Below are 53,434 nucleotides of genomic sequence, written 5' to 3'. Positions count from 1 at the left end.
AAAAAAAAATATCTTGAAGCCTGTCCCCTTTTGAGCGTGTCTATTTCAGTTCAAGTGCCACTGGACACACAGGAGCTGTTGGATATGGCATTTGTAGGACACTCGTCCTTGTCGCTCCCCTCGACCTCTGTTCTCAAAGACAGTTCTCTCAAGTGGTTGATCACTGTTTGGATCACTTCAGTCTGAAATATGTCCTTGTCACATAATGGGAAATGGTGCTGCTATGTCAGTGTGAGAACAGTATACAGGACAACATTGTTCTTAAGCATCATCTGTTTCCCGGAGAGGTCAGTGCGAGAGCTGCGACCACACAACACAGTGTTACTGGATTATCTTCAATTACCAAACATTTGTTTTCTGTGATTACATATAAAGACCAAGAGAGTAATCTCACCCTACAAACAAGGAGACTATTATAGTGCAGTTGTCAGAAGCGCTGCCATCTCCTGCTGTTAGAGCAGTACACTGTGGAAATGGTAATGGTAATGTATTAGTACAGCCCTGAGACACAATGTATGAAAGCACGTGGAACAGACAGTCACTTTCATGTGTAAAGCAGATATGCCATGAACTATGGGTGGTTGGCTAGTCTTGGCACAACCAGTGGAGTTAATTAGTTAGCAACTGGCCAGTATCAGTGCTGCTGCACTTTGATGAGGCGTTCAAAAGATGCAAAATACCTTTGCAGATTTAATACAATATTGTGTACCGTAAAACAGTATAAATAAACATTACGGGCAGCTTTTATTTAAAGCAGGGCTGACACTCACTGTTAGAGAAGAAACATAACTCTTAGAAACCGCTGCTACTTCACTGAGGGAAGTCTCTAATCCACAGTGTCTGTTACTTCCCCTTGAACATGTCAGTAGTTCTGTGATAACATGAGAAATTCCTTTAGATAAAAGGTCCAGTTTCTTCCACTGACAACTGAAGATCATACGTGAAGGCAGCATGTGGATAAATAGCAGTCCTTTGTCTATAGTCTGTGGTTCCAGGTGGTAAGCATGCATATCTAACCATATTAGTATCCTGATAACTTAATATATATAATATCACAATTATCACACAGGATCAATAACTGCAGTGTTTTCTAATAGAGGCTGAAATTTCTTTGACAGTATCAAAACTGGTCCAGATCAGTCACAGAGATTATCATCCCAATTCCCCATCTTTTGATTGTAATACTTTGATCAGTTGTGTTGAAAGTTGCAGTTTAGTCACACGACACAAACAAGGATTAGTCTGCATTCATCAGGATGAGGCAGGCTGTTTCAGTTCTGTTATTTTATGAAAACCAGACTGAAGTATTTTGGCGATTTTCCAAATTCATACTAATACAAAGGCTTTTCATGTTACGTATTCACAGTTTATTTCTCCCCAAAGCTTGTGTGTGCTAGAGGATTTGACACACACAGAGAAAGAGAGGGAATGGAGAAATCTTTCATTTTCTATATATCCCTCCTTAAAGTACAAGGAAACTTACAAGTTAACTTTCCATGTCCTTTATGTACTATTCTGTAGGTACTGTATGAGGTTAAATGAAAACTGTTGTGTCTGCACATGTATTTTTAGATGGCATTAGTTCTCTTACATTATGTGAATTAGGCTCTAAACTGTGACCATGTGAGACCTCCTGAAAGCAGCACAGGAGCTCAGACAGCACTGCACAGACCAAAAAAAAGAATTAAAATAAATGTAGATACAGCACATGCTGTGCAAAATTGTATGTTGTGGGTTACATCTACAGGGAACACTGCTTGTGACCAATTTTCTCATTACCTGGTGCAGCACAATTACAAAGCTGAGTGCTCTAGCCGATACTGCTCCATAAAACCTATTGGAGGTCCTTTGTGGTTTTTCGAACATAAAGTGTGTCTGCATAAACAGATGCCAGTTTTAAAGCGAAAACATCTGCACATCTTAAACTCGCTGGATCTCTTTCAAATTACCTGATGGCTTTTGGGAGTAGCACAGGCTTCAGGAACTCTAATGTTTTTTAATAACATCCAAATGGCCCGTCCTTCACTGGCCAGGTTCAAATACTGTCCCATCCTGGCTGAGCGGATGTGGACAAGGTCAGGTGGTTTTCACTGCTGCACAACACATGCACACACCTTAATGGTTGCTCAGAGGCTCGTGTTAACCCATTAGCTCGCATAATTCAAGACACTTGTGTAGAGGGTCAAAAAGGAACTGTAATGTTGGAGTGATTAAATGTGAAATGTGTTGTTGCTAGCAAAGCACTTCAGAATGCTGCATGCCACGCCGTTGTTGTGTTTAGTGACACAAGACTCACATTAACAAAGTGATCTAATCGCATGCTGCTTCACCATGTTTACATGCATCTCTGCTCACTAATCGGATGTGAGACTTCTTCAGAGTTCAGGCCCTGATCGCTTCATTAGTGTGAAGCTGCTCTTCCTCCAGAGCACACACACCACTAATACAGTCTCCCTTCAGACACAGCGCTGCAGCCCAGAGTGGCCTCCCGAGGAAGCTGCACCATTAAATATTAATGCCATGTGTTTAGAGGGTTTTTATTTCAAACAGCGGGTTTGTCAGCATCTTGTGTAGTGTTCCTCAAGATTAAGTCCATGTGGAAAATGAGGTCCCGAAGCTTTGGGTAGCATTGTGCTTTCAGAATAATTCAGGCCTGTTTTCCTAATGGCCTTTCTGTGTTAATATCGCCAACATTTGCCACTGCGATTTTCATAAGTAAATGGAGCATTTTTAAGTGGCTGAGAGTACTGCTTTCTGTACCTTGCAGCAGAAATGTATCTGTCACAAGGTGAAGAATGTTTGGGTGCATATGAGTTGACGTCATTTCAAATATTTGATGCATGTGTTTCTCATAAGCTCCTTTTGCAGTTACACCCATGATGAAGGACGCCATCAGAGCATGTTGTCCTAAGAAAATAACATGCAGCTCCATCAAATTACAACATTAGAAGACAGTAAGCATTCCAAAACACAGTTCCTTCATACAGTTAAGCTCATACGATTTACTTGTTGGACTACCACCCTCTGTGAATGCAGCAGGACATGTCTAAATTTATTAAAAATCTCTCAAGAAATTTGTCATCTGTCCTCATTTTTTTTTGTCATTCGTTCTATTGTCCTAGTTTACATGCGAATTTCACAATTACCCCCTCAAATGAACCTGACCTCACTCTCATATAGGAAAGTGGTGTGTGTGAGCATCATCCTCAATTAGGTCAGGGGCGTTAATAGTACAGCGGAAAACGAACACTCCCCGCAACATCCTCCAGGAATTGCTCCTGACACTACTGACTCTCTTGAATCTATATTTGGGCCACACGCGTGGATGTGTGTCACCCAAGACTGCTCGCCTAATCTCCACTGGAGAAAGTAAAGAGAGTTGTGTGCCCATGGGCGGAGATTGTCAAGACACAAAGGAAGCTCCCAGCAGGCACGGCAAAAACCAGGCCCTGGGCAGGTTTTTATGATACCTTTCAATCAGTAGATGATTCCCAGCTGAAATGACAGGTGATTTGACTGTCTACAATTAATGACCTCATTTTAACAACGAAGAGCAAAGGAGGAAGGGGAAAGCCTTAAGAAAAGACATCAGACTGGGTGTGTGTGTGTGTGTGTGTGTGTGTGTGTGCAGTTTTGATGCCTTGAGAGTACGTGGCGCTGCGTTCTCACTATGTCAAACACGACTGGAGCCTGTCTTAGCAGCTCATGTGACCTCCCTCTACTTTAACCAGGTGGCATCCTGCAGGGAGAGCACACTGGTGAGGAGCTGGCATGGAGACGGGACGGTAGAAGGAGGGTGTGGCTCAGATAAGGTAAAGGGATGACAAGAGGGTGGCAAGGGGATGATGGAGTGCATCAAGCTGTGCATGCCCCCCTCTTTCACCCTCTCTTGCCCCCACCCCCCACAGCATAGAGGAAATTAAAGAGCTGTGTAGCAGGAGGAGAAGAGGGGAGGAGGGTGGTGATTTAGAGCGTGGCACAGGGGGATGGGGACCCGGCGCATTGGAGTTAATTACTGAATAATGAGGAACAATTTATTGTGTTCTTGTTAGAGACATCAAAATGCTGCTGGATACTGCCTATACAGAGGAGAGTATGCCTCTCTCATTCCTTGTGCATCGCTTAAAATGTGGTGTTTAACTCTGAGCTATTAAGAGCCCCCCCCCTCCGGCCTTGTCTTACCTTATAGAGTGGGGGTGTTTCAGTTCTTCTCGGCTGACTAGGGGACCTATCACATTGCACCCTCTGGGTTCATACTGCATTCTAACAAGAGCTACATTTGACTCAGGATTAGCCCGTTTTCAGAGTTTGTGCTGACAATGTGTACATTACACCTGTTAGGTTTTGCATTCTCTCTGTGCATTCATTAGCTCTGTAAGTTTAAAACACGGTCTTTGAGTTTTCAGTGTTTCCAGTCGACTCATTAAAACCTGAATCAAGACTGAAGCTACATGGTTTACTATGCAGTTGATGATCCTTGCATGGACTGTCATCTCCCGCGTGCAGAAGACACTGAAATAAAGAATTTGCATCTTGTTTGACGGGGTAGTTAGTTCTAGTACTGACAAATGAAATGCTACTTCCTGTAAGGATGAGTGTAAATACCTCTGAGTGTAAGAGCAGGACAAAGCTGCCAATATTAGCGTAAACTCTTTAGCTTCTTTAACGTGGGGAAATACAGAACAGAGCTTATCTGTTTGCATGACTTGCATAACCACCAAAGGGCCATAAGCTAAGCTATTTTTTTAAATAACTGGGCGTAATGGTGTATCCTTAATAACTTGGCTCAAACACAGAGACTCCAACATACCTTTAGTGAGAAAGTTCAGACTCCACCCACTTCTTGTCACTTCTTGAGCTTCAAGCAGCATGAGGGAGAATCTGATCGCCATGCTCGCCAACGACAAGCATGTTTGGCCGGAAAGAGGTCATGTGAGAAGAGTTGTGTAAACACAGACATAGAATCCATATTTTTCTGATGCTGATTATCAGCGTCACAAAATGGTCAGATTATCATACAATATGACACTTGATTGAATGTCCATTGTACGTAGTGAAAAATTATGGTACAACACCCAGAATTATCGTACATCTGGCAATGCTGACCATCACTGTTTTGATCAGGGTTTAGTGAAAAGTCAATTATTTCCTTTTTCTCAGTGTAAATCATCCAACTGGAAAGTTGTTCTAATTGGCGCTTCCACAGTGTCACCCCCAGAGCATATCATGTTCACAACAGCTATGAAATCCATATGCAAGGGACAATTTTTAAGTGTGCCTTCATACTGGAGGAATTTCCTGTCAATAATTCTTTCATTATCACTGTAAACATGACACTTCCTCTACAATGTTTACTGCATTCCTTGTAAAAAGCTGCCTGAGTTTAACTTCATTCATCTGGAAGGAAAGTGAAAAAAGAACAGGGAATGCAACTTGACTTTATTCTCTGCCAGAGAAAAGACCAACTCTCTTCTCTCTCAACAGCAAAGTGTCAGACTTGGTATCAGTCCTCAGCGGAGTGTGAAGTATCCCAACTCTTTGATGTGTTAAATATGAAATCGGACCATAGAACAAAGCAGCTGTCAGCAACCAGCACGTGTCAAAAGCAATCCACGGCAATTATTATTGAGTTTCTGTCATGAATGCATCTGCTGTGCAGACACTGAGGTGTGTTACAGTATCACAGTGCTAACAAAGACTTCAGACAGTCTTCAAAAATAAACATCACAGGCTTCACTTGTCCTCATCAAAAGGCTGCTGATGATTGTCTGCAAATACAGTCGAAGATGCACCTTTTGTCCAGGCCGCTTTGAGAAAAGGTTAAATGATTTGCTGCAACATAGCCAGAAGTGAACACTGTACTGTGACCTAGAGAATATGACTTTAACTTTGTCAAAGGTTCTCCACATTAACAGCAACACAATCACTGGATCACAAATCACACACTGTAAGTTATGAGAGTTACATGCTGTGTCTCTCATGACATTGAGGGGCAAAGCGAGAAGGTGCTTGCTGAGTGTGTAGCCATGCTGTGTTGCCCAAATAGATACGTTCCATCCGAGAGTGATGCAGCCTTCGGAATGATCGCGCTAGACAGATGAGTGCTACTTGAATGTTAATGAGGGCTCCTTTAGACACGCATAAATTAAATGATTAGATGTCTGCAATCATGCAAGGTCCTTAGGTGTCCCCTATTTATGGCATTTGAAATGTAGCTGCCTTTATTTACGACATGTCTCCCCTGCACAGGCTTCGCCACCTGAGCAGCCTAACGCTTTCAAAAGACGAGTTTTTTAATGACCTGCAAATGAATCACTCTGGCAGAATCGTAAGAGAAGCAGAGCCCTCCCCCTTTTTGAAAACAAAAAGGGAAATTGTGCCATCCACTGAAAAAGCTTGCAGATGTCTGGAATGAAAGCCATGCTGCAGGAAGTGAGGGATGGAATGAAGCGTATTTGTTTCAGAGATGCTGCTTATTGAAAGGTACACTGTCGAGCTTTGCAAAGGGCCTCAGAGGACAGCACAGTCTCTGAATGCAGTCACCTAACAATAAATCTTCCTCATCTTCAGTTTACGTGCTCTTCGCTGTCGTTTTCCAGTTGCAACAACAGCTATTTTCATCTTCATGATTGCATTAATTACAGCATAACTCACGTCTCTTGGCTCCAGTGGTGTTTTCCCCACAGAAAACAGCACGTCAAGGCTTTAACAAAGGAAGACAACAGTACATATACTCACTTGGCACTTCATTAATCAACATAAGAAATCAGCATAGCTTGACGCTTATCTAGCTCACCATGAATTTACTACTGCATTGTGTTTTTATTCATTCAGAGGATTTTAATGAGATTTTGGCTGCATTCTCATTAATGTGATGATCAAAGGGATGCAGCCACGTATATCCAAGTGGCTCAGTACGTAGACATAAAGCTTCATGACGGACAGGCAGCAAGTGCTTTTCTATTGAATCATCGGGCACATTTTAGAGACTTCTCAGGGTCAGAAGAAGACTCCTGGGTGCACAGGCAGCAATAAAGAGAAGCTCCTAAGTTACAGTCATCCACTCTAAGGCAAAAGTGAAGTCTTTTTTGTATGTTTTTGAGGAGAGAAAGAGAGAGAGAGAGGGAGAGAAATTTCTCTTAAGACTCTCGCCCTTTTTTTTCCCATCTATTTATTAGGGTAATGAATTTCCGACTGCAGTGCCAGTTCCACTGAGCCTGCTTCTCGGCCTAATTCTCTGTAACATTTCCTCAGTGCCGCTGGGGAACATTATATGAAGGCAGGGCTTACAATACCATCAATATGCCCAAGACGACAATCGGACGTCTCATAGATATTAATGGAAGTGCAAATTAAATCAAAGTTGGAGTGCAGCTATCGGGGCTATGATCAATGCCTTTTGCACAGTCAGATTTAATATGGAGTTTGTAATTTGAGTATCCAAACAAAATGTGCATCTTAATGGGAAAGATGAAAGTAATCCCACATGGGGAGGAAATAACACATTAGCTGCATTGTAATTAGAGAACTCGGAGTGCAATGTTTCCCCGGCTCAGTATTAATGTTGAATAAAAGCCTGATATATTTATGATGTGGATACAGGATGTGGACACTTGAATTGTTTTTTAGACACCTCTTGAGATGTCAAAGGAGACATCTTTAAAAAAAATAATAACCATAATCATGTTGGGTAAATACATTAGTACCAAACCTTATCCAAACAGACAAAAAATGCACTGGGCTAATTCACTTTTGGTACTGATAAAGCAGCAGAAACACATCTGCGTTATTGTAGTAGTGAAAGAAAAATATGTCAGGTATGTTTTGATTTGATTATGAAATGTTTGGCTTGATTATGAAAAATCCAGCAAAGAAACTGAAAGGGAACAAAAATACATGAAAGATGATTTTGTTAAAAGTTTTTCAGAAAGCCTGACTGTGCAAGTCACCACAAGAGCATTCAAACAGAATATGATATAATACTGCATACTGCATGACAAAGTCCTCACGCTTTTATTCATTGTCAATCATCTGAGTACACACAGCAGTCAGTTAAAGTCAGCCCATGTGAAGTCAGCAGGTAGCACATGGAGAGAAAAACAGCAAAACAGCTTTTCAATGAATTACACATGAGACAACAAACACTGGTAGATAATGATCCAGTGCCTTTCACAAGACAAGCACACACACACAGAATCACATGTACATGAAAGGGTAATTAAACAGCCTCTCATGATCAAAAATGAAACAGCTGTCAATAAATGATACCCATGCTTTTAAATACAAAAATAAATAATGCATGTGAAATTTAATTTGTTTTGTCCAATTTCTGTCTTTAAAAAAAAAAAAAAAAAAGACAGAATAGTTTGATATTTGGGGAAATATTGTTTGCGTTCCTGCCAAGAGAGTAACAGGAGTACATCACCACTAACTAGCACTGTTAGCATGTCCGTACACCAAATGTGAGCTTGTACAAGTGGCTGGTTAGGCTAGTTTGCCATAAAGATTGGAAGCAGGGGAAGCTCTGGCTGAAGACAACAAAATGCCTACCCTCTCTTCTCCTGCTCCCTCATTGTCACATTTTATCTTGTTTAAGCCATCCGTACACCAAAAGGTAGAGGTGGAACATTGTAGACGTATGCTAAATCTAAGCTAAGCTAACGGTAAGGTATATAAATCTTTTTATCGAACTCTTGGCAAGAAAGTGAGTAAGAATAGATCATAAAATGCTGAACAACTCCTTTAAGAGTGAAAAATGTTGAACAACTCCTTTAAGAGTGAAACAGCACTCGTTGTCAATAACAGATGTGTGCACAATGATATTTACAGGTTTGTGTAAGGCTTCTGAAATGTTGAACCACTGCAAGTACAAACTACTAACTACTCTTCACTGCACCTGATTTATGATATGTTCTCTATTTAAGAAGTGTTTTTAAAATGTTCTCTGTGAATAAATGCCTGAAACACTTAAGTGTTACGTGTATTTTAAGGAAAAATGAGCAGTGTTTTGGCTGCAATGATAATCAGATTTTCCATCATATAATTAGCCAAATTAAATCGTCTTGGGTCATTTACCTTGAAGTTAGCACAGAACTACCAGGTCTTATTAGGAGATAAATGCTGACATTTTCCTTGTGCTGTTGGACAGTCCTCTCTCTGATGATAGCATCAGGGGGCTCAACTCAATTTACAAGGGGTAACATTTCATCCTCAAACACCTCACTGAGTGGATACGTATCAGGACGCTATAATCCATCAATAAAAGCGTATTGATATTGTCAGCTGTTAATATGTCATCCATAAACCCTTGGGTCCTCTTGTCATCGGGACACAGCCTCCTCAGCAACACATATTCCCTCACAGTGTTGTTCAGCATCGACCCGGGTCTCCCTCTGAATGGCTGCCGCTGTAAAATGTTGCATGCTGTGATAGAGCAGAGCATTAATCAAAGTTGATTTTCAGTGTGAGGGCGCAAGTGCCTTTTTGTGCTGGAGAACTGTTTAGCACAACAGCGCTATGTACAACAGGGCCCCACTCTTCACCGTAATGGTAGCAAAAGGAGGTCATAAATAATGGATTCAAGATCACTTACACCTCATGAAGCAGGCTATGGCATACGAGAGGATATCACATTTTGCTGTTCAAATTATAGATTGGGCTTTTCTGGCTGCAATTGTAAAGGAAAACAAGACCTTTCCAAGAGGGCTATGAAGGAGTTTAATATGGTGCAAAACATGACGACAAAACAACAGTTTAGACACTGCCACTGAGTGACCATAGTGAAAAGCTGGAAACCAAGGGACTGTGCATATCAGAAGCTTTTGGTCTCAAATGTTTGTTTTTGGATCTTTTCTGGCAGACTTAGGGATTGAAGAATTGTATTTGCAATAACTGTCTAAACTAACCATAACTAACGTTCCAACTTTTATTCAACTTGGAAAATATATAAAAGAAAAACACCAAGGTTGTTAATTGTATTCCTATTTGTCTTCAGGAAAGATTTGGTCTGTAGATGTAAATGGATATTGCACTTTATGGACTCCTGTTTCTGATTCATATTTGCTCTTCACTGTCTCTGGACTTTAAAGACTATCTCCTCTTGAAAAATGATGGATATAATTACTTTTTAATGCATTTGAAATGCAACTGTCCACTATCAAACCACATTTAGTTGAAAATATGAGTATTTATTCAGCATGTCTATGATTGTCTCTCATGTTGAGCTGTTTGCATACTAGAATTGGAGAGGTGTTCTTATTTTATCACATACACGTAAGACTGTTATTACTTTTAGATGATAGCAAATAATGTGATAACCTTTGGTAACTTTGTGTCCTTGTGTCAGTGTTGCAGTGTTGCATGTCTTTATACTGCCCCTCAGTGGAAAGACATGGAAATGACCTACAAAAGTCAATTTGCCTTCATGGGAACCAATTCTGCAGGACCCTGTAAGCACACATTGTGGAAAACTTCGACATTTCACCGTAAAACATGAGGATAAGAATCCCAATAATTTCTAATGTGCCAATACAGCTGGAGATAAATAGCACAGAGCAGAGGAGATGATCAGATCTCACTCCATATCTTAATGGGATCCTCTCACACGCCATTCCCATTAATGACCAATCCCCCAATTATGTAAATCAGAGAACGGTCGCTAACAGTGAGAAGTTGAAGTTGCTCACATATACACAACAACAGTGTCACATTGCAGTGAGTGCTAATTGGCCACTACTTTTCATATAATTGCAGCGGCTGGGGTCACGTCCTCCTCTAACCTCTCCTTTAAGTATTGTTTTTCAGCACACAAACAGTTAATGGAGCAATTAAGATGGCGTTCACAAGCACCACTTGTGGGGACCATTTGGCAAGAAAGAGCTGGAGAGAGGCAGACTGGGATGCTCTAATCCTGCATATGGTACACAAGAGTCTTGGACCAGAGGGAGTGGAAAGTCAACATGCAGTCAGTGCGCAATACAAGTCACTGACATCCGATTCTGTTGTAAACTGGATGTCTTCATCAATTCAGTCACTTTCTAGTATATTTTGTAGGCCCATTTGGACCTAATAAGCAAGGTTTTATTTTGGTGCCAACATCCAGTGTAAAACAGGCAGCAAATATCGCAGCTTGGAGGTCACTCAGGCATGTATTTCTTACGTACGCAAAGAAATGGTCCCTTTGTTCATCACCATTCAAAACACGGTAATTTCTTTTATTATCCTCTGAAGCACCTTCAACTGAAAGAATGCGACAAAAATAAATTGGAGAGTAAATTTTTCAAACCTGCTCAGCCTTTTTTATAATAAATACAACTAAAAAGATCACTGTCTTTCAGTGGCTTTTATTGGTCACATTTGTTAAAACTGTCTTCAACAGCATTCGATGTATCAAATAAAGTCAAGAGAACATACAGCATGAATTGTAACAAAATCGTCATTTGCTTGAAGGCACACAGTAGTAACAGTTTTCCTTTACTTTACTGGATTTTCTCAGACATGTTCACAAATTTCCACTGTGTTACAAGAAGATTGGCAGCTGCTATGCCTCGTTTTAGTGTTTAACATGATACAGCGTTTTTCTTCCACTAAAATGTTCAGTGTCCTGCAGTCATAACACACATGACAGCAACCTGAAACTGTGTGGGACACACAGAGGACAAAAAAACTACCAGTCATCTCATCACACCACATAACAGATGTTAACTGACCAAAAGTTAAACATCCAGTAAGACTTCAACTAACACTGCAGTGAATGTGTCAAAAGGGAATAATGTGAATGCCACCTACTATGGAGACTAATCCCAGGAGAGTGAAGAGGGAAAAAAAAAGTTTTCATCTCTTCATCTACTCCCTCTACCACAGACTTTGCCCACCCTCTATGACTAAGTTATGCCCTGTCATGTAGTCGGAGGCGTCAGATGCCAAGTAGACCACTGCAGCTTGCAGGTCTGTCACTTGAGCCAGTCTACCAGCAGGGATATCTGACAGCCAGCGCTGCACCAGAGGCCTCAGACTCTCCGAGTGGATGAGAGGGGTGTCAACAATCCCCCTGAAAAGAGAGACAGCGAAAGTGAGAAAGAAAAAGAGGGGGAGAAAAAAAAGCGCACACACACACACATAATGAAATCAGAAGGCATCGCAGTTCAGAGCCAGGAGTGACAGCATCGTTTCAGAGCCACCGCTTTGGTGACAAAAATAAACCCAATTATCCTTTGAAGAAAGGGCATGGCATGGCATCTCTGATGATGTTTACTGTGGGACCGGTGGCACTTAAATGACTGGCACAACTCAGAAAGAGCTTATGGGTATGGGGGGATGTCTGCCATAATGTACTCAAAGCCTTTGGTTAAACAACTGCCTCGTATCCCTGCTCTCATTCCTGAATAAATTAAGACAGTATTTAGGTGGAATTTGTAAGAATACAGGTGTACTGCTTTCGGTTTTGAAGCTGCACTGGCACATTACTCGGTCACAACAGTTCTCTTCACTTTCTGCAGTTAAATATCACAGAGCTTACATGTGAATAAATATGTCAACACAGCCGCCTGTGCCTAATATGAGATGACTTCTGACTTTCTACACAATTGACGTGACAGTGACTAAAAGCCGTAAGGCCTGAATCATTGTTCAACGTATCCTGGTGCCTTGATATGGAATTCCAACATTGGATAAATTAGCACTTCCAAGGAGCGTGTGACACCTTGGTTAACATATTCCACCTCAATTATATTTCTCTTCAGCTGCCCTGTTATCTGGAACCTTTGCTGGCAATCAGAGGTACTGTTTTCCCTCAGCCAATTTTCTAGATAATGCAGCTTATCACCGCTGCGGCTAAAGTTGCCAATGGAATCAGGCTCCAGTCAACCTCGTGAGCGCTAATTGTGTCCCTTTTTTATGCATATTTACCGACTGTCACTTCAAAGAAATCAGTGGCCCATTGAGACACCCAGTTAGCGAGGGGAGAGAGAATTGCTTCTTTGCAAATTAAAATTAGCAAACAAGCTGCCGATAAATAAAGCTGAGTGAGGCGTGTGTGTGAGGGCTTTGTTCTGGGGCTGTGACTGGGCCTGGCATGCCCGGTGCCACCGGACGGATTTGCTCAGGGATGGCTGGGGCTAAGGGATGCTCTACTTAACATACACACACACAGCCCTTCTTGTGTTCTCTTCTTTTCTTCCCACTGCTCAGCTTCACACACAAATAGATACAAACAAGGCTCTATTGTTGGAGTGAGGTTGCAAATTTGATTCCCTAATTGAATAGAACAATTAGAGCAAGTGTTTGGTTGATTCATCCCTCAAGACGTCATCTAATTAGGCACTGATGTATTGTTTGAGGACTTAAATTAGTGCATCATTCTCAAATGGGGCTCTTGATATGAAAGCAAACACACTAATCACCACTTCCTTTTGTAGCTCAATCCCTCACAACACTCAAAGGTGGACCAGTACAGTTTGGCTCAAAACGGCAAGCTAAGGCCGAGAATACGCAGCACTTACGGTGAGATGCAGTTGACCCGCACTCCTCTATCAATCCATTCAGTGCCCAGAGTCTGAGTCAGTTTGACCACTCCAGCCTTGGACGTGTTGTAGGAAAGTTGCTTCTGGGGATGGGGGACTGCAGGGTAAAGGACAGAAAGGAAAACCAGTTACTCTAAATGGACTCAACACCAGCGTTTTACAAAGATAATAATGGTATACACTAGTGAAATTGTCAAGTAATTTGTGTAAAGAATGTTCTTTTATTTTTATATGTGATTTCGTTAACAGAGCGGAAAAAGCCTGGGAATAGTTCCTTTCTCACAAAAGCTGACAGCACATACATTTTATGTTGCAGTTCATGCGGTTTCTTGCGGTTACAACATAAAACCTCTTCCATTAGCTGCTGGGGACTTTGCGGATGAAGCCATGTAAAATTAATTGCTCATAATGTCCAGTTATGCTCTGTCCTCAGCAACAAAGACAGGGAGCCATTTGTTTGCCTTGACCATCACAGATGCTGCACACTGCATGGGATGCCGGGACAGGGGCTCATTTTCTGCTGGTTGATTAATCATCGCAAGGAAGGCTCCAAGTTACATACAACTTTAGTAGTTAACCTCATCACCCGCCGATCTGACTGCCAAATGACTTCAGTGTGAGACCGGGGATGATAAATACCAGCCAGCTGCAGAGAGGCAGGAACCAGTCCTGGGGAGAAAAGGCTGGAGCTTCCTCCATATATAGCTCGAACAGAAGAGTAGAAAAATGTGCAGGATCGAGGTAAAACTCAGAAACTGCTAAAGAAATAAGATGTAAAGGGTGGAACCTCGGCACTGTTGGCAGTATGGTCGAGTGGGATTGTGAGTGTGGTGAGATAGCAGAGGAAGGTGAGATTGGGTTGGGCTGGGCTGGATAAGGGTAGGCTAGGACCTCAGAGGAGAAGGCGAGGAGGAGCAGAGCCCAGGGCTTACACGCAGATTGAAGGTGAAATCCGACTTATCAGGACAGGAAACGTAGCTCAAAATGCCTAACAGCACTAATCCTCGCTCAAGACCAGATGATACAGCCCCAAAATACCATTCAGAAAATGCCTTCATCCTTTAAATAAACCTGCATTGATGTTTTTGCCGTCTTAAAGAGCAGTAATCCCCAGAGAAGTGAAAAGGAGGTAGAAGGAGAGCATTCTCCAAAGCCCTCTTTAACATTCACCCTGCTACTTATTGCCCATTTCAGGCGGGTGAAAACATGCTCCTTATCAGGCATGTCTTTACATTTTGAATTCTTCTGAGTTCAAATGATGCACTCTTTTCCCAGAATGTTGTAATGTACATTATTATGCAGCTGAGATCTGCAGGCATGAGTGCTTTAATCACTAATCCCTCAGTAAGGTCATCATGTAGCCAAAAAACTGTGTGTGACCAACTTGGATATTTTCCGTCTGTGAGTCTTTGAGCTGCTGGCCATTATTCAGAAAAAATGGTGGTTGATGGTCAGGACTGTGTGTGCATGTTTGTGTGTGTGTGTGGGTAGGGTGTTAGCGGGCACACACGTTTTATTCAGCAGATGGACAAAAAGCTGTCATTGTGCATTTTAATTGGGCATTTACGGCTGCTTTTTGGGCTTCCACTTGGCTAGAACAGGTCCCATCTGATTACACATTATGACAATATTATAACAGATGTCCAGACCAATAAAGTAAATTCCTGAAGGACTGTACGTAATGTGAGTAATTGATCATTTTTTTTTAATGCCGGCCTCTATTTACCAGCATGCTCCTGTTTTACAGATTGCCCCTGCAGTCGGGACTGGGGCCCATATGGCACAGCGGTTTACTGGCGATTCGACTATACTGCTGATGAAGTGCTGCTGTTCCTCTGGAGGAACCTGTTGGAGGAGGAACATTACACTGCTGCAGATTACAAGGCTTTTACTGGGCCCTTACTAAAATCTAAAAGTGTCTTCCGCTGTTCAAACAAGGCTGCTGGCACAGGCTGGGGTTTTGCCGTTGCACAGGAACCCTCCCTTCCCAAGTTGGACCTCAGGTTGCCTTCCACATCCTCCAGACAGCTCCACAGAGAGGGGATGTTTATTATGATGCAAAACCGCCTTGGCGAGACGCAATCACAACACTTTCCTGCTATGCTTACTGTATGCAGGGGTGGATGCATCTGTATAGAACAGTTTAACTGGGGCAAAAGTTGCAAAGGAGAAAAGCCGACTAATCCCCTTTTAAATGTCCAGGTTTCTCATAAACAGGAAAACTGCAGCAGAATTTTTTCCTCTTACTTCAACTTTGCCAGAGTAATGATATAAAGTCAGATATGAAAACTTTCTGTCAGATGATTAAAAACTATTTAATACCATGCGTACTCCCGCACAGAGCTGTACGGCACAACTGTATTTAACTCTCCCTTCATCCCCCTCCTCCTCCTCCTCCTCCTCCTCCTCCTCTCGACCCAACTCTCCACGCCAAATGGAGAGATTAAAAGCAGACATGGAGGGGCTCCAGAGAGAAGGTGGGGGAATAGAATCATCACTCACCTATTAGACTGGCCATGGAGGCTGTGTTGATAATCTTGCCGTATCCTTGCTTCAACATCACTCGACCTGCCGCCTAAGGCAAGGATTCAGGGGAAAGAGACACATTAAACACCTTATTATGCCACTGATATGCTACCGAAATCCTGAGCACAGATCAACACAAAAACATGTAGTTTATCCTTGGAGACAGAAATAGTGGTTGAACAACATTTGGGGCACTTGAGTGGATTTTAAAGCTGCACATAAGGGGCAGTAGGGCTTATATATAGAGATGTTTGACAGCAGCTAGATAATTTAGAAGTAATTTTAGTAACTACTGAGTATCTTAAGATGGTTGAACCACCAGTAATTAGGTCATACTCTAACTAGTTTTGACAGAAATAAATTATTCAAGGAATACACGATCAGGAGTCAGTGTAGTTCTTTGGACATAATTTCTTGATGACAACATTATAACATTATCATTTGTGTCATTATTTGGTACATAAAGTCTCAATTTTTAATTTTTACAATGACATACATTAGTCTTCTTCAGATTATCTTTTAAGTTTAAAAACCCAGGTTTTACAGTTGTAGCTCTGTGACTTTGCATCATTTGCACACCTTGTCAGCTTAATTGTCGAAAGACATGGATTTCCAGATGTGATGATTGTGAATTAAGTGTTCCATTTATGAGTTAAGGAATATTTCCTTTTATTTCACATATCATTAAATACAATCCCTGGATTTGAGTTTTTACATAACCCATGATGAACCTGAACCCCTTTTCCATTACAAAGTTGATTTGATCTATAAAAAATAAATAAATAAATACGTTTATCACACATTCAGCAGTCTAACTGATTTTCTCATATGTCATTGTTAGTTAAAGATTAGCTTAAAGTTTAATCTGACCATGTACAGTAATTCCCAAAGATGAACAAAAGTTAGCTGCATATTAATGTAACCGATACAAAATTTTTGTTTCGGGAACTGGGACATAAACAATTGCTGCAAACTTTCACATTTTGTTTTATTTTTAAAGACTATATTTTACACTTTTCTCCTCTGTCTGATATTCAGATATAATGAGTCCACTGGAAGGTTTACAAAGTGTTTGTCGAAGCTACAGTGAGGTGTATTTATTGTTTGTAGCTGATTATTTTGCATCTACATCTATTTTTTGCAGCTACTTACTTAACAGTCAGATATGAGTCAATTTCTATTTCTTTTGTTTTTCAGTTAAACCACTGACAATATAAATAAATAAGTCTGAACTCAACTTAAATACAATCTTTACATTTTTTAAGTGTATTTTTGTTCATCTGGACCCATCATAATACATCACAGGGTAAATGAACAACCCGCCTCTGTGGTGGCCACACACACACACACACAGAGCGGGTGAAACACACCTGACAACACATGAAAGTCCCCCTCAGGTTGACATTAAAGGTTTGGTCCCACTCCTCTAGACTGGTGTCTTCACTGGCTGAGTTCATGTTGATGCCGGCATTGTTGCAGGCAATGTGGATGGCCCCCCATTTGGAGATGATGCTGTCAATCATCCTCTGGACATCATCTGATTTGCTTATGTCAGCTGTGATCGCAATGGCATTGATGCCTGTGTCAAAACACACAGGTGTCTGTTAGAATATTTTGTGTTTTATTATCACATTATGCCTGATATAAGAAATGTCTGATCTTGGACATTTTAGAAGTTTGAGATATTGAATGTAGCTCAAAATGTAGACCAAAAAACAAAAGTTCTGAAAAATAATATTAAAATGAATTTTAATTTCTTTTTTTTTTCAATGTCTAGGATGTTTCAATCTCTAAAAAGAATATAAGGGGGAAAAATATCCCACATATGCAGGGGTTCAAAGGAACATCTCAACATGTATAACCGTGACACAATATAGCTTATGCTTTAGTATGCTGCCATCTGCTGGACAAAAACCAAAAACAGCCCACACTGACAGTTTATTACATTTCACAAAGGTTTTCAATGCACAAACCCAGTTGTAGTCACTTAGGGACTGAAGGTGGGAGCATTGAGTAATCAGTTAACAGAAAGACAATCTACAACTATAACATTTAATCAATTAAGCGTTGAACTTATTTTTTCAAGCTAAAATGAAAAATATTGTATGTTTACAGCACTTTAATTGTGAGATGTGAATTTGCTGCTTTTGCTCATCTTAAGATTACTGTAAACTGAATATCTGTTAATGCTGGACGGCCATTTTTCATTATTTTCTCATGTATCATATGCAACCATTGAGAAAAGAATCAGATTAATCGGTCATAGAAAAAATCGTGAGTTGATTAGTTACTGGTCAAGAAGTAAATGCACAGAAAATGCTGACCCACCCTTGTCCAACTGGTCACCCTGAACAAAATGCGGCATTTGCTGTCAAACAGAGTTTTGCCTTGATGCCCAGCTGCAAGCAGATGGTACCATTTTGATTTTTTCTGCCAGTGCCCATTAGTCTTAGTCTGACATTGGATATGTCTATGTGTGTTTCCATCCCTTACCTTTAAGAAAGAGCTCTTTAGCCACTGCCTCAGCTTTTTCTTGGTCCATGTCTACTACGGCCACCTTCGCACCAGCCTCACCCAGGGCATGAGCAAATGCTCGGCCTATGCCCTGCCCAGAACCTGTCACATAGGCCACCTTTCCATCAAGACGCATACGATCAAGGATGGGACGCCCGTTCACTCCGCGGAAAACTTCATCATCTGCTATTTTATTCTAATACAAATAAATAAGATTAGCAGAGATGTTCAGCAACAATGATGCTAAGATAAAATCCTCAGTGAAGGTTTGATCGTAGTTGTTTGACTCCATAGAAGTTCTGGCTCTGACACCAGGGTTATTTAAACAGTACCTGTGCCACTGAACACTCAGGGGTCAGAGGTACCCGGCGGATAACACTGATGCCATCTCTGAGAGGGATAATGACCTTTTAAAACAAAAAGGACAATGTTAAATCTTTAAAAAGAGTACTTGTCAAACACAGTAGTGTCAAAGCATGTTAAGATTTGAAACTTACCTGCTCAACGCGTGGATCATCTGAGACAAATTGATTGAATTCTCTAAGTGCCAGTCCATTGTTGTCTGTGGTGTGTTTAAGATAAACCTTGGCTTTGAACAGCGAGTTATCAACACATATGACCCCTTGCATTCTCAGCAGATTGTTATCCAGAATGAAGTTGTAGTAATTGATGTAATTGTTCTTGTCAGCATCAATGAACACCATATCAAACTGCTCACCTGCAGCAGCCAATTCCTAGAAGGTACGGAGAGGTATTAGGAAACTGTATGTACCAAAAACAACACTAGTCAGAGTTAATCTTTGCCTGCCCTGCTTGTGCAAAGCACCTGAGAGAACATGCAGTATCTAAAACCACAAATGTTAAAAGTAGAAAAACATAAATGTATTATTAGTTTGCAAAACAGTCCAGTCAATCTTTTAAAGGATCTTTAAAAAATGATTTAATCTTCTTTGACAGTCCTTCAGTGTTGACAGATTTCCTTTTTCTCACCTTCAGCGTGTTCATAGCAGATCCAGTCTTAACAGTAATTTTCTTGCCATGTGGAGACTTGTCAAAAATGGGCTGAGCAAAGTCTTTGAGATATGGCTCCAGCTCGCAAGCAATTAAACAACCATCTTCAGGTAGCCCTTCAGCCATGGACAGTGCGCCATAGCCAGTGAACATCCCAATCTCTAGGACCCTCTTAGCTTGACTCATGTGGATCAGCATCTTCAGGGTCTGGCCTGTCAAAGAACACAACAGAGAGCAAGTTCTCACTACATGGTAAACCAGTGAATGTGAAGGTAATGAGCAGTACACATTAAAAATCCAACCTTCTACATGACCAGTGATGCACTCCTTAGGAAGCAGGAATGTGGTTTTGCCCTCCTTGTGCACTTGATTCCAGTCATGACAAATTGTCTTTCTGCAATTGAGCAAGAGTGAATATATGAACAAATTTTCCTCACATGATGGGTTGAGTATTTTGCGCTACGGTTTTAAGATTATGTGTAGGAAGCAAGGATATACTTGTAAAGCTCTGCCAGAGGTTCACTTTCCCGTGTGGTCATTTTCTCCAGGTAGTTATCCAGGCCGCTTGCAATGTCCACAGCCTTCTGCAAGTGACTTCTCAACTCTTCAGTCACATTACTACTTGTTGCAGATATCTCTTTGGCTTTTGTTAGAAGATCCACAAGGACTTCCACTGGGGTGTCAGGAACTGAGGGAATACCATAACATAAGGTTTAGTGTAAGTTTAGTAAGTAGTCTTTCTACTGCATTTTACTGCTCCAGGCAAAATGATGAAGGGCTGCAAATGTGCCCCGGGATTGCTGGTTATTTTCACAATTACTCAATGAACTGTTTGATATAAACATGTCAGAAAAAGAAAAATAATACTGTGCTACATAAGTCAATTTGTTATCACACAACACAACAAAAAGCAGCAACCAATAACAAGCTGTTTTGCCATTTTTACAAGAAAAATGTGTTATACAAATCTATTATGAAACGTTACATTCATTACGTTACATTGTTGTGTGCAGTTTTTCGGCATGAAGGTGTAAAACTACACTAAACAACAGGTTTCCGTGTGACTGCCGCCGGTAACACACTCTGCATTTGGTCGAACTGACGGGACTCCCGTCGAGTCTGGTTCTTAAAGTTGTTTTCTGACCCCGTCTAATGTTGAAAACGAAGCGGCAATCTTACCTTTGTCGGCCGGCATGGTGCGCGTTTATGGGCGTGACGATTCCTGCGGCCACAGCGGTGTTACCAAACGACTGGGTGCTGGGGTTTACGTTATATCACAGAGGTTTGCAGATTCTTGACTTTAGGGGAGGGTGGCTGACTGCTTTCGCAACAGGCGTGTCGGCGAACGGTGACTTTCATAACTTTTAAACTGACAATCGGGAACTCGAGCAGAAAAATCACGTGGAACACAGGAGCTGGTACAAAGTGCGGCAGTCGAATTGAGCTACTTTTTTTGGATGGGTTTTTCACTGACTGTCACTGACTAGTTGTTGGGAAATGCTTAACGTTTCACACTCTTGTCCTTGGTCAGATATTTTTACTACTCCTGATGAATGCCACCATTTAACTAGACTAAAATCTAGCCTAAAATTACCAATGGCTGCAATCCATCTATTATCTGCAATGTGTATTCTGGCTGGACTGATGTTCTCTACACAACACAACATTGCACGTCGATACTTGACACCTCATACTGTTTACAATGACTGTTCCACCTGCACTTGGTACTGTTTACACTGTTTACATTAGTTCTCCTACCTGCACTTAATCTCACACATCTACACAAACCATGTTGTGATCAGTGCTGCTTCGTTTGTGTTCTTGCACTGTGTACAGTCTTTGTGCATACAGCAAGTCTTTGTGCATCAGCAGAGACCCAGGTGACTGTGTCTCTGCTGCAAAAATGTGAGTATTTAAATTACCTTAATTATGGAAAAGACTATTAGTGACTTATCATATCATACAAATACTGCAGGCATGTATTTGATTTGATCTTGCATATTGTTTAGATTTATTTATGAAAAAGGTTCCCCTCTAAGCAGTGGATTTTGAAAAATAATACTGTTGCATTTTGGAAACACTGTCTGATATTTAATCTAACATTTACAAAAAGAGACTGCTCTAATATCAAGTGTTCAGGATTTATGACTTATTTAGCATTTACTTATCTATGTTCTGTCTGTCTGTGTGCTGCTGGAAGATAAGATTAGAACTGCAGTCTCCAATGTCAGTGTCACATGCAATGGGAACCCAACAATGGCCTTTAACCTAAAAAAAGTTTTCACCAGTGTAGGTGGTAAACATGCAGTAAGTCATTTTAGCACTGGAGCCATCTATACCATGCTGTCTGTTTCTAATGAAAGTCGTTATCGTGGTTTACTAAACTATCACACCTTCACACAGGATTCTTGGGATTTATGTCTGTATTATTTGAACTAAATCGGCATCTATTGCTGTACTGACTCCTAAAACTGCGGCATCTTAATTTGAGCAATCATGCTAAAGGACGTTGGACACTGTTGACATTAGTTCTCCTACCTGCACTTAATCGCTGTCTCACACATCCACACAAACCATGTTGTGGTCGGCGCCTCTTCTTTTGTGTTTGCTGTTTTTTCCTGCACTGTGTATAGTCTTTGTGCATCATGTATAATCTTGTGTTGTTTGCACTATGTACAGTTAAGTTCATTTTTGAGACAGGAGATAAGACCTTGTGTGACTGGTAAAAGGCAGTGGCTTTAAACATTGGGTGGCCTTGTTCTACTTACTGAGCTCATCACACTAGGCCAAAGAGAGCTGATTATATGTCTGGCTCATCTTATATGAATTTGTATATAAAATTCAACTGAAAGCTATGCTGTATGCTGGCAGCAGGAACTGGTGCAGCAGCTGTGTCTAGCTAGAAACTGTGTAGTTTAAAGTGATTTTCAATCCCCTTGTGATTATCAGTATAGCTGTGCTCTTTTATGTCCTTTATTGGTCAAGAAAATTCATGGAAATTCATCATGAAGGGATTTCTAAAATAGTGTAGTCATGTGTGGCTCAGTAGGTCTTTATCATTTCTCCAAATGCAAAATAAATACTTTTTTCTTACTATGAGTACATTTGTCTTCAACATGGGACTAACACATGTTACAGATAAGTAATAGCCACGCAGGTGTTACCTCACAGTTACACAAAAATGGTAGAAGAGAATGACACATGTAAAGACATGTGAAGCACAGTGAGAGAAAATGCTCCTCCCTAGTCTCTGTGGCATCCTTCAAATACTATTCTGTATTATGAGCTCAGAGACTATAGGCGTCTCATTATTCAACCCGTAAGTATCTCAGTTCACTCCTCAGACTCAAAGCTAACACTGCAAGAATGGGAAAGGTTCATCTGGAAGACAACGACAGCACAGAACAAAAAACTGAGTATAGCTTAGTCCGCATCAAAGGTACCTGGAAGCACAAAGTGGGAAAGAAGGTGAATAAGGACCCAGGTGACTGTGTCTCTGCTGCAAAAATGTGAGTATTTAAATTACCTTAATTATGGAAAAGACTATTAGTGACTTATCATATCATACAATTACTGCAGGCATGTATTTGATTTGATCTTGCATATTGTTTAGATTTATTTATGAAAAAGGTTCCCCTGACTCTCTTCTAAGCAGTGAATTCTGAAAAATAATACTGTTGCATTTTGGAAACACTGTCTGATATTTAGTCTAACATTTACAAAAAGAGGCTGCTCTAATATCAGGTGTTCAGGATTTATGACTTATTTAGCATTTACTTATCTATGTTCTGTCTGTCTGTGTGCTGCTGGAAGATAAGATTAGAACTGCAGTCTCCAATGTCAGTGTCACATGCAATGGGAACCCAACAATGGCCTTTAACCTAAAAAAAGTTTTCACCAGTGTAGGTGGTAAACATGCAGTAAGTCATTTTAGCACTGGAGCCATCTATACCATGCTGTCTGTTTCTAATGAAAGTCGTTACCGTGGTTTACTAAACTATCACACCTTCACACAGGATTCTTGGGATTTATGTCTGTATTATTTGAGCTAAATCGGCGTCTATTACTGTAGAAGAAGAAGAAGAAGAAGAAGAAGAATCAACTTTATTGGCAGTATATATATTTTTACATACACACACTGAATTCGTCTTCTGCATTTGACCCATCCTTAGTTGAACACACACATGCAACACCCGGCAAATTACATGCAGTGAAACACACACAGGAGCAGTGGGCAGCATCAGGCGCCCGGGGAGCATATTGGGGGGTTAAGTGCCTTGCTCAAGGGCACATCAGCCGGCTAATAGAGGGGGGGAGTATTTTTCGCATTAATCACTCCACCACACCCAAATTTTTCCTGCCCGTCCAGTGGGGGAATCGAACCGGTGACCCTCCGATCACAAGCCGCTTCTCCAACCTCTAGGCCACGGCTGCCCCCACTGACTCAACTAAAAATGCAGCATCTTAATTTGAGCAATCATGCTAAAGGACGTTGAAGAACAGGTGATTTCAGCTGTTGGCATTTGAACAGCCCATGGAAAAGTACCAAGTCACAAAGAGCAGTTTCTGCTGTCACTCAACCTAACACCCTTAGAAAAAATGTAATCACAGGTGTGGGGCCTGAGGGAACAATCAATTTAACACATCATCATTAACTACAGAAATTTTAAGGAGCTGGGAAGAGATAGCTGTGAGAACATGTGATCGGGAGGTACGAAAGGTATGTATTTAGTAAGTTTGAAATAAAATGAGTCGATCGTTTCTGAGGTCAAGTTCAGGAAATGTGAATGTAGTGGCAGCAGAATCACCTCATGTTCAAAAATGTTATCATTATTATTATTGTTGTGTATTAAATTCATAATTTTTGCACAAAATGTGTAGTGAGTATTTTTTTTTTAAATCCAAAATACCAAACTGTTTTATCCTCAGAAATTAGAAAAAAATGCAACTGGCTGCACATCTTTTTCACAAATACTGAATGTTAATGTGTTGAGAGCTGTTGCATTAGAACGCAGTAGTTTTAGAAACAAAACAAAACAAAACAGAAAGAACACCTTAAAACAATGAATATCAATGCTGTTATAATAATATAATTTCTTCATGTGTTTTGTGTGGCAGCTATGAGAGCATCACAGAAAAGTGCACCACTTGGATGGTAGTCAGCCCCATCGTCTTTACTTACAAAGTAATTGAGACTCAGAACTTGCTAGACCCGAACAACAACACACTCCTGCTGGGCCACATCACAGACCAGCAGCAACTGGAGGACATTGAAAAGTCAAACAAGCCAATCAGGCGCTTTGTGGTTGTTGATCAAGAAGTTTACAAAATCTACGGTCCCAAGCTAACTGAATATCTAGAGGCCAACAATGTCCTGTACAAGATCTTGTCTCTACCAACCACAGAGGAGAACAAATCCATGGAAATGGTCTTGAACATCCTTGAAGAGGTCAACAAATTCTCTCTTGACCGCCGCACAGAGCCCATCATCGCCATTGGTGGAGGGGTATGCCTGGACATAGTTGGCCTGGCTGCCTCTCTCTACAGAAGACGCACCCCTTACATTAGGGTCCCAACCACACTGCTCTCCTACGTCGATGCCAGCGTCGGGGCAAAGACAGGTGTTAACTTTGCAAACTGCAAGAACAAACTGGGCACCTACATTCCACCTGCTGCTGCCTTCCTCGACCTGTCCTTCATAAAAAGTGTTCCTCGACGACACATTTCTAACGGGCTGGCAGAGATGTTAAAGGTACATTAAATCTCTGGATATGGAATGTTTAAGTAAAAGCGGATGCTTAGTGGACACCGACAATTATTGACTTGAGCTAATACCACGGCATGCCTCATAACAATATAAATATTATCACCTCAGCACCTGCTATTTTGGTTCACATATGTGCAGCATAGTGAAGTGCAAAAGAGCTGAGTGTATATATAAATCAGAGGTTGTAGTGAAAATATCACACAAAGCAACATCAGAGTGCTTGTGCTTGGAATAGCAGTCGCTGTAGTTTCACACATGCCATTTACAGTACAGTAACAAGTACAAGGGTCACTGAGGGGAACTTTCCAATTTCATTGATAGTCTTACTTGTACCATCAAGCACTAGTGCTACTTGATTCTGAGAAATGATGAAGTATGTTTATTTTTTCTGTCTGAATTGCTCATGTAGAATTTTTGTACATTTTTCTTTGCAGATGGCCTTGATGAAACATAAAGGCCTCTTTGATCTTCTTGAGAAACATGGCTGTATGTTGTTGGACACTAAATTACAGACAGCACCACAAGCAACTCGCATAGCCATCGTGACCATGCTGGAGGAGCTCGCCCCAAACCTTTGGGAGGATGACTTAAACAGACTTGTGGACTTTGGCCACCTTATCAGTCCGGCTTTAGAGATGGTAATTAATCCCTTATGGTAGAACAGATGTATTTAAATCCCTGCTATTGTACATATGCAAAATATTTTATATAGCATTTATCTGATTCTATAATAGCTCATGTGAGTCTCTAACTTACATTGTAGGAAGGTGTTCACTTGCTCGTTTTTATGACAGCCACAACCTCTCATTATTTCAATTTTCTTTGTTTCACACAGAAAGTTCTCCCTTCCCTGCTGCATGGTGAGGCAGTGAACATTGATATGTCTTACATGGTTTATGTGTCCAAAGAGAGTGGTCTGTTGTCAGAAGAAGAAAAGCAAAGGATCATCAGCTGCATGATGGGCCTGGAGCTGCCTGTCTGGCATGAGGCGTGTACCATGGAGCTCATCCAGCAGTCTCTGCAGGACAGGCTGAAGCATTCTGGAGGACTGGTCAGAATGCCTCTACCTGTTGGTCTTGGGCAAGCAGGTAAGAGTTGCTAGAAATTTCAGGGTTGTTGAGAAGAACTCTTACATATCTCACATACTCAGCAATGGGAATTCCACGAAAGAAAAATGAATGCTGTGAATGGTGGTTTGAACCCTTGACATAAATAAAGACGGACAACATGAATCCTCTCCCCACCCACTGTACAAAAATTAAGGTTTCAATTTTTATTCAACTGTCCTATCTTACATCTTTATAATCAATGGTTTGAACATGTCCTTTGTCAGTAATTTGGTTTTGTCAGTAAAAGACTTCCACAATGGAGAAAGAGACCTGGCCTTTAACTGTGATGGTAATACTTCACTTTCACTCAGTACTAGTTAAACTAGTTTTCCTGTAAGATTTACTGTATAAATTGGGGTATTAAAACATCAATGATATGTACAGTAAAGTTAAACCATGTTCTCTTTCCTCTTCTTTCTTTTGTTTCAGAAATTTTTAATAACACATCTTGTGAGATCCTGCACAGAGCTTACGAAAAATGGTGTGATGAGCTGAGTGCCCCCACTGACAGCAGCTGTGACTCTTAACCTGCCAATACTGCAACTGTAGTAGTTCAGTCTGTTTTTTAAGTTAATACTTTTATATTTTTAGGGGAATGTATGTACTCAAGACTTTCAAGGTTCACGTTATCTACTGTAGTTTTCACAATGCAGCAACAAAGGACAAATAAGGGGTAACAGTATAAGCACTTCCGTAGAGTGACAGTACCAGAGTTGTAGAGTTGTAAAACAGAATAAATTAGCAAATATATGTGTTTTTTTCAAGTTTTTGGTTTTGATTATCAGGCATGTAAAGCTTCAGCTAGCAAGTGATTCAACAAGCGGCCTGCTAACCATTCTGTTGTCATGTCTGTAAAACGTTCTCATAAGTGTAAAGCCTCATTAAAGATTTTACTGTTTGCAAGTGTGCAGCAGACTCCTTACTTTCATTATCTTAACATATAATCTCTAGTCTAATTCAATGGGACTGTAAGCAAAAGTAACTAAGGTACAACACAAACCTCATATTGTGACAACAGCCGGAACACTGTGCTCCAAACAACAGTTCCTCAATACTTTCCAAATACTTCAAAGTTCCAAAAACTTTGAAAAGGAAAAAGTTATTACTGATTGAAATGCTGGTTTATTTTGGATTACTGTTTTGCTCCAGTGCCAACTTTCTTACTGTCTTAACCAGAAACATTCCATTAACCCTGAAAGAAAGTTTTGATGCAAAATTTACAACAACTCATGATGAATCACCTATGAGTCTAAGTCAATAATGTATGGAGGTAAGTGATTTTGGAGAAAACACTTTTAACATTAGTTGTGTTGATGTGCATGTTTATGTTATGTATGTTTGTTTGGTTTGTTCATGGCAAGCAGCTGAAAGTTTGTAAATCCTGCCAATAAATCTAACTTGCACCAGGGGTTGAAAAATTTTGAGTACAACTCTAACTATTAGCCAGCACTCACCTACTTGCAGACAGAGCTATATTAGTTTTTTGTTTACAGTCCTGTGGCATCCTAGCAAATTTCCTGTATAGGTATGTTAAGGTTAGTACAGCACCTATACACTATGCCTATCCAGTGCAGCCCCTTAGCTAGTGCTATCAGCCACAGCTAATGCTATCGACCTACCTCAAGAAACCGAACAAACAAGAGACGTTGCGAACCTGAGACTAGAGGATCAGAGTCAAAGTCTAGTGGAGCAAACATGAACCAGCTGTTGATGGATGGGACTCACCCTGAGTAGCTAACCCATGGAAGGACAGTCCTCATGAAAGATCCTCAGGAGGGAGCAATTCCATCCAATTACCAGCCAATAACCTGCCTGTGCACAACATGCAAGCTCCTCTCTGGCATCATAGTGGCTAAGATAAGAAGAAACATGGATCCAAACAAGCTCAAAAAATACCAAGGGCTGAAAGAAGAGCTAGAAAAGATGTGGCGAGTAAAAGCAACAGTGGTGCCAGTGGCAGTCAGGGCGCTGTGGACCATGAATCCCCCTCTCACCACCTCTGGGGTGGTGTGTGTCTTCCTCAAGCTTGGGTCCTCTCTGCCCGAGGCCTGGGAGTTTGAGGGTTCTGTACAGACATACACAGACACACACAGACACACACATACATATATACAAACACACAAAACCACTGACAGGCAAAATGAATAAAATGACAATGCAATGTTCTGCAAGGACACCTTGGGTTCTGGCAGTCATGTGGATGTTCTTTGACACACACCACCCAGTTAAACATTGCAGACCAAATACCCCCCAAAGACACACACAAATTTGTTCTACTGTAGTTTTCACACAAGAGCTCCCTAACCTGTTTTCGCTTTTTGCTTGTTTTTTTTTTTTGTTTTTTTTTTTTTTTAAAGGCTCTATGTACCATACATCAGAATGTCAAGCTTTCGTACAATACTGGGAACAGATAACAAACAAGCATTAAGAGAAATGTCTCTGATGGTGCCACTTATTTCAGTTCTGTACTGGCATCCACTCAGCTGATGAAGATGAAACCAATTAGCTGATCAATGCCTACAGCAACTGATACATTTTGGGCAAAGGCATTGTGAAACCTTGTTCTCATTTAAAGCACATTTTAGTTTATTCATTCATATATTTTTATTTTACATTTATCATAAACATGTACAAAGATGATGTATCAGCCAGCAAAATCAATGAGTAATGTATGTAGTGTTTCTGTCATGTGTGGACCCAGAACAAAGCGCTGTTTTGTTCTTTTTGTAACATGTAACCACAGTTTATAAAAGTACTGAGGTACATTATCAATATCAATATCAATCAATATCAGTTTACATTGTCAAATACTATTTTTCCTTCCACATGTGTCTTTTCATCAAAACTAGTAGATATAATATTTTCAAAGTACAAAAACTACAAAAATCTGTCTGAGATCATCAAATCAGTAAGGGGTTTCTAAGCAATTTCTGAATTACCAGGGCAAATTCAAAATTACCTCTCAGTGGATAAAAGAAAAAATAAAATAAAATAAATGTGACAATGTTTGATTTGTTAATTAGTAATAATAAATTAAGAACAGAGGGTAGAAAATATGAATATGTTTAAAAACAATTACTAATATCCAATGATATGCAACACTTGATCCTTTAATATTTAAATACCAATTTATATTTTGTGCATTTGAAACCATCGGAAGTTAAACACTGTCATACAAACAAGGACTCATCCAATCTGTCTACAAGAAGTAAATCCTTTTTTTTTTTCTGGCAGCTTTACAACCAATATATTTCACATATATATCTCAGTTAAGTTCAATGCAGAGTGTATTTCTGACAAATATGAAAAGGCCTAGTTTAAAAAAAATAAAAAGTCTAAAAACTGACTGGTCAACTTAATGAATTTACATTAAGTTGACCAGTATGTTATCACAGCAGATTGTTGTCATATTTGCAATCACCTCATACATGTTTGTCATGTGATTCTGAACTGTTCAGTTATATGAGATTAGAATATAAAAATATCTTGTACAGTCAACAAAATGAAAGTCTCACTCTCATTACAGTATTTGAACATGAGAGTTCAGTGAAAAATGAACCAAAACATGATGTCCCTTTAAGGTGACGTGCCTTATTGGGGCGCTACAGATAGAAAATGTCAGTATGGCTCATGGCATTGAACAATGCTAACAGCCTTGCTCTTTCTCCTCCATACTAGAGCAGGAACTGTGGTGGTTGCTAACGCTGTTGGAGCCATCTGGGGACACTGCAGACAGCAGGGGATCACTTGGGGAAATTGGCGACAGGGTTACCAGTTCTTTCATTTTACAGGTCCTGGAGCTTCCATAAGGGCCAGGGTCCCCAGCATCTGAAGGAATCTGGTCAAAGGTGATGGTGCCATTGTTGAGGTCCAGCGTGGTGGGTGGGGACATGTCAGGGGGTGAGCTGTGTTGGTAGAGATCTGAGGGACAGTCGCCGAGGACAGGCTCCTGTTTAATGGCTCGTGCCATCAAATCCGATGTGCAGACGGATGGTGTTGACGCCACTGCAAGGCCATGAGCACGAGCCTGGATCTCCAACTCCTAGATGGTTGCACAAATATAATAAATGTGATGTACCCGATGTCAGCATGCTAATGTTCTCACTGTGGCACAGCTGACATATTAATGTTTAGCCAATAGAACGTTTACCATGTTTGCCATCTTAGTTTGGCATGCTAGCACACTAACATTTGCTAATTACCACAAACTAGTGTTTAGTCAAGGAAGCTGAGAATGTCAGTAGTTTAGCACTCGCAAAGCAACATATTGAATAAATTTAAACCTTTAAGGTACTACAGTTCGCAGTGAACATTCCAATGCCCCAGTGCATAAATAAAGCAATGAAACAGCCAAATACAACACATCTATTTATTTGTCTTTATTAGTGAAGTACTGCACTGTTGGGTTCATATACATACCTGTATACGAAGCATCAGATGACGGTTTGCGTGCTCCAATTTTCTCTGTCGGCACTCAAGTTCCTTAGCTCTCTGCTGCTCTCGCTGTAGCCTCCTGATGTAGTCCACTGAGGCTTTCAGAATGGTGCCCTTATTCCAACGCATGTCTCTGGGATATACAGGAGACAATAGTCCACAGTCAGAGTCAGCTGACCAGATGACCGGAACAGTTCAGGATTCTCTAAGGCCCCTCTGAGCAAAAAGCCATTGTACTTAACACTTAAAGGATGTTAATGAATAGACAGAGAAATAAATAGCACATTTATTTCCAATCATAAATATGTACAAAAATCACTTACGGATCATTTGACTTGGGTATTAAGGTTCCCAGCTCCTTGATGCGATCGTTGATGTTGAATCTCCGTCTTCGTTCAACTAAAATTTGTCAAACAGAAAATACAGTAAGTACAGCAACTTGGTAAATCAGTCTTTATAGACTTTGAAACATTGATTACAGATCATAATATTGATAAGATTTTACAAATAAAATTTTTTACAAATAAAAAAAATTACATGGTTTTAAAGAATGCACTTTCTTAGTTTCTTAAAAGCAGAAGTAAAAGTAAATGACATATGACATATATATATAATAATAATATACCTCAATACTTATATTTGTACTTATGAAATTAGCTATAAAAATGTATTTAGGACGACTCACTTAAGTTGTGATTGTCTTTCTTCTGTCTCTCTTTAGCAAGAGCACGAACTTCAGCCTCTGTGGATCAGCAAGAAACATGAATGTCAGCGCTATGAGGAATCACCATAATTTAATTAAATGCTTAATAAAGCACTACATTCAATGAATGGAATTACATGTTAGTATTTCACATACTGTACAAAAAAATCTGTTACTATGTGTACTAGCACATTTGAAATCTATTAATTTACTGTGTAATGCTGGTCAATCACAGCCTATAGAAAATCATTTACATGCTCTGTGGATTACAGTAAAGCTAAAATTATGTGAATTAGCTTGTTATTTTTTATAATAATTACAGTTGAGTCATATTGTGTGCGATTTAGTTATACACATGTTGGTTTCTAAACTATTTCAGAAAATGTGATTGAAAACTTTTACAGCTTCTACAGTTTAAAAAAAAAAAACACCATCTACTTCACTTTCTTCATTCTGTTTTGCTTACCTACTGGAAAGCCTTCTGGCCTTTGATAGTTTTCATACTGGCCACAGGATCCAGGCTTGTCCAGTACTTGCTTCATGCCAGGAGCTGGAGTAGTTATTTGGCAAATATTTGACTTCATAGTATCTTGTGCATTTCCAAATGGCACACAATATTGACACTGGGCTAGAGATACCCTCTTATCTGATACATTTTAATGCACAAATGTTGATGTTCTCCTTGATTAGGAGTTAGTCATAATAAACAAAATCATTCAAAATCATTTTACAATATAACTGCACAAATACTGTATTGGATCTTAAACATACAGAACTTAGAAACTTTTCAATCAGAATAGACTACCTGATACCTGAGATGAATTTTACATTGCCAAGAGAACTTGACTAATAACTGACTCTAGTAGTTATTAGTCACAGAAAAATGTCCTAAACTGACTGTCAGATGATTTCACAATTTGTAATTTAAAGCACTCATTGTCCACTAACTACCCATCAAAACTAAACTCAAATGATACCACAGTGCAGTAAATGAACAGTAAAAAGAGTAAACAGTGAATCATGTCTCTCTGTGGTTCACCTGTGTATTCCCTCTTGATGTTGGGTGGACAGGAGTTGCTGATGGCGAGGCCAGGCAGTGGAAGCCCTTGGTTTCCATACACATCGAGAAGGTTACCAGACACAGGGAGCTACAAAGTATTTAAAAAAGTCATTCCAGGAAACCTGTCTAGTATACAAATCCAATTCAAAGACCCGGTATCAACAGTAATAATTCTTTATAAACTGAAATTACCGGATTGTTCATTTGAAGTCCTGGGTCCATGAGCCCAAGAACATCTTCGTTGTAACTTGACTCCAAGCTAATAATATCATCAATGACATCATCCATCTGTATAAACACAAAACCACAGTAATAATTAAACTTTTATCAACATGTCTGAATGTCATGAAATTATAAATGTTTGGTGATGAGCCAGCGCACCTCTTTCTCACAGTTGGAACTGAGGGTTAGCAGGGCCATGGGACTGTTGGGGGCGCTGCTGCCAGGCCCGGGTGGCATGCCGTGCTCCGGGGGCTGGCTGGGGCACTGGCTGCCAGCCTTACCACCCAGGGTGGTGGACAGATACTGCCTCACCTGCTGCCGAGGGGCCTGCTGGATGTGGTACTTGGTGGGACTCTCCAGGTGGGTATGCACCTACAGGAGAGAGATGTAAACATCAAAACCTGGGATTTCACATTCATCGTTGTATCAGGTCTAATGTATGTTTTTTTGTATTGCGTATCAGAAAACAAGGATTACAGATCACAAACACTGAGTAATTCATAGAAAACAAGTTTGCTTTGAATGTGATGATGGCACAGTAAAGTAAAACTTATAAAACTTAAGACATTTTAGATTCAGTTTCATGATTGATGCTTCTATTTCAAATCAAAATCAAAAAAAACAGAAAACACCATTGCAGGGCTCGCATTGAAACAGTTATTGTGTATATGCTAAGTTGCAGTAATGTGTTGTTCACTCTGCTACTGACCCAATTTATTTACTTGAGACTGAAAACCCTGCACAGAGGGGACACTGTGAAGAAATGCAGCCATGTCACATGATCTATGCAAAGTTAAAATTCATGCAGCAAAACAATAATAAGAAAAAAAATAAATATTCTGTTACATCTGATTTTTTTTCCTGCATTCAAGCAACCATAGATAACAGTCTAGGTGGGCTATCGGCACTGTATTTAACAGGACATTCTTACAAATTAAGTATTTTAACAACAACAAAGACATTAAATATTAGTTTCATCTTCAGACTCTGTTTCAGTTCCTCTGTTTTTGTTTTCTGAAATAATATTAAGGACAAAAAAAGAAATGATTCATCTCACCTGATAATGGCTGTATTCAAGCATCTCCAACATGTTATGCGTTTGGTAATTGATCGTAGTAATCTACATACAGTATATAATCCCTTTATCTTGTTAGCGTACACTGTGGACAGTAAGCTAACATGTGCAAATTTGAGAGCAGTCACTAGTCCTTCCTAATTTATCCAGGGCTTAAAGCTCATTAGTTATGCAAGTTAAGAAATGGAGGAGGACACTGAGACTCATCCTCCTACTGCTGTGTTGTTCCAGCTTAACTATGAATTTATTTCTTTATAGAGCCCATTTGACGTCACCACCTCCAGCTCACAAAGAAGTCTTTTTACTGGTTGGACAGTAGTCTGCGAACTGAAGCTTGCTTAAGGCCAACTAACGTTTAATCTTTAGTTCTGCTCATCTAGTATAAAACATTATTTGTTCTGAGCGCCAGGAACACAATCGACACCACTGTTTCACTACAAACTAGCCATATGAAAACCCAAATGTATGGTCTGTTTTCCAACCCCACCCAGTTTTGGGATTTTTGAAAGGTTAATTCAATTTAACCATCAATTGTTATGCAGTCACTTGCAGGGTGAAGAAGGTGAATCATTTGATTTAGTGGAAAAGTTTTTATCAGACATAACAGTTCTGAGAAATAACCTATTCAATTTGTCTATCTGGATATGCTCTTGTCCTGTCTAGTTCAGTTCTCTTTGTATTGGAAAACGTTTGATATCAGTCATGATGTTAACACAGCAGCAGTAAAAGGGAGTTTGTCTCTTCCAAAGCTTATTATAGGCTTTATTTTTGTGAATCAGTTGATCACAAAGTCAAGCTCAGTCAATGATGTACTGCAAGGGGCCCAGAGGGTGTGGGTGTTCAGAGATGCACGATGAAACTGTAGCACTGTCAGAAACACAGTGGGAGGAACGAATTTTATGGAGGGAATTACAAAATGGTAAATTTTATTCCCCAAAAAAGAGAACTACGTGGTTGACCTGTTTGCTACAAGCTAATATATAGCATGAAATCTTCAAATAAATCATCTTGAAAGAAGATAACAAGTTGAATGGTTGAATGTAAAGTGGAGTTAGGAGGAAGAGATTTAACAACACCCACTTGGCTGTAACATGTACAGAAATAATGACAATGTAGGTATAATAATAGGATAAGGACATGGCACATATTTAGCACCATGTTGGCCGTATTCCACATGAGGGTGTAGCCCAAGGTGTCAGCACAAAAACAGTTCTACAACTCTTTTCAGAGTGAAGGAGCGAAAGATGAAAAAGCCCCATTATCAAAACGTATCATTGAGTTTCTTAGTTGAAAACTTCAAGGCACCAAAGGAACAAGGAAATGAATTTTCTGTGGCCAGCAGTGATCCCTATAGACTCTGACAATGACCACCACCTCTTGAAGGTTTCGAATTAAAACATGCAAGCTCCAACAATTCACTGGCCCAACTCTGGCTTGGAACAGGTCCTTGATGGCCTGTGGCAGCTGCTAACCTTTTTTTTGGAGTGAACATTCCTGATGACAAACTGCTTTATTGTGTTGTAGTAAATTCAGCGTCAATGTTGGCAAACTGTGGCAGGTGTTTTCCAATTTTCCTTTCTTTCTGTTTTTTTTTGTTGTTGTTGTTTTGTTGTTGTTGTTGTTGTTGTTGTTCATACTGACTTATTTGCAAGTCACAAATAGATGACTTTTGTGTATGCTTTTATGCCACTAACACAGTAATTCTAGCTTTTCACATTGTAATTAACACTCATAAAATCAACGTCACACCAAATTCTTGGGCTCTTGTTCCCAGTGCTGCCCATTACTGCACTCAACTGAAAGTACGTAAAATGTTTTGCTCCAAAAAAGAGTGAAAACATCAATTATCTACAGAACTTCGACATGTTTTCACTCTTGGTGATGATGGTGAGTTTATTACAAGCAAAGCAGACAGAACAAGTTAATGCACTGCAGTGAGAGCCGATTTTATGCTTCTTATTCAGGATGTTGAATAAGAAGAGATTAAGCGATTAGGCTGCTTATCGGGATCCTCACGTGTGATGAGGCACTATCAGTCGTGCAGCTAATTAATGCAAATGTCAGCCGCTGCATCTCGTGTAAATGCTCCTGGAACACAGTATTAAGTCTTTGTCTGGATTATTGGAAACTCGCAAAGAACTCAAGAGGTGAACACAAACACAGGAGAAGTGCCCCCTGGCTGGACACAGCCTTATACGATAAAACAGAGAAAGCATTCTTTGTAAACTCATAGTAGAGTGTTTCTTTGTCTACCCTCTGCAGTGTGGCCTTTTCCTTTAGCCAAACCTTTGGGTTGAGAAGGAACTATTAACAAGGGATGTATTTCATTTATCCCTACAGCAAGCCAAGCTCTCACTTTATTTATAGACTCTTTGTGAGACAGAGGTTTATTACCTTCTCAAGGAGAGCACATGGGTCTGTGTTTTAGACTCATGCCCTGAAGACTAGTAACATTTCGAAAGAAAATCGTCACTCTTTGACCCCTGAAAAGAAACAGATCCATTCATATCTCGCAACCGGCTCCACTCTGTTTCTTACTTCCTTGGCAACCAGCCACCCTTTGGGGCATTTAGTCAAAGGAAGATGCTAAACATTTACTGTGTGATAAAAATTTTAGTGGGTGGTTACAGTAAAGCTACAGACTACTAAGACCTTTCAAATCCAACACGTTCTCACTCATCATATGCGGTCCATGCTTCATGTTTTAGATCCTCTACGTACTCCTGCAGTATCAGTGTTACACGTGCTGAACTCCACAGTCTAGTTAGCAATAATAAATAGGCAGCGTCCTTTTAAACTATGAAAATAAATCTTGCTGTGAAACATTTCTCTTTAAATAAATACTGGATGTCTGGATGTGCAAGAAAGGACAAAGACAGGTAAACTTTGTTTTAAAGCACCTTTATAATTTGGACCGCTGACCAAGCTGCCATATTTGACATGTTGGGAGTGAGAACCTTCTGTTCAAATTGCATCAAAAACAGCATAGTTCATTAACACGAGTGCACAGTGTATGCATAGATAATTATTACATTAAAGGTCTAGTGTGTAGTATTTAGTGGCATCATGTGATGTGGTTGCAGATTACCAGCAACTGAACACTCCTCATCTCACCATCTACTGTGGTGACCACTGAAAATTCATCCTGCCACTGACCAAGACCCCGTGCTTGGTTGCCTGCTCTGAACTAGAAACATGGTGGTGCAACGTGGTGATTCCATGGAGGACGACTCTCTGTAGATATAAAAAGTTTATTCTAAGGTAATGAAAATGCAATACTCTATCTACATACATCTATTGATGTTACTGATGTAATGGTACTGCAAAGATCTGAACTGAATTTGAGATTTACATATTCATAGCTTTGAGGTTTTACCTTTTAAAAAAAGCAAAAGCCAATAGAATCATTATGGTCGATATGTATATATTCAGAAACAACAAGGTCGTACATCAAGCTGTCCATCATGTGGAGAAAACCAAGCTGAGCGCAGCTCCTTGTGTAAAAGTATACATGCTGAGATCATGGTGGAGCTAGAGGACATGTATTTGTACCAAATCAAACATCATAAAACGACAGGGACCATAAAAATGGACCTGAGACTAAATACAGGGGCAAGAGCCATAAATTATTAATAGTGTAGAATTTAAGCACCTCACTCATCCTTAAGGACTTAAGGACTTAAGAACTTAAGGTGTACATGCCTGATAATTTCCAACAATTAACTGACTAAACGTTTCAGCTCTTATTACAATCTGAATGTTTTTTACCATTTACTTATACTAGAGTAGATATTATTACTGTATTGCAGATATTGTACAAGATTTTTTTCCATACAACAGTAATAGAGCTGCGACACAATGTCTGTTTTCTTGACAGTAATACAGACAATGATTTACAAGGCAGACTGGTTCAGATTAGGCTCTTTTTCTCTGTCAGTTTGTTGCCAACCAGACAGCGTGGTTATTTTCAGCCAAGCTGAATCATTTGATCTCCAGCGACTGGTGGATCTAGCCAATGTGAGCTTTAGTTCATAAAACCAATAACCAATAATGTAAATAACTATACAAATGATACACATTTGTTTCTTCAGCAACTCTTCATGAGTTTCTGCGCGTGTATAGCCTGTATCCTTGGTGATCACGGTATCTACGGTGCACTCATCATCATGTCTAGATGCCAAAAGACAAGTGTAAACTGTTTACTTAGCATTTGTGTTTACTTAGACTTCATACTCATGAATGATGACATTTACAGCAAGCTATGGTCTTATTAGATTAGTAGCAGAGCAAATCTGCTTTAAGACAAATAACAACTGCTCTCTGGCACAGTAAAAAAAATGTATGTGTATTTTATACCATATTGCTGCAGTCAGTTTTCCTCTCCTTGTAAAAATCATTACTTTGTTCTGGTTTAGCTACTTAGTTCTGATGCTGCACTCATGCATACTCACGCATAGACCATATTGTCAGCGGTGCACAAAATTATAGATTGGACTTCCCCTGTCAGAAAACTATGTGAATAATGTCTCTGCAAATCATCTGAAAGACTTGTCCAGACTTTTGGTGCCACTGAGTCTTCAGGGTCTCACCAAGGATATTAGCATCCCAACATGTGACTGAGTCACTGAAGCGGCTAATTTACAGAAACTGAATAATAACGAGGTTAGGTTTTGTCAGAGTAGCCAACGTTACCATGAAGCACCTCTTCAATGAGAGGATGACACATGAGTATGGCAACTGCATGTCTACAGATGAAAGCCACGCTGAAGAAAACATTACATCAAGATCAAGATGTTATGAGTGAATGCTGGGGCAGCTGTGGCCTAGAGGTTGGAGAAGTGGCTTGTGATTGGAGGCTAGAGGCCTCCTGTCCATCCGGTGGGGATTCCCCCACCGGATGGACAGGAAAAATTTGGGTGTGGTGGAGAGTGATTAATACCCCCCCCCCCCCCCCCCCCCCCAGCCATTAGCCCGCTGATGTGCCCTTTGTGCCACTTAACCCCCAATTTGCTCCCTGCGCACCTGACATGGCAGCCCACTGCTCCTGTGTGTTTCACTGCGTGTAATTTTCTGGGTGTTGCATGTGTGTTCAACCAAGGATGGGTTAAATGCAGAGAAAAAATTCTGTGTGTGTATGTAAAAATATATATACTGCCAATAAAGCTGATTTTTCTTCTTCTTCATTGTAAAACTAAGGCTTTTTATCAAAATGTCCATGCTGGAGCTATTTTGGTTTCACTGAATCAACCACAGACTAAGGACAGACTAAGCCTCTTTATTTTATCGTAATAACAGACAAAACCTTGCCCTCTGGGCCAGCTGTGACTCAATTGCTGTTCCTTTTGATTTAGGCTTTCATGAATAGTATAAAGATATACAAAACCTCCTCTTACAGGTGAGTTATGCTGAATCAACCCAGCCTCTTATATAAAGCTGCATATTAGCTTGTGGGTCATTTTAACTAAGAGATGTGTGTGAGGGTATCACATAGCAAAAACCTGTTTATATTTCCAAAAAAAATATTGAGCCACAATCTCTGGGTGACACACCACTGCAGCATGTGATGAAAAGTAACAGGTAGCTAGGTTACCAGCATCTGCAATAATATCAGAATCATGCCATCGCAATGTTCAAATACAGTGAAAAACAGTTTGTCATTGAATGGTCAACTTTAATCATGCTCATAATAATGCTCATAGTAATGCTCAAGCTCATAATTCAGCTTTAAGATTTAATATTCCAACACACCACAGATATCTCCCTCGAAAAGGCTGCTGGCAGCACAGAAGCAAAAGACTCCGTCACAATGGGCAGCAGCAGAGGAGGTTGCACTATTGTCTGGTTCAAAAGTTGTCTTGCTGTTTCTCCGGCACTGCTTTGTGTACAATGATGCAGCTTAAAAAACAAAAGTGCACTGATTTGACAAAATGCAAGTTGTCTTGTGGGCTTCTGGATTGATGGGCAGTCCTAATGTGCGTTGGACACAGACTGCTCTCCACTTCCTTTTCCACACCTACATGCTCCCAGACATGCCCACTGGAGATCTCGGAGATATGTGTTTATCTTTATTCCTTCGCCAATTTGTTCAGTGCACTTACTGAGTGCTTGTATGGGACCATAGTTACCTGGATGGTAATGTTTTATAAATGTGTGTTGTCTGCATAATCATGGTAACATTTTTGGCTTTCCAAAATCACTGTTAGCGGGAACATGTAGCAGAATAGGAGCCATGTTGTACTCCACATCACTTTTGTACGCTCAGATATACAATCTCTAATGGACACAAAGTGGTCCCTGTCTTACAAATAGTATTCAAACCAGTCTAGCACTGTGCCAGAAAGTCCCTCCCAGTTTTCCAGTCTGTCTGGTAGGCTAACATGTTGTGGTCAACCGTGTCAAATGCAGTACTGAGATCTAATAATACAAAGACTGAAATGTTTCCACTGTCTGTGTTTAAGTTTGTGTCATTCAAGACCGTAACAAGCAGATGGCTCATCGCTATGTTGTGGTTGAAATCCTCACTGGAAAACAGCAAAACAATTGTTAAGGGCCAAGAGCATGCAGTTGAAAAGACAGCCTTTTGATGAATTTTACTTAAAAATGGGTTGTGTGATATGGTGCCTGTCATTGTTCATTCTTGAGCTCACGACATTATTGCTTTTTAAGAATGACTTGATAAATATAGTTTTAATGGCTTGTGGGGAAAAGCCCGAGAGTAGACAAGTATTTGCTATTTGCGGAAGGTCCATTGTTGCAACAGTTTCTTGCTAACAACTGCTTAGAACAAATGGAGCCCATTGTAAAGAGGTTATGAATGTTGCAATTTATAATTTTGTATTGATATGGTTTGTTAGCAGCAAGTGTAGCCAAGTACTCAACAGATCTGGGCTAATGAACAGGGGTATTTGTGAAATCCAGTCTCTTTTAGAAGCCAAGTGAATTAGCCGAGTGACTCAGGGCTCTTACATGTCTAGTCAGTATCCATAGGACCCCATGTTAAAATGCTCAACTTTACAGCAGAAACAGGCTTACAGCATGGTACAAGAAAAAGTTTTGGTCTGTAATTTCCCTGTTCACGGAAACTGTTCAGGGAGTAGTTTTTTTTTTGTACATAACTCGCTAATTTAAATTACATTAAAGCTTAAAGTTATGCATAATTAAGGGTGTGGCAACTTTGAATAACAGTTAGCAATGACAATCTAGTTGCCTGCTAGATTGTTGTAGGATGTTTATGAAATTCATTTAAAGTAATTTGAATCTCAAAATTACTCTGCAGATTGACTAAAAAACTACACTTTAGTGGTTTTAGCATTTAGTGACAACTTTCTATGTCTCCAACTGATGGTTAAAAAATGCTATTGTTCCAGCTTTTTAAAGTAAAGGGAAGGTCCTAACAGGATGACCTTTTTCTTCTATATCTGCCAAATGTAAGCACAAGCACTGATCATTAGAAATGAGAATCTCTATTGCTGGCTCAAACATTTTTCTTGCATACTCAAAGGTTGTCTTGCAGACTGAGTAACATTAATATTTATTTTGTGCTCTCTCAGATCTTTTGTTGACAAGTCACTGAAATATCCCTAAGAAAGGAGGCAAGGGGTGAGACTGATGGAGCAAAGTTTTGGTGACTTGCTGGTCTGATATGTCTCACCATCCCAAACAGGAAAGAACTGTTGTCTTTTTTTGTCGTCTTTTGGGGTGGAGGCAGATGATGCAGCAGTGACCTGGGGGTGAATTTAATTCCAACAGTAACCAGTGCTTCCATTTTGACAGTGAATCCCAAAAGGGGTGAGGCAGGGCAGAGGGTGGAGTCGAGGGAGGAGGATTTAGGAAACTGATCCATGAGCTGGTTGTCAACACATGACACAGAGGTTCTGATAATGAGAGAGATTTTGAGTTGAACAAATGCTTGGGCTCCGCCGTTGCCTTAAGGAAGCAGATTTTGCTCTCTTGCCTAATGCCCTTAGTAACAATTCTCTCTAGCAAATAGCAGCCACAGCAGAGACAAGCCACTTCATCAAGAGGAGGAGCCTGGGACAAAGAGATGTCTTCTCTTCTCCTTACCCTGTGGCTACGGGGTTACATTAGCAAGAATGTAACATCCTCTTCTAAGAATGAGACACATTGTCCAGTCTGAGCGAAAAATTAGGAACATGCACTTGCTTAAGTGACCAACAATGGAGTTTAATTTAGCAGCTACATAAACGTACAGAGGCTTGTTATCATGGATGACGAGAGTATATAAAATCAGCAAGTTTGCTACAGCAACAGTCAAAAGGTTTAAACAAGATACTGTGCTCCCAATGAGAAACAGGGGTCACATTTTACACAAGATGTCAGAACCAAAAAACAAAATACACAAATTTCACATTAAGAAAACAAGCTGCAGGAAAATTCCTGTGCTGCATTCTGAAACTTGTGCAGACATGTCCTACTTTGTAAAAAACCTTTGCTTTAAGAATCTACTGGCTACTAAAAACTGAGAACAGAGCTCTAGGTATATTCTTGAGCTTAATAAACAAAAGGCTCTCTTAGCTGGGTTTCAACTAAGTTTGAGACCTCAAAATGAACGAGCACAAAGATGCAGCATTATTCAGCTCAATGTGCCTGGAGTTTGAGGAAAAGGTCAGTGTAAACCACGGGTAAACGGAGGTCTGCACGTGGAGCTGAATCTGATGATTTTTAAAAGTCAAGTCTCTTTTCGGCCATTAAATAATATATGACTGTATTTGATCCCAGCTTTAGGAGTCAGAAGACTTGCCTCTAAATGGAAAAAAAACTACTCAGTGAATACGGTATATACAAAAATAAGAATTACAAATACAGAATATAGAAACATTAGCACCCTCATTTCTACAAGACATTTCATGTGAAGCTATGCAACTTTAATCTGTCATCTGTTGTATGATATAACTAAAATAGTCAAAGGTGCCTGTCAGCTTGAATAAACTACTTTACATCGTTATTCTCAACCACTAAGCAAGATCTCAACCTCACTATGATGGTGTGCGTCTGGAGGTGTCAATAGCGAGATTCAATAGCAAGATGAATTTGAGTCTGGAGGTGACCTTAGGCGTAGGATGGGTCGAAGACAGGGTATTTCCGTTGGAGGCCAGAGTTTAAGTTTTGTGTGCGACCAAATGTTTCTAAATGTACTTTGCATAATGTAAGATATACATACATACAGTATGTACCATAAGTTATGCAACGTTTCATACAAATGTGTTTGCTTTGTCAGTTAACGCCCCTATTTTAAACATAGATGTGTAAATAGAACTTGAAACCAGATGCAAAGATATCAGCCATTTAATCCAATGAGAACTGCTCTCCTGGTTCATACGGCAAAAAAAAATTTTCAAGCCTTCAGCCTTTACTTCCTGGTAATGCGGCCCACTGACTGTATGCGCTGTAGTGGTTCTCCTGCTCTCCCCCTCCTGTGAGTTCACTTCACTCAGCCCATAGACTTTACATTGTATGAGATTTTTAAATTGCTTTTCTTGGCTCCAGAAAAGTTTCACAAATATAAAACCTCCATGGATCAAAAAATCAATGCTGTCAGTGCGAGGCCAGGCTGACTGGTGTCATCGTTTCCAAGTCTATACAATACATAAATGGTCTGTGTGGGATTTGTCACTTGAAGTAGTGTAGGTATTTTTTTAATGAAGCTTAATAATTAATGAACGTTCTTTTGTTTTTGTTTTTTTTGTTGTTGTTTTTTTCACATTCTCATTTTTCTCAAAACATGTAAGAAAGAGATCTTCAGACCTTTATGTGATAAGTTACCCCAGTGTTGGCACTTTGGTCAGATGAAAGAAGAACTGAAATCAGTACAGTTTCATATTTGTTCCTCCTGTTACACTTTTGCAGCATTTAGACAACAAAAGCTCTGCCTGTTTCTTGCAGATTACTAAATATTCTCTCTCTTTCAGTTTTTTTGGTTCCTATCAACTCTGAAGGAAATATCTGGCTCTTAAGCTGCTAATTGCTCCACTACTCTGCACCAACTAGTCTCTGGCTGTTCCTGAATGATGTTTGGTGCTGAGCAGCTGGTGCGCAGCAGGTTACTGAGCTTCCTCACTGAAAACAGGTGATTGCTGCCTCACTATGAGAGAGGTGAGGGTAGGCTAAGTTGTGAGCATTAAAACCAGTGGGAAAAACAGTGGGATGTAAGATGCTAAAATGCTTGGTACAGTACACTGTTTGAACAGATAAACAATGAGCTGCAACTCGCTATAAAGCTCTGTTAAAGAGAGATGACCTGCAGATTTTTCTATCAAAAAGATATTGATAGTTGCTGCTTAAAAGATATAGAAATATATATTATATTGTGTTAAAACTAAGCAAAACAGATTAGCTTTCTTAACTTTTATTCTGTTTAAATGCCAACTCAATGTGTCAGAAACACATCTGCTGTGTCAGAGGCACTTTAACATAAAATGTTCAAATTCTGAATATTGAATTGAAAATGTGAATTCCCTTTCACCCCCATCTCGCTCTCTCTCTCTCTCTCTCTCTCTCTCTCTCTATCTATCTATCTATCTATCAGTCAGTCACACATACACAGTCTTGTTTTCATTTTCTGAAGATCACATGCACACACACACATACACACACACACAACATTGCTGTGAATGAAAATGTGATCATGTGTGGCTCGCTGGAATAAGTTTACCTGAGGATACAGCTGAGATGTTATTAATTTTTTCCATAGTTTGTTTGAGGTGAGAAAGATTTGCAAATCAGTGTATTCAGGTTTAATCATTGCATCCCAACTTTTCTCTGACTTTGAGGTTGTAATTGTTTTTATATTGTATTACAAATAAATGTAATGCATGTTTCTTTGAAAAATGAAAAAAAGCTAAGTTCACAGCTAAGTTCAAAGTTTGTCCAGGTTACCCATGATTTACACACAATGTGCAGATCTGATACATGTATGTATTAACGTGTTCTCATTAACTGGTCATTAAATACTGAGATGCCTTTGAAAGTCTTCGTGGCTTGTGAGAGAAGTTTGCCTTCAGGCCTTTCTGACAGAAATTCTTTCTAACACTTGGTCAATGTTGTGAAACTGTTGCAGCGTGGTTAGTTTTTGGCATCAAAACTACTTTGTTAGCTTTAGGAAATGATTGTTGACTTTTGGTTTCACATGGGACATGAGCGGTGATCTCATGGGTAAAAGACCCATCCATACCAGTCTCCTCCTTGAACAGACTTTGTTGCTGTTCATGCTGTGTCAGGTTAATATTGGTGGTAATATTGCACTGGATGGGTTAACATTATATTTAATTTTATGGACAACATGTTTTAACTTCAGCACACATTTTCTGTATTGTCCCTTAGCGCATTCTGTAGATGTCTTGTTTAACACAACCGTTCCCTACAATACTTTCACTGATGTCTTATTAATTTATATTATCTTGTAATTTTCCAGTCCACTACTTTTTGAATTGAGTGTGTGATCAAACTCTGCCTTCCTTTGTCTTGATCTCTGAACTGTTTTTTCACTTCATTCTCACAGGGGTCAGAGGTAACCTGGCTAATTAAGCGTCCCCCTCCCCTTTTAAACAACTTCAACTGAGCTTTATGTGTTCACTTTCATGGTCCAGCAGCTCTGACTGGTACTTCTAAGCTAATTTTGGCTTGTGCATGGCTTTTGGGGGGCAACGGGAGGGGGGTCTTTGATAATCCACAGACAGGTTAGGTTCAAACTGTCAGAGTGTTTGCCCAGGAAGCTGGGATTGTTGCTTGGACTCTGAAATAGGTGAAAAAAAACCCACATGCAACAATAGTGTCCTGTTTTGCACATGGACACGAAACCACGTGAAAATAGTAACACATGCCAAGTAACACTGTGGCAGGATTTGATTTTCATGCTGAAATAACTTGAAGTGCTATAGTGCTAAAGGATTATGTTACTCTGCTACCAGTAAACACAGATACACCAAACTCTCTTCACACAAGTCAACAAATAATTTCATTCATGACCTTAAGAAAATGTCTCTGTCGCACAGTGGCACATCACAGAAATCTTGCAGAACATCTTAGACTTACAGATATCACATGCATATCTGAGATAATTGGCAGAAATAATAAGAGGATATTTGAAAACTCGTAAGCAGGGAAAATCACTAAACCCAATGCATGTACATATTAAGTGTCTGACAAATGCAATTTGTTCTCTACACTTTTAACAAAATTCCTGAGCAGGTGAGAAGTGATACCTGGTTCTGGTGCATAAACAGCCTCAAAATGCAATGATAATATGAAGTCAAGACACATAAATTGATTGATTTCCAGGATATGCGCAGGTTTTTTTTCTTTTTTGTCTGCCTTCAAAAAACTTTTCCCATCTTAATATTGTCATGTTTTTAAGAGTCCATTTGATCAGACCAGGAATGAAATGAATGAAAATATGTCAGTGTAGTGGAGCAAATAGGATTAAATGTGTTGAATGCCGAACGTCTGGAAGCAGGAATTCTGTCAAGAGATAATCCTCCCTATGGACTTAACACAGTGTCTCAAGTGCTGATACAGACGTTAGAATTTCTGAAAGCAAAGTCTGCAATCATGTTGAATTCGAGATTTTTAGAAAAGGGAAATGTAAAATGCAGTTTGGAATATATGGATTCAAGGAGAGTAACTGCCGAAATCATGTCGCTTACATAACATAGTCACCTTTCACATCAGGACTGCCTCTCATTCAGGAGTGTGTTGGTGGGCTTACCTTGAGAACTTCCATGGGCAGCTGGTTCACAGCAGGCCGGCCGTGGGAAGGTGTGACATGGATAGTGGAGGTGTGTTGGGTGCTGTGGTGCAGAAGGTCTCTGGTCCTCTTCTCTCGGTCCTCCCTGCGCTCTTGACCCTGGTGATGGCTAAACACCGGTTGCTCTGGGAGCCGGACCCATGACGTCACGGCCAGGAGAGGGTGGGAACTCTGGAGGCTTTTGTAGAGGCCAGGCAGGTCTGGGGGAGCACTGAGGACCCCAGCCCACCCAAGGGCAAAGAGAGGAGGAAAGTAGTTACACAGAACAGGCTACATAACATGCTGGCATGTATATGCACGACCAGTGGCATTTTTCTGAGCCATCCTGAGTCAGTGAGCAATATGAGGTATTGTAGTGGAGTACAATATGACGATTGAGTGAGAGGGAAGCCAGAGATTCTTTTTCTGAGAATGTGTTATTGTTCTTTGAATGAGGGTGAAAGATGCATTTATGTTTTGGAGAGGTTATGCAATATGAAAGAGAGGTGCTAAACACCAACCATCCCAGCTGCCAGGATAAAAAATTTGGTATACTTTTCTGCAAACCACGGATATGTTAAGTTTGTAGGTTTCATACATATTATATCAATATAGGTACAGTATAGGGAACAGCTTTGGCATGAAATCCAAACCAACTGTTCAGTAACTTCAATGGCTCTTTTCCATGTTCTTTTGTGGAAACAAAATCAGATATTGTTAAAAGGGTCCATCTTTGCTTGTGGGGGACAATATCCAGCATTTTCAGTGAAAACACAATCTTTTCCAAATAATAACCATGTTGTTTTTGCGTTGGGGTAAACTGGAAAAAGTTGTAAACAAGTTAACATGGCAAAATTACAGCAAAGAGTTTACACATCCAGCTGACACAGAGAAATATTAATTTGGAGACACAGAATCGTCTTTGTGTCCACCTGATTTGATACGGTGTCCAAAACTGAATGAAATATCTGACTCCGGTGCTTAACTGTGTTCACCAGCTATCTCCCGGTGCTAACTGCTCTATGGTGCTGGGCAGTTACTGTACTGTGGATTTTTGCAGCTTTTCCACTAAAAACAGCTCCCTGCAGTATTTGGAAACTACACTGTTGCAAGTGGTGAGACTAAACCAAAATATTATGATGTGGGGCAAAGATCTGAAACTCTGAAACTTCTTAGAGCTGAGCGTAACTACAAAATTGGGAGATAATTTTCTGCTGGTTCATCACCACATTCAACTCCTTTCTTTGACACACATTCATCTGAGCCATTGTTATGTATAAAAATACTGATCAGAGGAGTCTGAGGTCAGTATTCGGTTGTTTTAATTCTAAATGTCCCCTATTTTATAAGAAAGGAAAGGCAAATCCCTAACAGGAGGAATTACATCAAGTGTTAATTCTGTTAATTAGCCCACCACTGGCAGCCAAGTCCGTTTGGTAAGATTATTAGGCCCAAATTAGGTTTATCCTCCATACTCTGCCAGCTATGACTATGATTTTGAGGTAAGCTAGAGAGATTATGTCTGCCAGCAGACTTCCAATAACTGGTCTGTTGTGAGGTCTGAGGAAGTACCTGTGCCCTTTGGAAAACACAGTGCATCTATTCACCTCACAGCTTTACTCGTGCAAAAATGCACTCCACAATCCACTGCTCTCCTCCTGTCTGCTCTGAGTTCACCCTTTCAAATCCGCAGCACAGTCGAGCAGACAGCATCTGCACATCCCAAACCGAGGTGGATCTGGCCGTGCACAAGCTGTCAGGATGAGGCATTCCCCAGGAAAATGATCCTTTTGATAAAACCACTTCAAATCCTCTCAGGTTGTGCAGCTGTGTGATAATCGCACTAATTAGGCTGGCATGTCAAATCTAAACCCAGTCTGCAACCATCGCTTCAACTTCAGTTCCAATGGAACACTTCAGGACTAGTGAGGAGAGATTCTTTTATCCAAGAATATCACAGAAAGTAATCACAGAAATATTTTTTAAGGTTCTTCTGGGTCTTGTTCATAGCTGGTGCCACTTAACTGAAGTATAAAGCCTGTAAAATCTCAGTTCCTGAGGAAAAGTGTGATTTGTGTCATCACAGTGATCTGAGTAGTATTTTTCAGAGTACTTCTCTAATATTCAGTGTTTGTCCAGCTGTAGCTATTGACTTATACTCTATTGACCTATAGTGTGTATATATATATATATGTATACCTGTTTACTTTGCGACAGGAGATAACTTTACCCAGAAAAGAATTTTTACAATAAAATTGAAAAACAAAGCTTTTCTTGCACTATTGATTAAATCCTCCCAATGTTGTAATCAAGCAGTTATAACCCACAATTTAGTGAACAATGTTTGTTAGAGGTGTAAGAATTTTCAAAAACACATTATTGGATTTTAATGAATATTTTACATGCAAAGTTTTGTGGCTTTGTTTCCCTTTTGTGTCGTGGGATTCCAAAAAGATGATAGATTTAATTTCTGATGTTGATCATTGGACTGCAACAACAACGATTTATTGCATCCTCAAATTTAATTTTTGTTGTATAAAGACACATTTGTGTCATGCATTGTATGTAACATTTGTCATAGTCTTGTTCCTAGTGTTGTACCATTAGAATATGTCACATGTTGACTGTCGTATGGCAGTTAAACAACATTAACAACTGATGTCATTGTCACTGAATCAACAACATGTCATTTGACTTTAATGTAATGACCTAAAACTTGGATGGATTTTCTTTGTTTTTTGAATTTGCAACAACAATGTTAAGTTATAAATGATTACATGAAGACACAAGAGGCAACAAAAAACAGTGAGTGAGTAGGGAGGAATAGAACCGTGAGTCATTTTCTATGCACACCCACTGCGGTTAGCTTGTTCCCCACATCTATATTAGGAACATTATTTGCCATTTAAACTTCAAAAATAAATGTTTGCAATATCTAAGCCATATTAAAATTTTAGGTTGTAGCCAGTTAGCAGCTACAGACCCACAGCTTTAATTACACATGACTCAGCACAATACTGTTGACTGTTTACTGTTCATTCTTACCCTGAACAGGCAGAACACTGATTTGTTGCATCCAGTGATATTTTCCTGGCCAAACAACAATGCCTTGATATCCATGTTGAAACACTGTACTTTAATGAGTAAATGCATCACATAAATACATAAATCTGTCTACAGAAAAATCAGTTCGACTGACTTCTGTTTATAAAAATAAGACAGCTAAGGTGAAAAATAAGATGAGCCTGCTGCCTCCAAGCAAGATCCTGTGGAATCTGTGAAAACCACAGAAAGCCGGTTCTCAATGGTTGAAATTTAACAGAGAAATGATTTGCATGCATGTGTAGCTCAGACACACAGCTGATGTGTTGCTAATTGTCAGGATGTGGAAATGTGACAAGCTTAAGCATAACAGGTTCTCCAGTCACCCATAAATACCTAGCAATTTGCCCCTCACCACTATTTTGAGTCGAAAAGATGTGAATATGCAAAACAGGAGGAAAAAAAATAAACATGAGAAAGCGAATTTTCAGAGGATAAAAGAGGTTTCTTACCTTTTTATTTTCATGTCAGCCAGAGAGTCAAAGGTTCCCCACTTGTGGCTACAGTTTGAGGAATTGGGTCCTTATAAAATGCTTTAAGACGTCAACACTTCCTGGTGTGACACAATAATGTCTCACTTGAAAGTTGACACAATGACGAGCCCCAGATGTCTTGACTTTTGCAGTTGAGCAGACGTATTGGTTTAGGGAAGGAGGACTAGCAGTCCTGTAGTTTTGCAACAGGGGCAGTTAACTAGCACACTATCTTCATTCACAGCTGCTGGTGAATGCAGCTAAGTGAGTGGTGGGTTATTTATTATTTTACTGTACAAAATGGCCAATTATATATACAAATATTATTATTTGCTTTTTTGCATAATGTTAGATGAGATAATCCACAAAGTCTGCCATGTTGCACCAACATGTTTTCACAGAAGTCCATAACAATCCAAACACTGGCTTCATTGAGTGCCATTAATTTTTCACATTTTTATTGGCTGCCGTAGGGGATGAGAAGAAGGGTGTTCAGTTGGAGTGAGCGAATACACCAATATCTGTGCCTGAATCTGTTCAACCAGCTAAATTATCTGTATCCTTGTCTAAACTTAGAGAGGACAGAACTTAAGTAGAAATGTTTTTTTTGTTTGTTTATTTGTTAGTTTTTTTCTTATAATCTTGATAAAAATAACTTCAATCAGTTATCCAGTGAAGATTTGAGATTGATTTAAAACAATTGAAACAAAATTCATAAAAGCAGCATGTCATGTCAGTCGTGGATCAGCGGTTAGGGTGTCGGACCCGTAACCGGTGGATCGCTGGTTCGATTCCCCGTCCCGGTGTCCATGGCTGAGGTACCCTTGAGCAAGGTACCTAACCCCCACTGCTCCCCGGGCGCTGCACGCGGTCGCCCACTGCCCCGGGTTTGCTGTGTGTGTGTGCACGTCACTTGGGTGGGTTAAATGCAGAGAACAAACTTTGTTGGAGTGAGTTCCCTCCAATGACAAGATATGTCACTTTCCTTTCCTTTCCTTTCCTTTAGTTTCAGCCTATATTATCAATTACGAACTGAAATGTAAGGTACAGTAAATGTTATCAGTGGTTTGATTACAGTTCCTCTGTATCTGTTTTATACGGAGGTTTGTTTCATAGTGGCGAAGCCAGCTCTGAACCACAAAGCAAACCGTGATATTTATTCCACGGGATCAGTGTCCTTAATCACCTTGGGAGGTTCATGTCTTGTTTCTTAGTTATAGCTTGCACATGATCATATAAGAAAATACTTGTTTTATGGGAATTATTATTTATGATTTCGATTACTTAATTAATAAACTTATTAATTATACTTCTTGGACGACCATTGTTTTACTTCATGGAAAGGTTTTAGTACATGAGTACATGTAATCTTTGTGTCCACCTCTTATAATGGGAATTACATGCAGGTATTTCCTGATTTGTTATGTATAGCAAAGCAAAGATCCCCGACTTAACAGGACACATGCATGTGGAACATATTGATAAAATGACTAAGAACTAACTTCAGTTTTTCCTTTAGAAGCTTGAATTTTCCAAGTCAGAAAATGTAGCACAGCAATTGCAGCCACTGAAAACAGGAAGCATGGGTTGTGATTCAGCCATTTCCATGCTGAAACTTCACTCTAAAATTGGTGTTTTCTTTTCCAGACTGTTTCATCACCTTCCTACAGTTGTGGGAGTTGAGAAACTCAGCTTGTTGAATACCTTCACGATGGATCTTGGAACACATCAGCTTTTCAAAGGGTTTTCAGAGGTCTGGCATCCTGATTTCCTCATTTTGGTTATCAGCAAAGATCCTTCAAATACCATGCACAAATCACCATTTAGCACATCAAATAAATTTAAAGCGTGGCACAGACTGTTGGAGTAAGAAAATATGGCTTGTCAGAAACATCTTCATGCAGCACTGACTAGAAAAGACCTCCCATGTCTGTCTGCGCCATTATTGGGTGGAGCATAAAAATTCATTTTGCTGGTTGATGTGCAAGGATATGCCTCATTACAAGGCCAGTTGCCTTCACACAAAAGGACAATTCAAAGTGACATTGTCTGTTCTCTCTCAGGATAATGAGTTTTTCACAGGAAATAATGTGGGATAGTACAGTTAATACTTCTTTTTCCTAATTATCTAACCCATAAGTGTGTGGTTTAGGAATGCACAGTACCACCAGATGAACATGTATTTGTTGTAACTTGTGTTCTAACAAATATCCCTAACCAAAGGACAAGACATTTTCAAGTGCAATAGAAGATGTTCTTTATATTTATCCAAAAGATCATTCACTGTCCTTTTCATCCTCATTTTATTCTTTGGGTTTTGAATGGCTGAGATCTTTTTCCTGGTTAATATAAATTAATTATTACATTGTTCTGTTTGGGGTAAGCCTGGGTGACATGTCAAATGAATTTAATTGAATCATATTTTGTTTTGTATTGTGTAAAAAAAAATCTACATTGTCAAAACTGAGTCTTTACAGCATGCACAAAAAAGTTACCTCAAGTCAAAAGATAATGTGGAAGACTGAGTTCGCAGGACTCTTGAGTCCCATAAACTCTGACAACAATTATTGGATGTAAGGGTCCAGCAGATAAAAGACTTTGACTTCGACTTTGTTCAGTCTGCCCACCCCTACTGCGTATCATGTCAAGGAACACAAAAAAACAGTAGTAGATAAATAAGTTTGAAACACAGACTGTCTGTTATGAAACCAATAATTAAATAGGATGTTTGTACTGCTTAAACAAGGCTGAAAACGCCTAAAAGGAAAACCCTTATTTTCATGCTTTAAATGTAGTTCATATGTTTGACGTCAGTGAGATGATTTTATGTGATATTGCTTTAATGTCCTTGTTTCACAGGGGGAGAAAGTTCTGCCGTTGTCCTGTTGTCTTGTCTTCTGAATGAGTGTGAAAATTGTTTCTGTAATGGTGTGTTGGGCAGCCACATGTTTTCACACTGGTTACACACTCATGTACATATGTATTCTGTATATCACAGAGCAGTGTGGAGTTTAATAGTCTAATAGTCAAACATGTCACCAGTGCCTGCATATAACAAGAAAAAAACTGTAACCACGATGGAGAGAAAAGATAGCTGAGGATAGGAACATCATTTTACAGACAAACACCAAGCATAAGCTGTGACAGTAGGACTGATTTTTTGTTATACCTCATTC

At 39.8% G+C, this 53,434-nt stretch overlaps 3 protein-coding genes across 4 annotated transcripts; 1 reads left to right on the top strand and 2 right to left on the bottom strand.

Moving 5' to 3' along the window:
• Window positions 1–11,326: 11,326 nt before the first annotated feature.
• zgc:113054 (uncharacterized protein LOC541322 homolog) lies at window positions 11,327–22,233 on the bottom strand. Of its 2 annotated transcripts, none has more exons than XM_046384746.1 (11): window positions 22,110–22,233; window positions 20,070–20,259; window positions 19,874–19,965; window positions 19,551–19,783; window positions 19,058–19,294; window positions 18,893–18,967; window positions 18,540–18,756; window positions 17,417–17,625; window positions 16,023–16,095; window positions 13,500–13,617; window positions 11,327–12,049 (listed from the first exon to the last, which is right to left on the bottom strand). In XM_046384746.1, exons 1-11 carry the CDS (start codon window positions 22,216–22,218, stop codon window positions 11,854–11,856), a joined length of 1,749 nt encoding a protein of 582 aa, XP_046240702.1. In that variant the 5' UTR covers window positions 22,219–22,233; the 3' UTR covers window positions 11,327–11,853. The 2 variants fall into 2 exon arrangements, with proteins under 2 accessions (XP_046240702.1, XP_046240703.1); XM_046384747.1 differs by lacking the exon at window positions 22,110–22,233 and adding an exon at window positions 20,751–20,998.
• Window positions 22,234–22,368: 135 nt separating this feature from the next.
• On the top strand, window positions 22,369–27,355 carry eevs (2-epi-5-epi-valiolone synthase). Its single transcript, XM_046384748.1, has 5 exons — window positions 22,369–23,080; window positions 24,690–25,323; window positions 25,773–25,976; window positions 26,174–26,426; window positions 26,877–27,355. The coding sequence occupies exons 1-5, from the start codon at window positions 22,938–22,940 to the stop codon at window positions 26,972–26,974; spliced, it is 1,332 nt and encodes a 443-aa protein (XP_046240704.1). The 5' UTR covers window positions 22,369–22,937; the 3' UTR covers window positions 26,975–27,355.
• A 2,511-nt stretch (window positions 27,356–29,866) lies between these two features.
• Window positions 29,867–49,803, bottom strand: mitfa (melanocyte inducing transcription factor a). The gene is made up of 10 exons (XM_046385272.1): window positions 49,729–49,803; window positions 46,666–46,974; window positions 33,026–33,238; window positions 32,837–32,932; window positions 32,624–32,732; window positions 32,051–32,134; window positions 31,567–31,623; window positions 31,205–31,280; window positions 30,867–31,014; window positions 29,867–30,489 (listed from the first exon to the last, which is right to left on the bottom strand). Exons 1-10 carry the CDS (start codon window positions 49,801–49,803, stop codon window positions 30,094–30,096), a joined length of 1,563 nt encoding a protein of 520 aa, XP_046241228.1. The 3' UTR covers window positions 29,867–30,093.
• Window positions 49,804–53,434: the final 3,631 nt, after the last annotated feature.

This window comes from Scatophagus argus, chromosome 3 (assembly GCF_020382885.2).
Source record: "Scatophagus argus isolate fScaArg1 chromosome 3, fScaArg1.pri, whole genome shotgun sequence".
Lineage (NCBI taxonomy): Eukaryota > Metazoa > Chordata > Actinopteri > Scatophagidae > Scatophagus > Scatophagus argus.
Note: the sequence above shows the minus strand (reverse complement) of the source record. Positions and strands in the feature narration are given on the sequence as shown.

What these genes read in the sequence shown, in the direction of transcription:
- zgc:113054 (XM_046384746.1), bottom strand. Translation starts at nt 22,218, where the DNA reads ATGATGCACAAAGACTATACACAGTGCAGGAAAAAACAGCAAACACAA. An exon ending in TAAAGAGCTCTTTCTTAAAG is followed by an intron (nt 17,626 to 18,539) that starts GTAAGGGATGGA and finishes GTTTTGACACAG; the next exon opens with GCATCAATGCCATTGCGATC. An exon ending in CGGGTCAACTGCATCTCACC is followed by an intron (nt 12,050 to 13,499) that starts GTAAGTGCTGCG and finishes CTCTCTTTTCAG; the next exon opens with GGGGATTGTTGACACCCCTC.
- eevs (XM_046384748.1), top strand. Translation starts at nt 22,938, where the DNA reads ATGGGAAAGGTTCATCTGGAAGACAACGACAGCACAGAACAAAAAACT. An exon ending in TGTGTCTCTGCTGCAAAAAT is followed by an intron (nt 23,081 to 24,689) that starts GTGAGTATTTAA and finishes TTTGTGTGGCAG; the next exon opens with CTATGAGAGCATCACAGAAA. An exon ending in TCAGTCCGGCTTTAGAGATG is followed by an intron (nt 25,977 to 26,173) that starts GTAATTAATCCC and finishes TGTTTCACACAG; the next exon opens with AAAGTTCTCCCTTCCCTGCT.
- mitfa (XM_046385272.1), bottom strand. Translation starts at nt 49,803, where the DNA reads ATGGATATCAAGGCATTGTTGTTTGGCCAGGAAAATATCACTGGATGC. An exon ending in ATACCCAAGTCAAATGATCC is followed by an intron (nt 31,015 to 31,204) that starts GTAAGTGATTTT and finishes TGTATATCCCAG; the next exon opens with AGACATGCGTTGGAATAAGG. An exon ending in ATCTGATGCTTCGTATACAG is followed by an intron (nt 30,490 to 30,866) that starts GTATGTATATGA and finishes GCAACCATCTAG; the next exon opens with GAGTTGGAGATCCAGGCTCG.